At 47.3% G+C, this 70,943-nt stretch overlaps 2 protein-coding genes across 3 annotated transcripts in view; one reads left to right on the forward strand and one right to left on the reverse strand.

Moving 5' to 3' along the window:
* Nucleotides 1-3,865: 3,865 nt before the first annotated feature.
* TP53 (tumor protein p53) lies at nt 3,866-34,258 on the forward strand. 2 transcript variants are annotated; one of them, XM_081835753.1, is made up of 10 exons: nt 3,866-3,994; nt 11,107-11,218; nt 12,784-12,990; nt 21,711-21,897; nt 24,682-24,797; nt 26,060-26,169; nt 28,121-28,371; nt 30,665-30,765; nt 31,520-31,614; nt 33,211-34,258. In XM_081835753.1, the coding sequence occupies exons 2-10, from the start codon at nt 11,144-11,146 to the stop codon at nt 33,248-33,250; spliced, it is 1,182 nt and encodes a 393-aa protein (XP_081691879.1). In that variant the 5' UTR covers nt 3,866-3,994; nt 11,107-11,143; the 3' UTR covers nt 33,251-34,258. The 2 variants fall into 2 exon arrangements, with proteins under 2 accessions (XP_081691879.1, XP_081691880.1); XM_081835754.1 differs by lacking the exon at nt 3,866-3,994 and adding an exon at nt 4,583-4,662.
* Nucleotides 34,259-56,802: 22,544 nt separating this feature from the next.
* Nucleotides 56,803-70,943, reverse strand: part of ATP1B2 (ATPase Na+/K+ transporting subunit beta 2) — a 19,935-nt gene continuing 5,794 nt past the window's right edge. Inside the window, exons 2-7 of the mRNA XM_081835804.1 lie at nt 67,747-67,875; nt 65,851-65,955; nt 62,554-62,756; nt 61,415-61,471; nt 58,420-58,518; nt 56,803-56,978 (exon numbers count right to left, since the gene is read on the reverse strand). Coding sequence (XP_081691930.1) covers nt 56,814-56,978; nt 58,420-58,518; nt 61,415-61,471; nt 62,554-62,756; nt 65,851-65,955; nt 67,747-67,875 — 758 coding nt within the window. The 3' untranslated portion in view covers nt 56,803-56,813. The remainder of the gene's footprint in view (nt 56,979-58,419; nt 58,519-61,414; nt 61,472-62,553; nt 62,757-65,850; nt 65,956-67,746; nt 67,876-70,943) is intronic.

A 70,943-nucleotide genomic window follows, 5' to 3' on the forward strand; every position in this document is an offset into this window, starting at 1 on the left:
CGACCAAAGTTTACCTTTTTCGGCAAATCCAGGCAGGCTTCGGCTCTCGCCTCTTCCCACCTTGAGCTCTGCATCAGTGCAGGATTTGACAATTCTACGAGCCCTATTCACACCATGTAGAATCAGACATTGAAGGCTTCGTGCAAATAATCCTGGGAACTTTAGTTTGCTAAGAGTGCTGGGAACTGTAGTTCTGCAAGGGGCAAATTTGCAATTGCTGGGATAGGTAAAGGTAAAGGGACCCCTGACCATTAGGTCCAGTTGCGGACAACTCTGGGGTTGCGGCGCTCATCTCGCTTTATTGGCCAAGGGAGCCAGCGTACAGCTTCCGGGTCATGTGGCCAGCATGACTAAGCCGCTCCTGGCGAACCAGAGCAGCACACAGAAACGCCGTTTACCTTCCCGCCGGAGCGGTACCTATTTATCTACTTGCACTGGTGTGCTTTCGAACTGCTAGGTTGGCAGGAGCAGGGACCGAGCAACGGGAGCTCACCCCGTCGCGGGGATTCGAACCGCCGACCTTCTGATCGGCAAGTCCTAGGCTCTGTGGTTTAACCCACAGTGCCACCCGCATCCCTAATTGCTGGGATACTTAAGAGTGTAAGATGAGCCCTCCTGGACCAGTTTGATGGCCAATACAGTGGTAGAATCATAGACAGGGCATGGGTAGGCAAACTAAGGCCTGCGGAGGGCGAGGTATAAATAAAAATTATCATTATCATTATCATTATCATTATCATCATCATCATCATCATCTAACCCAACCCATTGCAATGCAGGAATCTTTTGCCCAAAGTGGGATTCGAATCCACAACCCTGAGATTAAGAGTCTCATGCTTTACCGACTGGGATAACAGGGATTCACTTGGCACCTGGGGGCCGTTAGAACTGGTTTGGAAATACAGCCAAAGGAAACCTTTCCGATTTGGAGCATATGCGAGAGGCGCTGTTTTCAGTTGCCTTAAAACAATTTAAAAACAAATCCGCTCCCTGCAAGTAGAAATGTAGGGTGCGGTGAGAAGGGCTGCAACCTCTTTGCCTGAGGTCCCCCCCCCTTTTTTATTTCAGGGAATTGTTGTGACACGAAGCCCTCAAAGTAACAGTGGTTAAAAGCATTGGAGAGACCAAACCCCATTTATTTCAGCATCCTCTCATACCCTCCAACATTTCTCTGATGAAAATGGGGACGTCCCATTCCATAATGATAATTTTTACTATTTATACTCCATGCATCTTACTGGGTAAGCCCAGCCATTCTGGGCAGCTTCCAACATATATAAAAACATATTATTATCATCAGGGGGTTTGGGCTGGGTGTCCATCAATATGCAGATGATACCCAGCTCTACCTCTCTTTCAAATCAGAACCAGTGAAGGCGGTGAAGGTCCTGTGTGAGTGTCTGGAGGCAGTTGGAGGATGGATGGCTGGGTGTCATCTGCATATCGATGAACACCCAACCCACCCTTACTGTCTGCTTGTGAAACATGGACCACTTTTAAACGCCATCTCCAACTCCTCGAAAGATTCCATCAACAGTGTCTCTGAGAAATTCTACACATCACTTGGGAAGACAGGCGAACTAATATCAGTGTACAGTGGTGCCTCGCAAGACGAAATTAATTCGTTCTGCGAGTTTTTTCGTCTTGCGACTTTTTCGTCTTGCAAAGCACGGACTTTGGAAAAGCTTCAAAAATCACCAAAGTCTTCAAAAACCTCAAAAAAGGCTACCACACCACGTGCTATGAGTTGCTCCTCGAAGTCAAGTCGCAACTGCACCCCCTGAATGCACGGTTTTAAGAAAAAGGAAACAAACTTGCAAGACAAAGGAAACAAACTTGCAAGACGTTTCCGTCTTGCGAAGCAAGCCCATAGGGAAATTCATCTTGCGAAGCAACTCAAAAAACGAAAAACTCTTTCGTCTTGCGAGTTTTTCGTCTTACGAGTCATTCGTCTTGCGAGGTACCACTGTACTGGAAGAAGCAAAGATCACCAGTGTCGAAGCAACGATTCTTCAACATCCGCTTCGTTGGACTGGTCATGTTGTGCGGATGCCTGATGATCGTCTTCCAAAGCAACTACTCTATTCCGAACTTAAAAATGGAAAGCGTAATGCTGGTGGTCAACAAAAGAGGTTTAGAGACTCTCTCAAGGCAAATCTTTAAAAATGTAGTATAAACACCTACAATTGGGAAACACTGGCCTGCGAGCGCTCCAGTTGGAGAACAGCCTTGATCAAAGGTGTCATGGGCTTTGAAGACACTCGAACTCAGGACGCAAGGGAGAAACGCGCTAAGAGGAAGGCACGCTTGGCAAATCCACACCGTGATCAACTCCCGCCCGGAAACCAATGTCCCCACTGTGGAAGGACGTGTGGGTCCAGAATTGGCCTCCACAGTCACTTACAGACTCATTGTTAAAACTGTGTTTATGGAAGACAATCTTACTCGGCTACGAGGGATCACCAAAGAAGAAGAAGAAGATTTGACGACTGGCTCCTTCATCGGAGCCTGGAGAGTCAGGGGCCACGCTCCTCCACTATACAGCTAAATCAGGCTTCCTCAACCTCGGTCCTCCAGATGTTTTTGAGACTACAATTCCCATCATCTCTGACCACTGGTCCTGCTAGCTAGGGATCATGGGAGTTGTAGGCCAAAAACATCTAGCACAGGGGTAGGCAACCTAAGGTCCGGGGGCCGGGTGAGGCCCAATCACCTTCTCAATCCGGCCTGTGGACGGTCGGGAATCAGCGTGTTTTTGCATGAGTAGAATATGTCCTTTTATTTAAAATGCATCTCTGGGTTATTTGTGGGGCATAGGAATTTGTTCATTCCCCCCCCCCCGCCCCAAAAAATATAGTCCAGCCCCTGACAAGGTCTGAGGACAGTGGACCGGCCCCCTGCTGAAAGTTTGCTGACCCCTGATCTAGAGGGCTGAGTTTGGGTATGTTGTTGTTGTTTAGTCGTGTCCGACTCTTCGTGACCCCCTGGACCAGAGCACGCCAGGCCCTCCTGTCTTCCACTGCCTCCCACAGATTGGTCAGACTAATGCTGGTAGCTTCGAGAACACTGTCCCACCATCTCGTCCTCTGTCGCCCCCTTCTCCTTGTGCCCTCCGTCTTTCCCAGCATCGGGGTCTTTTCCAGGGAGTCTTCTCTTCTCATGAGGTGGCCAAAGTATTGGAGCCTCAGCTTCAGGATCCGTCCTTCCAGTGAGCACTCAGGGCTGATTTCCTTCAGAATGGAGAGGTTTGATCTTCTTGCAGTCCATGGGACTCTCAAGAGTCTCCTCCAGCACCAGAATTCAAAAGCATCCATTCTTCGGCGATCAGCCTTCTTTATGGTCCAGCTCTCACTTCCATACATCACTACTGGGAAAACCAGAGATTTAACTATACGGACCTTTGTTGGCAAGGTGGTGTCTCTGCTTTTTAAGATGCTGTCTAGGTTTGTCATTGCTTTCCTCCCAAGAAACAGGCGTCTTTTAAATTCTTTTAATCTGGGGATGCCTGAGCTAAATTAATGGATCCTCCACAGCCAGAGGCAGTTTACCTCTGAATGCCAGGGGTTCAGAGGGCTGTGGACTCCCTCCTGTTGATTTCCTGGGGGATGGGGCGGGGAATCTGGCCAGCCACTGGCCTTGCATTCTTGTGTCTGAAACTTTCATTTTCAACACGAAGCCCGTTAAGCGTGTTCAGAGATACAGTACTGTACTGTGTAACTGATCCCAGCGGCGGACAGCAGCTTCCTCGCCTGGACTCTGGCGCGCAGCTGCTCGCCGCGCTAAGCCCCGCCCCAAACCTCTTGCCCTTCCTCAAGATGGCGCCCGCGGCTTCCGCTCGCGAGACCGAGCTGACCCGCGGGAACCAAACAGGGGAATCCCCGCAGCATGGCCATTTCCACGCCTCCCCTGATCCCATCTGATTTTGCCGCCGCTTACAGTTCAGTCGGGCGAGGGGCGAGGCCGGTTCTGGTGGAGGGCCCGCTACCTGGAGCAGGTAAAGAGATTGCCACAGCCTTTGCCCTTCCTTCTTTTTTTGGGGGGGGGGTGTGTTTAGAAAACCGAGTTCCTGCCCACCCGGGTAAAGGCCAGGCGGTGGTAGGCGCGCGCGCGCGGGTTATGCGGAATTGTTTATTTTTTTTCTGGCGGGGTTGAGTCACCGGCCGATGAGCCGCTTCCGTCCCACGGATGAGCCCCATTGAAAAAGGAGCGGGGGCGTAGAACGTTGCCAGCGCCAGGGTTCCACGGGAAGAACGCTGGCGGCCGTCGCGTTCTATCCCGTGGAACGTTGGCGGCCGCGGGGTTCTATCCCGTGGAACGTTGGCGGCCGCCCTGTTCCATCCCGTGGAACGTTGGCGGCCGCGGGGTTCTATCCCGTGGAACGTTGGCGGCCGCCCTGTTCCATCCCGTGGAACGTTGGCGGCCGTCGCGTTCTATCCCGTGGAACGTTGGCGGCCGCGGGGTTCCATCCGTGGAACTTTAACTCCGCCGCCCCCGGGATATGCCCGTGCAGGTTCTATCCCGTGGAACGTTGGCGGCCGCAGTATTCCATCCCGTGGAACGTTGGCGGCCGTCGGGTTCTATCCCGTGGAAGGTTAGCTCGGCCGCCCCCGGGATTTGCCCGTGCAGAGAACCGGAGGAGGAGAAAGAGGAGGCCTCGCTTTGGTGAGGAACTTTCGCTTAGCACGGCGGGGGGAGAAAGGAGAGGCGCTTCCCCAATCTCCCCCCCCACCCCACCCCACTTTGCCCCCCAAGAGGGTCGGAAAAACGGGGCTTCCTTCTCTCCCACCCCCGTTCTTGTGCGTCCCTCGGAGATTGAAAAAGGAGCTCGCGGCCCGATCCCCGGAGGCGTTTACTCGGGAAGTAAGCCGCTCCGAATCCTAGCAGGGAATGCAAAAAACGGAATTGCAACTTGCAAGTTTATTTTTTTAAGATGTTGCTTAAGAGCCAGTGTGCTTCCTCTGAAGGTAGATCCATTGTGTTCAGTGGGGCTTACTCCCAGGTAAACGGTGCGGAGAGGCCGAGCCCCGGAGAGGCAACGTTTCTAGATCTTTCTGGAAGGGGGGGGGAACGTTACTTTTTTGGGGGGGTGCGATCCCCATCCTTACAGAGGTCTGAGGCCCCCAATGCAATTTTTAATGGAAGTGTGCAAAAATTGCAGGGAAGGGCAGGCGAGAGAGAGGGAGGGAGCAAAGATGCTCGCAAGTTTCCTGCTTAAAAAATGTTTCTGTCTCGGAGTTTTCGACCGCTCCACCGTCCTGAAAAGAAAAATACCCTGGTTCCTTCCAGCTGTTTTGGAATGCAAAAAAAATAAAATAAAAATAAAAATCTGGAGGGCGCCAGATGTTGAGGAAGACTGCTTTTGTGTATAGGTGTTTGTGAGAGGGTAAATGGAACCGACGTAATATGTATGTCCACCTCCAAAAAAAATCTGACACCTGCCCCCAGTATTCTTGATTTATCAAAGTGTCCCGTGTCGGAGGTATTTCATATGCAAATAGGTTTACTCGCTAGGAGAAGATGCTGCTACAAACATTCCATTCATTAAATTTATTTGCATATGAGTGAAAAATACTGGACGATTTGCAAGTCAGAAAACTTTTAGCGTCTGCTTTTCAAGCCTGCTATCCTTTTATTGTTATTTTACCAGGTATGCAAAACTTACGTCATTATTTTTGTGCCCTAAACTGCAGCTTTTACTTTGTGCATAAACCCAACACTAGTCCCAATCATTGATTTCCTTGTTTAACAGGCAGATAAAAAAACCCCAAACCCCACCGTGGGAACGAATCCCCGCTAAATGCGTCCCTGCCCCTTTAATAGAATTAAACCCTTGCCCTAGATTTACCATCTCCTCTCCCCCCCCCCCGTCCGCTACATGGTACAGTCCTCCCTGGCACCCAGCCTGGTGTCAGAAGGGACCATAACGATGCGCGGAGGGGCGATGGGGAACTGCTAGGCGCCTTATACATTTGTGTAAAGCGCTTTTTGCCCTTCTGATAACTCGAGCTTCGTGTGTAAATCGGTGCAGCGGTGTAGAAAGGATGGTGTGTGGAGACACGATAGGGAGCGAAGCGAAGTTGATGAGCTTTTTCACAATACACCCCCCGCCTTAAGGAATGGTACGGCCCAGGCCAATGAACCCTTTCCTGCCTGGAGGCCGGAAAGGAACGTACTAAGAACGTTTCTGCCTGGGGAAGGAGAGTTTAGGCCTTCCTCTTAGCTCTTATTTTTTTCCTACACCGATAGCCTGCTTAGGGTCCCCCCCCCCCAAAAAAAAAATAATTATTGGTTTTCACAACATTATATATTTTTTTCATTATTATTTTTATTAGACATCATCAGGAAAATCAATTAGCCCCATATAAATTTCTAATCTATTTTTTTTAAAAATATATATATATTTATTAAACTTTTGCAGAAAGAAAAAACACATAACAACAACAAAAGTAAGGAAAAACTAACAAACACAGTCAAAAATACACAAAAAAATAAAAATACAGAAAAATAAAATTACAAAAGAAAAATACTTAATTAACCTTCTTTCTTGACTTCCTCGCGCCTCCCTTTTTTGTGTTCCTCTTTACCCAATCAGATACAGCAAATCCTTGCCCTCTTTCAAAACTCATTTCTAATTATTAGAATCATTCTATTATGTCTCTGATCTTTTCTCCTTGTTTTTTAAAACACCTTTAACATTGATTACTTTGACATAATATAATTTTAGTCATTTACCCTCTTTCTATTACCTTTTTGCATATTTTTTCAAACTGTATCACTAATGCCATAATATTATCATATCTAACATCATTTTAACATTCATAAACTTTGCAGTGTTTCTGCAGATAATCTTTGAACTTCTTCCAGTCCTCTTCCACCGATTCTTCTCCCAGGTCTCGGATTCTGCCAGTCATTTCTGCCATCTCCATATAGTCTATGTTTTCACAACATTATAAACAAACAAACACACAAGACAAACAAACATCAATCATAGCCTTATTGAAAATTACACTTGTTAACATTGTGCTTCCCCTTGGTTGAATTTCATTGCATGTCCTTTTAACAGTTTTCCAAATCACAGTTCTTATAAAATTTAACTTAAACATTAACATCCTTAGATCTTCACAATATAAAATTAAACATATTAATTCGACACTTAACATAAATAAAATCCTGATTGCCTGCTTAGGGTTATTTGTTTGTGCATGCACAGAAAAGAATCAGTTTTACTTATTTATCAGTGCAATTATTATTATTATGAAAATTTATATCCTGCTCTTCCTAATGAATAAATGGATTTTTATTTTTAACCCAAAATGCATTCAACTGGTGGGGCTTCTGCTTTCAAATGCAGATCTGTTGGAAATTTGGATTTCATATTTTTTTTTTCTGTTGGCTCCAAGAAGGGCAACAAGGGAGGTGGGAAAAGGAGAGTAAGGGAAAAGGGAGCAGTATTTTTCTTACAAAAAGCACATACTTGGATTGCATTTTTTATTTTAGTCAGTGGTGTTCAATCTTTTTTCAAAGAGGGCCAGATTTGATGAAATGAAGGGCCCTGAGGGCCAACCAAAGTTGTTAACCTTTCCTTTTTTTAGGATTGGAGTTGAGCTTTTTAAAGGATTTTACCTCAGAGTTGTTGAGCTTTCTTTAGGACTGAAGTTGTTGAGATTTTTTTAGGATTTTACCCCAGGAAATAAACCACCACAGGGGCTGGATTAAACTGACCGGTGGGCCGGATTAGGCCCCCGAAATGGACTTTCGACATGCCTGATTTAACTGGTGGGGCTCCTGGTTTCAAATGCAGATCTGCTGGAAATTTGGATTTCATATACGGTACCTCGGGTTACATACGCTTCGGGTTACATACGCTTCAGGTTACAGACTCCGCTAACCCAGAAATAGTACCTCGGGTTAAGAACTTTGCTTCAGGATGAGAACAGAAATCGCACGGCGGCAGCAGGAGGCCCAATTAGCTAAAGTGGTGCTTCAGGTTAAGAACAGTTTCAGGTTAAGAACGGACCTCCAGAACGAATTAAGTACTTAATGCAAGGTACCACTGTATTTGGAATATCAATATAAATTTATATCTGTGACATCAAATGAAAATGATTGCCCAGGAAAGTACAGTGGTACCTTGGGTTACATCCGCTTCACGTTACAAACTCCGCTAACACAGTAATAGTGCTTCAGGTTAAGAACTTTGCTTCAGGATGAGAACAGAAATCGCGCAGCAGCGGCGCGGTGACAGTGGGAGGCCCCATTAGCTAAAGTGGTGCTTCAGGTTAAGAACAGTTTCAGGTTAAGAACAGACCTCCGGGACGAATTAAGTACTTAACCCGAGGTACCACTGTATTTTTTTCCTGTTGGCCCCAAGAAAGGCAACAAGGGAGGTGGGAAAAGGAGAGTAAGGGAAAGGGAGCAGTATTTTTCTTATAACAAAGTTCATACTTGGATTGCATTTTTTATTTTAGTAAAAGCAGAGTAAGGTGAATAAATGAGGAGGCGGGGAGAAGACCAAAAACAAACAAACCCCACCCTGAGGACCGGTGGCATGTTCTGTCCTGAATAAATATTTTCGAGAGATTAGCATCAGGTATAGAAGAATGCTTTAGCATAAACTGAGAAGCCGCCTCTCCCCCAAATACTCAATATTTTAAGCCAGCTTTTGTTTTGTAGGAATATGGGGAATACATATTATTACGTGGTGCCCACGAGTTGCTGCTCTCATGATCAGATAATTGAGTTAAGTCTGTTTCCTGTGGTCAGTATTAGTTGGTTAAACTTAGCGATGTGCCAAGAGAGTTCAGCTTAGTAGAGCCTGAGAATTTCGGGATATTTAAGATTCTGGGAGAATCCATAAGGCCATAAGGATCTCTTCCTTGGCTGATTGACACCTGTTTGGGATCCTTCGGCAACTGAAAAGGGTCATAAGCTTTCCTGCCTTTGCCCATAGCTGTCAACTTACAGATTTGAAAATAAGGGACCAGCAGCCTCAAAAATAAGGGATCAGCAGCCAAAATAAGGGATTTTCCCAGCATAGGTATGTTCAGCTTCTGAGCCCCTCCGAGCCAAAGGCAGAAAGCCCAGCCAGCAGCCAAACGGAGCCTCAAGCGGTGGTTCCCACAGCGCAGCAACCCGGCAAAGGGGATCCAGGAAGGAAAACCACCGTCCCCTCTCCGCTGGGAAGCGCTGAGCAAAGGCGAGTCCCCAGGCAAGGCGGCCGATTTGATTGGCACCAGGCATGCAAGCTCCACCCCCCAGTCGTTCTCAGACTCCTTATTGGGTGAGCAACGCAGCCAAGCAACACAGTTGGAGCCTCCCTCCTCCCTGGCCGGCAGGGAGGGAGGGAGGGAGGGAGAGGAGCTGCTTCCTTTGAAACCCGGGAAATTTAAGGGACATCATCAATAAGGGACAGCAGCTGGGATAAGGGACCTCCCCGCCAAATAAGGGACGGTTGACAGCTATGCCTTTGCCATGTTTTATTATCTTCCCCATCCAATGAGGAATGATGGGTCTTAGTACAGCGGTACCTCTGTTCTCAAACTTGATCCGTTCCGGAGGTTCGTTCCAAAACCAAAGCGCGTTCCAAAACCAAAGCGTGCTGTCCCATAGAAAGCAATGCAAAGCGGATTATTCCGTTCCAGACTTTTAAAAACACCTAAAACAGCAATTTAACATGAACTTACTCTCTAATGCAGGGGTCAGCAGGGGGCCGGTCCACTGTCCCTCAGACCTTGGGGGGGGGCAGACTATATTTTGAGGGGGGGGGAGTGAATGAATTCCTATGCTCCACAAATAACCCAGAGATGCATTTTAGATAAAAGCACACATTCTGCTCATGGAAAAACATGCTGATTCCCAGACTGTCCGGGCCGGATTTAGAAGGCGATTGGGCCGGATCCGGTCCCCGGACCTTAGGTTGCCGACCCTTGCTCTAACGAGAGTGCTGATCCATAAAATGAAAGCAATAAACAATGTACTGCTGTCACACCATCAAACCACAGATGCATTGGTGGTTAAGTGGTAGAATTCTCGCCTGCCACGCGAGAGGCCCGGGTTCAATTCCTGGCCAGTGCAACAGCATTTGTTTCCTGCTTGGCAGGGTGTTGGACTCGATGGCCCTTGTGGTCTCTTCCAACTCTATGATTCTATGATTCTATGAATCCCATCAGTAGCTGAACTGGGTTCCACAAAGTCCAAAAACAACAAAAAAAAGAGCCGCAAAAACAAAAAAGGCAAAATAAATAGCCAAAACAGACACAACACTCAAAACAGATGTGTGGCACTCCAAACGGAGCAGATTCGGCTTCTGAAAAAAGTTTGCAAACCGGAACACTTACTTCCGGGTTTGCAGTGTTTGGGTTCCAAGGCGTTTGAGAACCAAGGCGTTTGAGAACCAAGGGACCCCTGTAGCTAGACATGAGACCAGCAGTGCGATGCAGCAGCAAAATGAGCCAATTCGATTGTAGGCTGCTTCCAGGGTGGATCTGAATTAAATCAAATCGGTTTAAATCACTAGTCAGTAAGACTTGATTTAAATCCCGCCCCCCCGAAAGACTAATTCTCACTGGTATAATCTTAATAGTTACAACCAGATGAAGGGGTTGGACTAGATGGACCAATCTACAGTCCTGCGTTTCTATTGCTGTGCAGAAATATTGCAAATAAATTCATGTATACGAGTGACCTAGGTATCGTCTCTGCGCATCCCCCTTGATGGTTTGCTTTGGTGTAAGGGGGAGAAAGAGAACTATGATTAGCAGATTACCTGTTTTGAAACGAAGTCCTCCTCCCTCCCTCCAGTCCCCTTTCCAGATGTTTTGGACTACAACTCCCATCATCCGCAGCAGAGGATGATGGGAGTTGTAGTCCCGAAACGTCTGGAAAGGCATTGGGCTGGAGAAGGCTGAACAAAGGAGGCAGAGCAGGCCTAGGCAAACTCCGGCCCTCCAGATGTTTGGGACTACAATTCCCATCATCCCAGACCACTGGTCCTGTTAGCTAGGGATGATGGGAGTTGTAGTCCCAAAACACCTGGAGGGCCGGAGTTTGCCTAGGCCTGAGATAGAGGGACCAATATCTAACAAATCTGTATCTTTTTTTTTTAAGGAACATCTGTCTGTTTCTCCTGCTCCCGGCTTTGAAGATGGAACAGTTGTTTGAATCCGACGCGGTGTTCAATGAGCTATGGACTTGCATGCAGTCCAGCAAAGATTTTGAGGTAGGTGGAATTAGTAGAATTGTAGAGTTGGAAAGGGAACCCAAGGGCGGTTTGATTTAATACAGGTTGGATTTGATTTAAATCAGATCAATTTAAATCACTTGGTCAGTAAGACTTGATTTAAATCATTAATTTTTTGACAGAATGATGCATTATTGCTGGTATAATCTTAATATTTACAACCAGATGAAGGTTTCATTTTTGGAAAGAATAAATTTTCAGAGTGCTTTTTACAGTTATATCAAAAATTACTGATTTGGTTATACTGTTAGAAATACATAGAGAGATAATTGTGTAATTATTGTGAGGTTTAATAAGTGAACTGTTTATATTTGGACAACTTTTCTGCTGTACTTTCTTGGAAAGAGAAAAATAACCATTTCCTTAATAACAATCGAAACTATTTAACTAAAACAATAACTTTATAGCATATGTAGCCATGTTTGTTAACTGATGTGGTTTAATGGTTTTTTGTTTTGTTTTTTTAAACTTAGACTGAGTTTTAGCACACATGAAAAACTTAAAACAAATCCTTATTTCCTGATGAATAGCCTTTGGACTATAATGTAAGTTAAATAGAAAACTACCGTATTTTTTGCTCCATAAGACACACTTTTTTCTTCCTAAAAAGTAAGGGGAAATGTCTGTGCGTCTTATGGAGCAAATGCGTGGTCCCTGGAGCCGAAATCCCCAGGGGAGAAAAGCAGCTCATGCTCTTTTTTTTTAAGAAAGAGGGAAGGGGGTGTTGAAAGGAAGCAGCTGATCGGGGAGAGAGATAAGGGATGCTGGAGATAAAGGAGGCTGCCTGGGAGGGGGGAGGTAAAAGCCCATGGATCCTCCGGATTTTTGCATTGGGTCACCCCAAATTCACCATCAGATCACATAGCATGTCCATGGCTACAGCCTGCACCAAAAAAATCCCACGCACCCACTGTTTCGTGGGGCCACAGTGGCGCAAATACATGGTTACAAAGCACGGATCCACATGGATCCTCAGGATTTTTGCATTGGGCTACTCCAAACTCACCATCAACTCACATATCGTGTCTGTGGCCACAGCATGAACCACAAAAATCATGCACCCACTGTTTCATTCAGAATATTTTTTTCCTTGTTTTCCTCCTCTAAAAACTAGGTGCGTCTTATGGAGCGAAAAATACGGTATCTTTTGGCTATTGATTGATTGATTGATTGATTGTGTGACTGCGGTACATGGTTTTTTTGCTTTCATTTTATGGATCCATGGTCTCCTTAGATAGCAAAATTCATGTTAAAGTTCTGTTTTAGGGGTTGCTTTTAAAAGACTGGAAGGGATTAATCCGTTTTGCGTTGCTTTCTACGGGAAAGCGTGCCTTGGTTTTGGAACGCTTTGGTTTTGGAACGGAGTTCCGGAACGGATGAAGTTTGAGAACCAAGGTACCACTGGAAGAAGAAGATGATGATGATGTTTGGGCACGTGTCCTGCTCAGACCACATTGCTTCGGCTCGCTCAGGTCCCTTCAACTTGCAACCCCGTAATTCTCTTTTTAATTTCTTTCTCTCTTCCCACCCTCCACCCCTCCCAGGAGGAACTTCATAAGGACCTGACCCTGGAGACCTTTGACCTTCCTTTCCTGGAGGAGGGCAGTGCCCCCCAGGCGGGCGAACAGAGCAGTGAGGCCACAATCCTCTCCACCACCTCCGCCGTCCCTTCCACTGAAAACTACCCTGGCGAGCACGGGTTCGAGTTGGCGTTTGAGCCATCGGGGACCGCCAAATCCGTCACCTGCACCGTACGGAGCTGGGCAGGGGGGTGGAAGTGGGGCGGGGGAAAATATCTATTTTAAAAAATAATAATGGGTTGGGTTGCATTCAGGGCTGGATTTAGGTTTGATGAGGCCCTCAGCATCTGAAGGCAGAGCTCTGTTTAGGGCAGTTTTTAATGCTTGATGTTTTATCATGTTTTTAATATTCTGTTGGGACGCGGGTGGTGCTGTGGGTTAAACCACAGAGCCTAGGACTTGCCGATCAGAAGGTCGGCGGTTCGAATCCCCGCAATGACGGGGTCAGCTCCCGTTGCTCGGTCCCTGCTCCTGCCAACCTAGCAGTTCGAAAGCACCTCAAAGTGCAAGTAGATAAATAGGTACTGCTCAGGCGGGAAGGTAAACGGCGTTTCCATGCGCTGCTCTGGTTCACCAGAAGCAGCTCAGTCATGCTGGTCACATGACCCGGAAGCTGTACGCCAGCTCCCTCGGCCAGTAAAGCGAGATGAGCGCCACAACCCAAGAGTTGGCCGCGACTGGACCTAACGGTCAGGGGTCCCTTTACCTTTTAATATTCTGTTGGAAGCTGCCCAGAGTGGCTGGGGAAACCCAGCTAGATGGGCGGGGTATAAATAATAAATTAATATTAAATTATTATAAGCTACAGAAGGTAATGGGGCCCATTCTATGCCCAGCTGTCCTTTGTCAGCAACAAATTGTCGCCGATTTTTGTGTGTGTTGAATATATGCGATATGGTCATTTATGGACCTTGCAAGTATCTCAAGCCATTTGCACATAGCAAAATAAGTGTTTTATCAAAGTAATTGTTGAGCTGAAATACAATTAACAAGAAGTATAGTAATAGTGAAATACAATTGAGAAGAGGTATGTTAATAGTGAAATAATGATTAAGCTTTAACTTATTTTATTTTTTTTATTCATAATGCAAATACATTGGCATTTGGCAATAACAAAAATTCCTTTAGAAACACAGTTTACAAAGACTCAGAATCTAGTCTCGGGAAACATGCTGTAAGTGTAATGTGAAATAATAATAGGTGTAAATATATGATGTAAACTATCTGCTAATATAAACAGCAGAATGTAGGCACCCTGTATATAGAAAGGAGCAAACCTGTGATATTTTAGGGAGCAGGCTAGCAGGCGGGGCCCATGACTTACATCATAGGAGCCTACACAACACAAAACACTGTTGCTGTAGGTTTTATTTTATTTTATTTGTTTTTTATTTTATATTTTGGAAATGTACATCTAGATGTTTTTCCCCCTTTAATTTTTTGGGGCCCCCAAGAGAGTGGGGCCCTAAGCTATAGCTTGTTTAGCTTATACGTAAATCCGTATTGTTTAGAGGGGGGGAGCTTCACCCATGGAGGGGCATCGGCAAAGGTTGGTTTTATAAAAGGTCAGAAACTCAGATAGATAAGCTAATCACAAAATGGCGTGCTAAACAGGTTATGGTTGCCAGAGGAGAATGTCTAGACATCTTTATTTTATTTTGCCAGTTAAACATAGTATTAATTTCGTTTCTATATTGAAGGCGGAGGGCCTTCTCGGTGGTGGCGCCCGCCCTGTGGAACGCCCTCCCATCAGATGTCGAGGAAATAAACAACTATCCGACAGCATGTTTATACATGAGTAGAATGTGTCCTTTTTATTTAAAATGCATCTGTGGGTTATTTGTGGGGCATAGGAATTCATTCATTTTTTCCCAAAAAATATAGTCCGGCCCCCCACAAGGTCTGAGAGTCAGTGGACCGGCCCCCTGCTGAAAAAGTTTGCTGACCCCTGCCCTAAACAGCCTCAAACACCCAGTAGACCTGAAGGAGTGTCTCCACCCCCATCATTCTGCCCAGACGTTGAGGTCCAGCTCCGAGGGCCTTCTGGCAGTTCGCTCCCTGCGAGAAGCGAGGTTGCAGGGAACCAGGCAGAGGGCCTTCTTGGTGGTGGCACCCGCCCTGTGAAATGCACTCCCACCAGATGTCAAGAAAATAAACAACTATCTGACTTTTAGAGGACATCTGAAGGCAGCCCTGTTTAGGGAAGTTTTTAATGTTTGATCTTTTATCGTGTTTTTAATATCCTGTTGGGAGCCACCCAGAGTAGCTGGGGAGGCCCGGCCAGATGGGCTGGGTTATAAGTAATTTCTTATTCTAATTATTATTATTATTATTAATAATAATAATAATATTCTAAAGGAAACATCTCCAGAGCTGTTTACAAAAACTATAAAGCATTGTATGAAACCATCCCGAATATTCCAGATCCATCTCTTTAAGTGGCCTTTTGCTTTCCCCAAATCTATTCACCTAGTTAATTGATACAGCTTCTCCCATAGAAGAAGGACTCTAGGAAGGCAGTGGGGTGTAGTGGTGAGAGCATCAGACTGGGACCTGGGAGTTCAGGGTTCAAATCTCCATTGGGCGACCTTGGAGTCACTCGCAGCCTCTTCGCCTCCCTCTCAGGGTCGTTGTGAAGATTAAATGAGGAGGGGGGTGAAACATGTACTACTTGGAGAATAAAGTGGGATATTAATACAATTAATAAGTTATTCTGCTCAGCGGCTTAAGAAAGCTGGAGGGGCCAGCCAGAGGGAGATGTTGGTCGCCAGTGTGGCGCCCAGAGATCTCCATGGGGCCGCAACTGGACCCACACCTGGTGCTGGGGGGATTTTGAACAGGGGTGCTCCCCCTAGGTGCCATGAATTCATCCATAGCTGTCAAGCGTCCCTTACTTGGCGGGACAGTCCCTTATCCCAGTGCCATGTCCCGCTGCTGTCCCTTATTGATGATGTCCCTTAAATAAGCTATTGAAGGTAATGGGGCCGTTTATATGTCCAGCTGTCCTTTGTTGCTGTTTATTCGTGTTTAAATATATGCTATATGGTAATTTATGGACCTAATAGGTATCTAAAGCGATTTGCACGCAACAAAATACAGTGGTACCCCGCAAGACGAATGCCTCGCAAGACGAAAAACTCGCTAGACGAATGTTTTCCGTTTTTTGAGGTGCTTCGCAAGACGAATTTCCCTATGGGCTTGCTTCGCAAGACGAAATGTCTTGCGAGTTCTTGCGAGTTTTGTTTCCTTTTTCTTAAAGCCGCTAATAGCCGCTAAGCCGCTAATAGCTGTGCTTCGCAAGACGAAAAAACCGCAAAACGAAGAGACTCGCGGAATGGATTAATTTCGTCTTGCGAGGCACCACTGTATGTATTTTATCAAAGTAATGGTTGATCCCTTATTTTGGCTGCTGATCCCTTATTTTCGAGACTGCTGGTCCCTTATTTTCAAATCTGTAAGTTGACGGCTATGAATTCATCCCCAGTGCTCCCTAAAAGTGTGATTCCAAATAGCGGTTTTGCAGGACCCACAAAGGAAGAAAACAACAGCACAGTTCAATTCAAACAATGAGAGCCAGTGTGGTGTAGTGGTTAAGAGCAGTGGACTCGTAATCTGGTGAACCGGGTTCGATTCCCCGCTCCTCCACATGCAGCTGCTGGGGGACCTTGGGCCAGTCACACTTCTCTGAAGTCTCTCAGCCCCACTCACCTCACAGAGTGTTTGTTGTGGGGAGGAAGGGAAAGGAGAATGTTAGCTGTTTTGAGACTCCTTAAGGGTAGTGATAAAGCGGGGTATCAAATCCAAACTCTTCTTCAAAGCATTCACAATGAATGGCGCACCCGTTCGAAAACCCCGTATAAACTAACGTAGATCTAGCGTGAAAGTCTTCGTCGCACGGCTGTGGGTTCGAGTCCCACGTTGGGCAAAAGATTCCTGCCTTTGCAGGGGGTTGGACTAGATGACCCTCGGGTCCCTTCCAACGCTACAATTAATTTTTTATTTTATTTTAATAAATTGGTTGAATGAATCGATGCATACCTCCTTCTTTGTTATGTTTGGGGTGGTGTGTGTGTGTTGTTGTTGAGTCGTTTAGTCGTGTCGGACTCATCGTGACCCCCTGGACCAGAGCACGCCAGGCCCTCCTGTCTTCCACTGCCTCCCGCAGTTTGGTCAAACTCATGCTGGTAGCTTCGAGAACACTGTCCCACCATCTCGTCCTCCATCGTCCCCTTCTCCTTGGGCCCTCCATCTTTCCCCACATCAGGGTCTTTTCCAGGGAGTCTTCTTCTCTTCTCATGAGGTGGCCAAAGTCTTGGAGCCTCAGCTTCACGATCTGTCCTTCCAGTGAGCACTCAGGGCTGATTTCCTTCCGAATGGAGAGGTTTGATCTTCTTGCAGTCCATGGGACTCTCAAGAGTCTCCTCCAGCGCCATAATTCAAAAGCATCCATTCTTCGGCGATCAGCCTTCTTTATGGTCCAGCTCTCACTTCCATACATCACTACTGGGAAAACCAGAGCATTAACTATACGGACCTTTGTTGGCAAGGTGGTGTATCTGCTTTTTAAGATGCTGTCTAGGTTTGTCATTGCTTTTCTCCCAAGAAGCAGGCGTCTTTTAATTTCGTGGCTGCTGTCACCTTCTGCAGTGATCATGGAGCCCAAGAAAGTCAAATCTCTCACTGCCTCCATTTCTTCCCCTTCTATTTGCCAGGAGGTAATGGGCCCAGTGGCCATGATCTTCATTTTTTTGATGTTGAGCTTCAGACCATATTTTGTGCTCTCCTCTTTCACCCTCATTAAAAGATTCTTTAATTCCTCCTCACTTTCTGCCATCGAGGTTTTGTCATCTGCATATCTGGGGTTGTTGATATTTCTTCCAGCAATCTTAATTTTCCATTTAATAATATACATTTACAATATCATTATCGAATTTACCACCCTGGCTTTCAAAATTAACTAACTCTACAATTAATTCTTCACTAATTTAATCAATTTGTGGAATCGTAGAATTACAGAGGGGGCCCCGATGGTCTTGTTGTCGAACCCTCTTGCAACGCAGGAATAGCTGAACTTGGGTCCAGTGATACCAGCTTTTCAAAGTCTTATGTCTTGGTGCCAATCTCTGTCACCCATTAACGCTTCATTTTCTCAAACAGAAGACCTACTCTCTCCTTCCCAAAACATTCAGAAGGGGCCGCGTTCTTTTTAGAAACTCACTTCGGGCGGTTGACTCCTGCCGTGCCGCCCGGAGACCGATGGGAGTTGTAGTTCAAAGCAGCTCGAGGGCACCCAGCTGAAGGATGTCTACCGCCTTGGCGCCATGCGTTTGAAGCGCTGTGATACTACACGTCAAACCATCATGGCTTCACCCCCCCAAAGGATTCTGGGAGCTGTAGCTTGTTCCAGGTGCTGAGACAGCCCCTATTCCCCTCCCAGAACTATAATTCCCAGAGTCCATCCCTCTTCCCAGGGAACTCTGGCCGTTGGAATAGGGATATTCGGACAGCTCCTAGCACCCTTTATAAACTACAGTTTCCCTGAGATAGATGGATAGACATACATAGATTGGGGGGGGGTGCTCAGTTTTCACCATTTAAAGAGTTTAAATGTATGGCGCAGATGGGCCCTGGGATAAAGAAAATTCACTTCGAAGACTTGTTGAGAAATTCCTAAGGCCCCATTTTCACTATACAGTGGTACCTCAGGTTACATACGCTTCAGGTTACATACGCTTCAGGTTACATACTCTGCTAAGCCAGAAATAGTGCTTCAGGTTAAGAACCTTGCTTCAGGATGAGAACAGAAATTGTGCTCTGACGGCGCAGCGGCAGCAGGAGGCCCCATTAGCTAAAGTGGTGCTTCAGGTTAAGAGCAGTTTCAGGTTAAGTACAGACCTCCGGAACGAATTAAGTACTTAACCCGAGGTACCACTGTACATTTAAAGCAGCACCGTCCCACTTTTAACCCTCCAATCACTTCCTTGCACCAAAGAGTTCTGGAAGTTGTAGTTTAAGGTTCCCTTCTTTCCCTCACAGAGCTACAATTCCCAGATAAGGGGAGGGGGTTGATTATTAAACTGCTGTGGGAATTGTAGATCCCACAGTGGGGACGGGACACTAGGGAAGGGGCCTCCTCTTGCCTCTGAGCACCCTCAGTAAACTACAGTTCCCGTAATTCTTTGGGCGGAAAAAACTCCTGGCTTTTGGAAGTGGTGTGTTGAATGCATGCTGTGACCGCAACCAGAGTCTCACAGCTTTTTAAAGGCGGCTATTCGAGGAGGCTGGACTTGAGACCAGACCCCTTTTCTCCACGGCCCCCCAAACAACTCCGCAAGGCAAGTTTGGACATGTTTTGCTCTCCTCCTTACGCAGTTCATTGAGTTTCCTGCGTTGCTGGGGGGGGGGGGCTGAGAGACGGATGGACAGCGTTGCTCAGTCTCTGAAATTAAATCCCTCGCTCTTGTGCAGTGATGGCCGAAAAGGTTAGTTGAACTTTGGGCATGTTACTAGGATTGTGGTGCGTGTGGCTTTTTTTGGGGTGGGGGGAATCGTGTGCGGTCGAGATCACTACCCCCCCCAAAAAAAAACAGTGTCAGGAAAGGAATTTTAATGTAAATCAAAGGGCCAGCAAAAAGACTGCTGGGGGTTTTGGGGGGGGGGGTTGCCTAAAAGGATGGGTATGAATTGATTCCTACATTTTTTGAGGGGTGCTAAAAAATCTTGGGGGTGGGAGAGGCTTAATAATTTCCTATGAGGGTGAAAGGGGGGGCTGGATTATCCTGCAAGTGTATAAGATCTAGGGCAGGGGTGGCCAACTCACAATCTACTAACAGAGTTAAAAACTGGCAGTGATCTACTCCTGTTTTTTAGGGGTTCATGTCAAAGTCATTGAGCTGTTTTTTGTAGGAAGGAAAGCCCTGTTTTGGGGGGACGTTTTTGAGCTTTTTTTAGGGGAGCCAAAGTTCTTGAGCTTCTTTGTGGCGAGCCGGTGATCTACCGCAGACATCTGGTGATCTACCAGTATTTGATCTAGGGAATTTGGGGAGAGAAGAGGGGAGCTGTTGTGGGGGCAGGAGAGAATTGTAGGGTTTACAGCTCCAGAATTAATATAGATTCGACTCCGAGGTTGGGGGGGGGGGCAGCCGGATGCCTGGGTTCCCTCGGAGGCTGGTGGAGCCTGTTGCTTGGACATCTCACTGTTATCCTTTTTAACTTGCTATTTAAGCTGTTTTTTAAATGTTGCTTCAGATGTTGTTGTTGTTGTTTAGTCATTTAGTCTTGTCCACCTCTTCGTGACCCCCTGGACCAGAGCACGCCAGGCACTCCTGTCTTCCACTGCCTCCCGCAGTTTGGTCAAACTCATGCTGGTAGCTTCGAGAACACTGTCCAACCATCTCATCCTCTGTTGTCCCCTTCTCCTTGTGCCCTCCATCTCTCCCAACACCAGGGTCTTTTCCAGGGAGTCTTCTCTTCTCATGAGGGGGCCAAAGTATTGGAGCCTCAGCTTCAGGATCTGTCCTTCCAGTGAGCACTCAGGGCTGATTTCCTTCAGAATGGAGAGGTTTGATCTTCTTGCAGTCCATGGGACTCTCCAGAGTCTCCTCCAGCACCAGAATTCAAAAGCATCCAGTCTTCGGTGATCAGCCTTCTTTATGGTCCAGCTCTCACTTCCATACATCACTACTGGGAAAACCTTAGCTTTAACTATACAGACCTTTGTCGGCAAGGTGATGTCTCTGCTTTTTAAGATGCTCTCTAGGTTTGTCATTGCTTTTTCCCCAAGAAGCAGGCGTCTTTTAATTTTGTGGCTGCTGTCACCATCTGCAGTGACCATGGAGCCCAAGAAAGTAAAATCTCTCACTGCCTCCATTTCTTCCCCTTCTATTTGCCAGGAGGTGATGGGACCAGTGGCCATGATCTTCGTTTTTTTTTGATGTTGAGCTTCAGACCATATTTTGCGCTCTCCTCTTTCACCCTCATTAAAAGGTTCTTTAATTCCTCTTCACTTTCTGTCATCGAGGTTGTGTCATCTGCATATCTGGGGTTGTTGATATTTCTTCCAGCAATCTTAATTTTCCATTTATACACAAATAATACACATTTACATCATCATTAAATAACTCTACATAAATTAAATAACTCTACAAATCATTCTTAACTAATTTAATCGATTAGTTATCTCCCGCTTGGACTACTGCAATGCACTCTACGTGGGGCTACCTTTGAAGGTGACTCGGAAACTACAACTAATCCAGAATGCGGCAGCTAGACTGGTGACTGGGGGCAGCCGCCGAGACCACATAACACCGGTCTTGAAAGACCTACATTGGCTCCCAGTACGTTTCCGAGCACAATTCAAAGTGCTGGTGTTGACCTTTAAAGCCCTAAACGGCCTCGGCCCAGTATACCTGAAGGAGCGTCTCCACCCCCATCGTTCTGCCCGGACGCTGAGGTCCAGCGCCGAGGGCCTTCTGGCAGTTCCCTCATTACGAGAAGCAAAGCTACAGGGAACCAGGCAGAGGGCCTTCTCGGTAGTGGCACCCGCCTTGTGAAACGCCCTCCCATCAGATGTCAAAGCGATAAATAACTACCTGAAATTCAGAAGACATCTTAAGGCAGCCCTGTTCAGGGAAGTTTTTAATCTGTGATATTTTAGTGTATTTCTGGTTTTTATGGAAGCCGCCCAGAGTGGCTGGGGAAACCCAGCCAGATGGGCGGGGTACAAATAATAAATTATTATTATTATTATTATTGTGGAATCGTAGAATTACAGAGGGGCCCCAATGGTCATGTTGGCGAACCTTTGTCGGCAAGGTGATGATAATAAATTGTATAATTTCCATGTTGCAATGTTCTCCCTCCCTCTCTTTTCTCTCCGGCCCAACGTGTAGTACTCACCGGATCTCAACAAGCTCTACTGCCAGATGGGCAAGACTTGCCCCGTCCTCATCAAAGTGGCCACGCCGCCCCCTCCCAGGGCCGTCATTCGCACCACAGCCATCTTCAAGAAGTCTGAGCACATCGCTGAGGTGGTCAAGCGATGCCCGCACCACGAGCGCTCTGGCGAGGGCAGCCACGGTAAGCTCCAGCAGAGGGAATGGGCTGGCTCTTTTGGGCAAGGGGGCTGGTCTCTGGGGACGAGGACTGGGCCGATGCCCTGAGGAGTTGTCTACAAAGGATTCGAACCCAGCGCACCCTTTCTCTTTCCTCCCCCGTCCAAATGCATGCTTCGTGGTCAGGGTGGGCTTGATTTAAATCAGATCAAATCACGCTTACAGTGGTGCCTCGCAAGACGAAATTAATCCGTTCCGCGAGTCTCTTCGTCTAGAGGTTTTTTCGTCTTGCGAAGCAAGCCCATTGATGGCTTAGCGGATTAGCACTATTAGCGGCTTAGCGGATCAGCTGATAAGCGGCTTAGCGGCTTAGAAAAAGGGGGGGGAAGGGAAAAAAACCCGCAGGAACTCGCAAGACATTTTTGTCTTGCAAAGCAAGCCCATAGGGAAATTCGTTTTGCGAAGCACCTCCAAAACGGAAAACCCTTTCGTCTAGCGGGTTTTCCGTCTTGCGAGGCGTTCGTCTTGCGGGGCACCACTGTATTTAAATGACTAGTCAGTAAGACTTGATTTATATATATTTGTTAAAATAATCCCAATTCTATTGTAAATGCGTACAAATCAAAACTTGCACACTTGAAGAAAGAAAAAGAAATGAAGGAAGGTTACAAAAAAAGAAGAAAAGGAAAAATTTGGAGGATTCAAACCCGGCGCAGGCTTCCTCTTTCCTCCCCCGTCCAAATGCATGCTTCGTGGGTTTGATTTAAATCGAATCGCAATTTAAATGACTAGTCAGTAAGACTTGATTTTATATATATATATATGTATATATTTAAAATGTTATTCAATTTTATTGCAAATACGTACAAATCAAAACTTGCAGACTTGAAAAAGGAAAAAGAAATTAAGGAAGGTTACAAAAAAAGAAAAGAGGAAAAGGAAACAGAAAGAAAAACAAGCATAAATAATAAATAAATTTTATTAATAATAATAATAAACCCATTCCCACCACCCTTCTGAGTAATACCCCTCCCCACCTTCTCACTATATAGAAGGGTCTGGTGACTTCTGTTTCAGTGTATCTGAAGAAGTGTGCATGCACATGAAAGCTCATACCTAGAACTAACTTAGTTGGTCTTTAAGGTGCTACTGGAAGGATTTTTTTTATTGTGTTTTAATAAATAAATGAAATGTATAAACTTGAAAAGTATAAATAACAACAACAAAAGGCCTGATTGAAGAGGAACTTAAAAACAAAAACAAAGTGGGACAGAAATAAAAGCAATAATAATACTAATAATAATAATCCTCACTATAAAGAAAAGGTGGCTAGACTTTCAGTTTTGGCTACCGCAACCTGGGTTTAAGGTGCGATTAGATTATATACGATCAAATCATAAAGCAGCTGCCCTCTTCACTATAAACAGAGCAGTTGTTTCTTTTCATTTTCTGACGAATTTCTTAACGATAAGCAAATTTGGTGTCGCACGAGCAGATTTTTATTCTGAAAGTGCAGCCCAGGGGGAAAAGCTCGAGAACCGGTTCCCCTGCGCTATAAAAAGTGTTATTCGGAAGAGCGCTTTGGACAACACACTAAGGGAGATAAGAATAACACCATAAATCTTGGAATGAGAGTGATGAATTGCGCATTGGCTCAGAACCCGATTGAAACTAGTTTGATTAACTCAACGAAATGGGATGAGCTTGACCCGGCAAAAGGACCTCTCCTAAGCTGGGCAGCGATTTACTCCCCCAGTGCTCACCTGAGCCCTCTCTTGCCTCTTAGCATCCCTCCAGGTAACCCTCCTTGAAATTTACTCCCAGGGATGTGGGTGGCGCTGTGGGTTAAACCACAGGGCCTAGGGCTTGCTGATCAGAAGGTTGGCGGTACGAATCCCCGCGACAGGGTGAGCTCCCGTTGCTTGGTCCCTGCTCCTGCCAACCTAGCAGTTCGAAAGCACACGAGTGCCAGGAGATAAATAGGTACCACTCCAGCGGGAAGGTAAACGGCATTTCCGTGCGCTCTGGTTTCCGTCACGGTGTCCCATTGCACCCGAAGCGATTTGGTCCTGCTGGCCGCAAGACCTGGAAAGCTGTCTGCGGACAAACGCCGGCTCCCTTGGCCTGAAAGCGAGATGAGCGCCACAACCCCAAAATCGCCTTTGACTGGACTTAACCATCCAAGGGTCCTTGACCTTTTATGTTTTAAGATGCAGTAGAAAAAGATTTAAGGGACCTGGGTGGCGCTGTGATCTAAACCACAGAGCCTAGAGCTTGCCGATCAGAAGGTCGGCGGTTCGAATCCCTGCGATGGAGTGAGCTCCCGTCGCTCGGTCCCTGCTCCTGCCAACCTAGCAGTTCGAAAGCACGTCAAAGTGCAAGGAGATAAATAGGTACCACTCCAGTGGGAAGGTAAATGGCATTTCCATGTGCAGCTCTGGTTTGCCAGAAGCGGCTTAGTCATGCTGGCGACATGACCCGGAAGCTGTACGCCGGCTCCCTTGGCCAATAAAGCGAGATGAGCGCCACAACCCCAGAGTCATCCGCAACTGGACCTAATGGTCAGGGGTCCCTTTATCTTTCCCTATGTGGAGCAGGCGGTTTGGGGGTGGCTAGCCTCTGGTGTGGGGTGGGCCCTCTGCACGCACTCAGAGGCCATGCCGTCAAAACCATCACGCGGCACACATTTTGGACACCGCAGGTGCCGACCGCACTCAATCCTTTGTCCCTTTTGCAAAGCAGCCGTCCCCACGCTTTTCTCTCCCCTCCCCCCCCCCGCCCGGCCCTGATCCGGTTTTGTGTCCTCCAGGAGGCATCGCCCCCGCCGAGCACCTGATCCGGGTGGAAGGGAACCGGCAGGCCAAGTACTTATCCGACGAGAACACCAAGCGCCACAGCGTCGTCGTTCCCTACGAGGCACCCCAGGTTATCGAAATTGGGGCGTTGGGGGAGGGGGCTTGGACCGGGGAAAGATCCGCAGATCACACAGGAGATCTACCCTTTGCATTCAGGTGTCGCGGCAGCCAGTGACGTCGGGCCAGGATTGGTGCAATAGGGTCAATCTGTCTTGTCCTGCTCCGAGTTCTGCTCCGAGTTGGAAGTTTCTGAACTCTCTTTGGAGAGTTTTTATCTTGCGTTAACAGCGAAACCTCGGTTGCCGAACTGTAATCGGTTCCGGAAGGCCGTTCGGCTTCTGAAATGTTCGACAACGGAGGCGCGGTTGCCGGTCGGCAAAATCCATCGATAGATGGAGAACCGCGCCTCGGAAGCCGTTCGAAAACGGAAGCATTCTCTTCCAGGTCTGTCGGCCTTTGGGTTCTGAATTGTTCTGCCTCCGAAGCTTTCGACAACAGAGGTTCTGCTGTATTTTTAACGCTGTGAACCGCCCGGTAGGGCTATAGTATGCACGTTTAATTAATAATATTAATTATACAGTGGTACCTCTGGTTATAGGGATGCGGGTGGCGCTGTGGGTTAAACCACGGAGCCTAGGACTTGCCGATCAGAAGGTCGGCGGTTTGAATCCCCATGACGGGGTGAGCTCCCGTTGCTCGGTCCCAGCTCCTGCCCACCTAGCAGTTCGAAAGCACGTCAAAGTGCAAGTAGATAAATAGGTACCGCTCCGGCGGGAAGGTAAACGGCGTTTCCGTGCGCTGCTCTGGTTCACCAGAAGCGGCTTAGTCCTGCTGGCCACATGACCCAGAAGCTGTACGCCGGCTCCCTCGGCCAATAAAGCGAGATGAGCGCCGCAACCCCAGAGTCGGTCACGACTGGACCTAATGGTCAGGGGTCCCTTTATCTCTGGTTATGTACTTAATTTGTTCTGTAGGTCCGTTCTTAACCTGAAACTGTTCTTAACCTGAAGCACCACTTTAGCTAATGGGGCCTCCTGCTGTGCCACCGGAGCACGATTTCTGTTCTCATCCTGAAGCACAGTTCTTAACCTGAGGTAATATTTCTGGGTTAGCGGAGTCTGTAACCTGAAGCGTCTGTAACCCGAGGTACCACTGTAATTGTAATACAATGTAGCTTGCAAAGAAAGTTTATTATCCCTGCTGATAATAATTGTAATTATAGTAGTAATAATCTTGCAGTGCACCTTGCAGAGACGCTTCCCTTGAATAGTCGGGGGGGGGGAGATCAGCAGGTCCCTGTGCCCCAATTCCTGCCCCCTCTTTGCCTTTCAGCTGGGGACGGAGAGCAGCAAAATTCTCTACAACTTCATGTGCAACAGTTCCTGCCAGGGGGGCATGAACCGCCGCCCCATTTTGATCATCATCACCCTGGAGACCCAACTGTGCGTAAAACACTTTTCACCCTCTTCCTCTCTTCTCCCTCCTCCCCCCGGCACCTGCTTGCCCCCCAGGGAGGGCCCTCGAGAGTGCATTGGGGGCTCTGTCTCCTGGGTTCCAGGACTCCTGGGTTCTCTGGGAAGGGTGAGGCCAGCAGATGGGGCTCTGAACTCCTGTTTGCAGATAGAGAGGTCACAGGCAGCGTTGAAGCAAGCCCATAACTCTAGAACCAAATTTCTCGTGAGATCTGAGATCTGTTAAAATTTCATTGGTGCTTGGCTCTAGATCCCATGAGACCAGGGCCCTTCAGGATTTAACCTCCTTCCGGCGGGCCTGTAAGACAGAGCTATTCCGCCTGACCTTTAATTTGAATCCAGCCTGATCTTTTATTCCCCTTCCCTCCCCTTCCCCTTTTTATGAAGATCACCCGCTCTGAGACCCCACAGCTAATTCTCCCCTGGCCTCCTCGCTGGCCCAAGTAGGACCAATTCAGCCAGCTAGCCCTGGGGATTATCTAATTGATTTTTGATTTTTATTGTTATTCATGTTTTTATACTATATTTTATTCTGCTTTTATAATTAAGTGTTTTAAATTTGTTGTTAGCCGCCCTGAGCCCGGTTTTTGAACCAGGAAGGGTGGGGTATAAATAAAAATTTATTATTATATTATTATTATATAGATCCTTGCTCTAACTATGGGTCCGGGGTTGGGGGGTGGGGTGGGAGAACGGTGCCCAGTGGCCCTAGAGATCTGTGACAGTGGGTGGGTGGGTACTGATCCTGTTGAACCGCAAGGAAGGGAGGGGTCCTGTCCAAATCTGGCTACAGTGGTACCTTGGTTCTCAAACTTCATCCGTTCCGGAGGTCCGTTCCAAAACCAAAGCATTCCAAAACCAAAGCGTGCTTTCCCATAGAAAGTCATGCAAAACAGAGCGATCCGTTCCGGACTTTTAAAAAAACCCCTGAGACAGCAATTGCAACATGAATTTTACTCTCTGACGAGACCATTGATCCATAAAATGAAAGCGATAAACAATGTGCTGCAATCAATCAATCAGTAGCTGGACTGGGTTCCGCACAGTCACAAAAAAGAGCCGAAAAAAGGCAAAATACCTCAGGTTAAGAACTTAATTCATTCCGGAGGTCCGTTCTTAACCTGAAACTGTTCTTAACCTGTTCTTCAGCTAATGGGGCTTCCCACTGCTGCCACCGCACAATTTCTGTTCTCATCCTGAAGCAAAGTTCTTAACCTGAATTACTATTTCTGGGTTAGCGGAGTCTGTAACCTGAAACGTCTGTAACCCGAGGTACCACTGTAAATAGCAAAAACTGATAGACCTCAGCGTAACACTCAAAATGGAAGCCTGTGGAACGCCCTCCCACCAGATGTCAAAGAGAAGAACAACTACCAGACTTTTAGAAGACATCTGAAGGCAGCCCTGTTTAGGGAAGCTATTATTGTTTGATGTATTACGGTATTTTAATATTTTGCTGGAAGCCGCCCAGAGTGGCTGGGGAAGCCCAGCCAGATGGGCGGGGTAGAAATAAATTATTATTATTAAACACTCAAAACGGAGCACGTTCGGCTTCCGGAAAATAGTTCCCAAAGCGGAACACTTACTTCCGGATTTGCAGTGTCTGGGTTCCAAGTTGTTTGGGTACCAAGGCGCTTGAGAACCAAGGGACCACTGTAACAACTTGGGAAAATGCCGTCCCCTGGCTTCCTTGCTGTCATTTGCAAATTTGCCCAGACTCTTTCTTTGCCTGCATGGGGAGCCTAGTTCACGGAGGTAAAAAAAAAATCCCATTCATTCCTTCGTCCCTTTCTGCCTTTGCCACTTGCATGCGGCCCTCGGAAGCCTTCTCCAGATGCGAATGCGGCCCTTGAGCTGCAAAGAAAAAGGGAAAAAAGTTTTCCCTCATCTGACGTCTCCTCTCCCCTCCCTTTCTCTGCAGGGGCCAGCTCCTCGGACGACGCTGCTTTGAGGCCCGGGTTTGCGCCTGCCCAGGCCGAGACCGCAAGACGGAGGAAGAAAACTTCAAGAAAATGGCTCCCTCTGGAATTAACGCCAAGAGGAATAAACTCGAATCTGATGGCGGCGGGAACGCCAAGAGGAGTCGACTGGAAGCCGGCAGTGGGAACGCCAAAGAGTGCAAGTCTGAAGAGGAGTCGTCCCAGGAATGGTTGCCGGGGAGTCCAGGAGCGTGTAAGCAAGCCTGCTACTCATATATATAATTTTTATTTATTTTCCATTTAATAATATACATTTGCATCATCATTATCTACTTTACTGCCCTGGCTCTCTATCGACTTCCTTCCTTCCCTCCTGCCTCACAGCTTTCAAAATTAACCTTTATATCATTGCATTTTAATCATCAATCTTTATTACGGTCCAGAGACCCAACAAATCGTTACAAAGCAATACACAATTCATACAGCCCACCTCCAGGTTAAACAAGCATTTTGTTCCAAATATAGGAATCACTGGTTCTTGCAACCACCGATAAAAACTTTGCCACTGCTAATGTTCTAGCATTTGTCCGGTCTTCCAATAGGAACCTGACATAGTGAGCCTCTGATTTTCCCGGGAAAGGTACCAGCAAGGGTAGTATCAGTTCAGCCCTGGCTTGCTCATATTTTGCACAATGCAACAAAATATGTTTTATGGAATTGATGTCTTGAGCACACAAGCAAAGTCTGTCCTGGTAGGGAACTCCTCTCAACCTGCCCTCCAACACTGCAGAAGGAAAGACGTTTAGTCTGGCTTTGGTGAAAAGCCTTCGATAGTTTGGTACTGTCAGGTTTTTAATGTAATATGTTAACTTAAAGACATCCCCATATTGTACTCCTACTGCCTGCGGACTACAGACTGCGTGTGATCGAGATCGCAAGTCACTGTGTGCATTATCCCATAATCTTTGCTTTAATAAATTTTATTTATACCCTGCTCTCCCCAGACAAGACCAGGCTCAGGGCGGCTAACACCAGGTCTAAAAACAATTGATTGAAATTGTGTTTTCCAATTCTAATTGCACTCATTACAAAAGGCCTTGAAACTTAAATATACAAAGGTAGAAAATTTCTCATTACAAGTCTTCAGGCAACCCTGCTAGTGATGTTAATTGCTTACAATGATCTTTCAAATATTGTATAAATTTACTCCAGTCCTTTTGGAATACTTGATCGTGCTGGTTTCGGATTTTTCTTGTCAAATTCGCCAGTTCTGCAAAGTCCATCATTTTCATCTTCCGCTCTTCTTGCTTTGGTATTTCTTGTTGTTTCCGTTTTGGGGCTAGAAGAATTCTTTCCGCAGTTGTCGCACACATAAACCGTCTTTTATCCTCCCTTGGTATCTCATCACCCACTATACCCAATAAAAAGGCTTCTGGTTTTTTAATAAAAGTATTTTTAAATGCAAACCTGCCCCTCTCAATGCAATTCTCTCCCTCTGTTTTGGTTTGGGTTTGAGTTGGGGTTTTTTGTTTTGTTTGGTTTTTTAGGGCAGAGGGCACTTCTAAAAGGCGGCGCATATACAGTGGTACCTTGGTTCCTGAACTCAGTCCAACTTCCAAAAGTCCGTCCAACTTCCAAAGCATTGGCAAACCAAGGCGCAACGTCCGATTGGCCCTGGAAACAATAGCCGACATTTTACTTGGCATTGTAGGAGAGGATATTAATAGACAGGATTGTAAGCTGTTTTTATATGCAACGACTGCAGCAAGTATATTATTGGCACAAAAATGGAAGCAAGAAGAATTACCGACGAAATAAGAATGGCAGATGAAATTAATGGCCTATGCAGAATTAGATAAATGAACAGGAAGGATTTGAAACCTGCGGGATCAGAGATACTTAGAAGACTGGAGTAAATATATGAATTAATTGAAAAGCAATTGTAATGAACAGGTTATGCTTGTAGGACTGCAAGAAGTTCTGTAAAGAGGACTATTTGAAATATTATAAGAAAGATTATGAAGAGAATTATTAGTTAATGATAATTAAGAGTAAGACAAATTAAGAAATGCAGAATAAGTGATAAAGAACGGAAAATCATAGAGCTTGTTAATGGAAGTCTAAAAGATTGTATAAGAAGTTGTGTTAAATGATTGTTGGAAATGATACGTTGAAAAAACTAATAAAAATGTATAAAATAATAATAATAAAAGGAAACAATAGCCGACAGCCACACCAGGCGTTCGGCTTCCGAAAAACATTCGCAAACTGGAACACTTATTTCCGGTTTTCTGGTGTTTGGGAGCCAGTTTGTCCGGGAGCCAAGGTACCAGTGTATTAATATTTGTTCTTCTTCAACCAGACCTTTGGCCGATGGACATCTTTTACGTATGAGATGGTTGCTTTGGTTTTTGTTGTTATTACGCATTTTGTGTTTCTTCCGTTGCAAACCATTGCCATGAGAGCTGCGCACGAAGCGGGTGTGGGTGTGTGCGCAGATTTAATAAATAAAATTAATCAACCCTTCCTCCTGTCCCTTTCCACAGCTTTCTCTCAGAGCAGCGATTCGGGAGGCTCCAAGAAGCGGATCGTGGAGGCTCCCAGTGGCGTCGGCAGTAGTACTGAAGGAAGAGTTTACACCATCCAGGTGACTTTCGTGGGGTGGGGGGTGGAAAAGCCAGAAAGCCGCGTCTCGGGCCTTGCGTAAATGTTCGCACCGAACTGCGTCCGTTTGGCTTAAGTGTCCCCCCTCGGACTGCGAGGGAGCTGCAAGATGGCCGCTCCCTGGTTAATAATAATAATAATTTTATTATTTATACCCCAGCCACTCTGGGCGGCTTCCAACAGAATATGAAAATAAAATAACCTATTAAAAACATTAAAAGCTTCCCTAAACAAGGCTGCCTTCAGATGTCATTGACTCACACTTCTAGAGACAGGGAGTTTTACGGTTAAAGAGACTAAACACCCATTCCCCCAAAGGCCACAATTTTATTTCTCCCACAATGCCTCACTCTTGTGTGAACCAGCGGTTTGACATACCAATATTTCCCAACTTCACTGCATCCCTGCTTAGAGAAGGCAGACTGCTTCCCTCATCCTTCTTGTGGCAGGTGAAGATGGTTTTATTCCAACGGGCCCTTGGAAACCAATGGAATTTTAAGGAAAGGGCATGCTGCTTTTATTATCTACATTTTAATAGATTTTTTTTAAAAAAATAAATAAATTGCATCTTAATTACTTTGGAACAATGATCTTCCACCGCTTAGCTTTTCCGTATCTCAATCTGCGCTGTTTTAGTAAGCCGCTTTGATTCCTGGTCTGTTGGGGAAGAAGGCAAAGGTATAAATAAATACGATGGGAATAATTGATGACGACAATATTTCCTCCTCCCTTTCCAGACTCGGGACCGGAAGCTGTACCAGCTGCTGAAGAAAATAAAAGAAGCCATCGAGTTTCAAGATTTGATGAAGCAAAACAAGGAGCCGGCCAAAGTGTGAGTGGTTAAACGCTGCCTCCTTCGCCCTTCACCTGACTCCCATCTATCTTCAGGCGTCGACAGGCAGTGACTTCTACATGCCAATCAGGTGTCCTCCCCGGCTGCATCCTTTTCCCCCTCCATCTCCCCAGCTCCATCACCAGTCTGGTCAGATTGGAGTGTGGGGTTTTCGCCTTGCTTTCTTGCTTGCTTTTGCGAGGTGCAGCATCGCTCGCTGATTCGAGCCGCTTGAGGCTCATTTTGTTGTTGGTTAGTCGTGTCCGACTCTTTGTGACCCCCTGGACCAGAGCAGGCCAGGCACTCCTGTCTTCCGCTGCCTCCCGCAGTTTGGTCAAACTCATGCTGGTCCCTTCGAGATCACGGTCCCACCATCTTGTTCTATGTCGTCCCCTTCTCCTTGGGCCCTCCATCTTTCCCAACATCAGGGTCTTTTCCAGGGAGTCTTGTCTTCTCATGTGGCGGCCAAAGTATTGGAGCCTCAACTTCAGGATCTGTCCTTCCAGGGAGCCCTCAGGGCTGATTTCCTTCAGAATGGAGAAGAGTCTCCTCCAGCACCAGAATTCAAAAGCATCCATTCTTCGGCGATCAGCCTTCTTTATGGTCCAGCTCTCACTTCCATACATCACTACTGGGAAAACCAGAGATTTAACTATACGGACCTTTGTTGGCAAGGTGATGTCTCTACTTTTTAAGATGCTGTCTAGGTTTGTCATTGCTTTCCTCCCAAGAAGCAGGTGTCTTTTAATTTCGTGGCTGCTGTCACCATCTGCAGTGATCGTGGAGCCCAAGCAAGTAAAAACTCTCACTGCCTCCATTTCTTCCCCTTCTATTTGCCAGGAGGTGATGGGCCCAGTGGCCATGATCTTTGTTTTTTTGATGTTGAGATTCAGACCATATTTTGCGCTCTCCTCTTTCACCCTCATTAAAAGGTTCTTTAATTCCTCCTCACTTTCTGCCATCAAGGTTGTGTCATCTGTATATCTGAGGTTGTTGAGGCTCATTATGCCTTGCCTTAAGAGCTTGCTGACCCCCCCCCCCATAATGGCTGCTCGCTCCTCCTGTTATGAGTGTGGGCTAGCCCCAAATTTAAAAAACAAACAAATAAAGAACCCCCCCCCCCCAGAACCAGGACATTTCATGTAAAATGCAAAAATCTGCCCAGGTGGGCATGGCGACCCCCCAAAAGAGGACTTGTCCTGGAAAACCTGGACATATGGCAGCTCAACATTATCCGGACCTAAGCGTTCATGTCTGCCTTCAAATCACCGACAATGTGGGGATGGGCGCCAGTGAGGAGTTGAGTCTCCCGTCCTTGGCAACGAATTTTGTCTGTGCTTTCACTGCGCAGCGATCCCTCTTGCTGTTCTGGCTTCTGAGATTCAGAATATTATTTTTTTTCTTGTTTTCCTCCTCCAAAAACTAGGTGTGTCTTGTGGTCTGGTGCGTCTGATAGAGCGAAAAATACGGTGACTGTCGGGAAGTGTAGATTTGGGTGGATTTCTTTAAAAATAGCTCCAAAACTCCAGATTTTCGCTTTTTGAAATACGGATAACCCTAAATTAACACCTCCTTTTCCATCTCTTCTTTGCCTAGGCTCCAGAAGAAGATGGCTGTGGTTGTGAAGGACAACTGAATAGGAGCGCTGCTTCTCCTATCCCCCCCTGCCCCCCCAACTCCTCACCCCATTTCCCCCTCCAAAGACCCTTCTTATGGTTGAGCCATTCTCCAGCCTTCTGATTGGGCCAGGTCACAGCAGTGCTGAACCTCCCTGGACCAATCAGGGTTTCCCTAATAGCTGCTGCGGGAGGGGCGCCTCTTTCTATCGCCCCCCCTGCCATCAAATGGTTTGGGACAGGCTGCATTCTCCTAATTACATAAAATAACTGCCAGTTCTTGTTTTTTTCCTGAACCGCCTCACTCACTGAGGAGTAGAGAACTGTTGCTCTGTCTAAACTTCATTTTTTTAATTTTTTATAAAAATTGAGTTTCTCAAACAGTATTCCTTTTTTTAATTTCTATTTTTATTTTACAAAAGAGTTGCTGCTTATTTCGTAACACGGGTGGCGGAGGGCTGCAACCTGCCCCACATGTATTTCCCCGGGCGAGGGCTTGTTAAGGAGCGGGAATGGTGAAATGGCCCTCTCGTTTCTAGGAGGAGGGGCTCCCACCCCCCCAATTCAGTTCAGTATTAGACTGTGGAGACCCGGTTATACTCCACATTCCTTGACCGCGCAGCCTTTCCCCCAACCTGGTGCGCCCACCGGGCGCTCTGTACTACAATTCCCAGCCCTCTGTGCTGGCCATCGCTGTCGGGAGTTGAGCACCAGAACATCTGGAAAGGCAAACCAGGTTGGCAATGGAGGGTGTGTGTGTGTGTTTCCAAATAAAATAATCATGGAAGGTAGAAAAAGAAAAACAAAACCCCAAACTACAATGATCTGACACATTAGCAAACTCTCATACAGTCCTTCACTCCCACAATTAATTGTCCTGAAGCTTAGCAAAGCCCTCTCCTTTTTCCCTCCGCCTCCCCCCCCCCCCCCGTTAATTGCTTTGTAGTTTATTTTATATGCTTCGATTTTCCTTGCATGGCTTTTTTTAGGAACCCCCTTTTTTGTACTTTAATAAAAGATAGACTTTGGTCCTGGTCCTATTTTTTCCTCTAACGTCCCTCCGAGCGGCATTTTTTGTATGCGACTCTAAAACCCCAGATGTTTGTATTTTTATATTATTTTGTTGTTCCTTATTTCTTTATCGTTCGCTCTTTGCCATAAGCTGAACGTTACTTTTGTGCTGACCCTGGGCGGGGGTTACCATGCGGCATGGTCCGTGTCCGGTCCGAGGCTGAAGCTGGGTCCAAGGCAGGGGTCCAAACCAGGGAGGTTCTGGCAGAAAGCAGGACGGGGTGCCAGCAGGAACAGGTAACCAACGATGTTGCTCCCGCAACCTGGGACTGGCTGGCTTTTATCTGCCCCGAGGCATAGGGCAGCCCCGATCCTCAGGTGACTCGCCTCTTCTGGCCTGGAGGTGAGCACTCCTCCTGCGGGAACTTAGTTCCCTCCGCCTCTCCGCCCTGAGCCTCTGCAGCTCAGGAGAGGCTGGAGGGTTACCAGACCCAGAGGCAACCTCCGCTTCCCCTGACGGGGCTGAGAGTGGAGCACCTGCAGGCAATGGGTCCTCCATCACCTCAGGAGCCAGAGCAGACTCAGCTGGTGCCTGCACCTGAGGACCCAGCACAGGTGAGGACCCTTCAGGCTCAAGCCCCAGCCCCAGCTCAGTTGGTTCTGGAGGCGGGGAATCCTGTGCAGGCTGGGATTCCTTGGGTTCAGCCTCTGAATCAGATTCCCAGGCCATCACAACTTTTTCATTCTGGCTTGTTTTGTTTTTTTAAAGTAATGCAATGTCAAACAACTTCCAGCTGCAGAAATTAAGGTGGGTCCCCAAAAACAAACACCTGGGGCATCGAAAGAGGTGTGTCTTCAGAGTCCTCTGAAATCTGGGCGATGAAGGTGTTGGATGCATGTCTGGTGGAAGGGGGCAGCCCCACAATGTAGTCTCCTCTACCTTTTTTATATCCCACCTTCCCTTCCAAGCTCAAGGGGGGGAACACGGTTCGACTGCCCTTCACCTGAAGATCTCTGGGACAGGGTGGCGCACCACTCCTTCGTGTGTGGAGTCCCACAGGGCGCAATCCTTTCCCCGATGCTTTTTAATATCTTTATGCACCCTCTTGCCCAGATTGTCGGGAGCTTTGGGCTGGGTTATCACCAATATGCCGATGACACCCAGCTTTATCTGTTGACGGACGGCCGCTCTGACTCTGCCCCGGACACACTGACCAGGTGCTTGGAAGCTGTGGCTGGATGGTTAAGTGGGAGCCGGTTGAAGTTAAATCCTCTCGTTTTTTGACAGAATTACAAGCCTGGTAGATGAAGGGAACGCAGTGGATGTAGCCTACCTTGATTTCAGCAAGGCATTTGACAAGGTGCCCCATGATATTCTTGTAAAGAAGCTGGTAAAATGCGGTCTTGACTATGCTACCACTCAGTGGATTTGTAACTGGCTGACTGACCGAACCCAAAGGGTGCTCATCAATGGTTCCTCTTCATCCTGGAGAAGAGTGACTAGTGGGGTGCCACAGGGTTCTGTCTTGGGCGCGGTCTTATTCAACATCTTTATCAATGACTTGGATGATGGACTCAAGGGCATCCTGATCAAATTTGCAGATGACACCAAACTGGGAGGGGTGGCTAACACCCCAGAGGACAGGATCACACTTCAAAACGACCTTGACAGATTAGAGAACTGGGCCAAAACAAACAAGATGAATTTTAATAGGGAGAAATGTAAAGTATTGCACTTGGGCAAAAAAAATGAGAGGCACAAATACAAGATGGGTGACACCTGGCTTGAGAGCAGTACATGTGAAAAGGATCTAGGAGTCTTGGTTGACCACAAACTTGACATGAGCCAACAGTGTGACGCGGCAGCTAAAAAGGCCAATCCAATTCTGGGCTGCATCAATAGGAGTATAGCATCTAGATCAAGGGAAGTAATAGTGCCACTGTATTCTGCTCTGGTCAGACCTCACCTGGAGTACTGTGTCCAGTTCTGGGCACCACAGTTCAAGAAGGACACTGACAAACTGGAACGTGTCCAGAGGAGGGCAACCAAAATGGTCAAAGGCCTGGAAACGATGCCTTATGAGGAACGGCTAAGGGAGCTGGGCATGTTTAGCCTGGGGAAGAGGAGGTTAAGGGGTGATATGATAGCCATGTTCAAATATATAAAAGGATGTCACATAGAGGAGGGAGAAAGGTTGTTTTCTGCTGCTCCAGAGAAGCGGACACGGAGCAATGGATCCAAACTACAAGAAAGAAGATTCCACCTAAACATTAGGAAGAACTTCCTGACAGTAAGAGCTGTTTGACAGTGGAATTTGCTGCCCAGGAGTGTGGTGGAGTCTCCTTCTTTGGAGGTCTTTAAGCAGAGGCTTGACAACCACATGTCAGGAGTGCTCTGATGGTGTTTCCTGCTTGGCAGGGGGTTGGACTCGATGGCCCTTGTGGTCTCTTCCAACTCTATGATTCTGTGATTCAAAGACAGAGGTCCCCTGGCTGGGTTGGGACAATATGGAATGGGGGGTGGGACTCCTATCTCTTAAAAGGTAAAGGGACCCCTGGCCATTAGGACCCCGTGAGGAGCCTCGCTGCAGCATTCTGCACTCGCTGGAGCTTCTGGGTCAGCTTCAAGGGCAGCCCCGCGTAGAGAGAATTACAGTAGTCAAGTCTGGAGGTGACGGTCGCATGGATCACTGTGGCCAGGTCAGGGCGAGAAAGGTAACTGCTTGATATGGCGGAGATGGAAAAATGCCACCTTTGCTGTGGCTGCAACCTGCGCCTCCATAGAAAGGGAGGCGTTGAAGGTTACACCCAAGCTCTTGATGGAAGACGCTGGCACCAATTGAGCCCCCGCAAGAGATGGGAGTGGGTTAAACCACAGAGCCTAGGGTGTGCCGGTCAGAAGGTTGGCGGTTTAAATCCCCACGATGCGGTGAGCTCCCATTGCTCAGTCCCTGCTCCTGTCAACCTAGCAGTTCAAAAGCACGCCAAGTGCAAGTAGATAAATAGGTACCACTCTGGCGGGAAGGTAAACGGCGTTTCCGTGCGTTGCTCTGTTTCGACAGAAGCGGCTTAGCCATGCTGGCCACATGACCTGGAAACTGTACGCCAGCTCCCTCAGCCAATAAAGCGAGATGAGCGCCACAACCCCAGAGTTTGCCACGACTGGAGCTAACGGTCGTTGTTGTTTAGTCGTGTCCGCCTCTTCGTGACCCCCTGGACCAGAGCACGCCAGGCACTTCTGTCTTCCACTGCCTCCCGCAGTTTGGTCAAACTCATGCTGGTAGCTTCGAGAACACTGTCCCACCATCTCGTCCTCTGTCGTCCCCTTCTCCTTGTGCCCTCCATCTTTCCCAACATCAGGGTCTTTTCCAGGGAGTCTTCTCTTCTCATGAGGTAACCTTTTAAGAGACCCCCTAGGGTAATCTAGTCCAACCCCCTGCCATGCCTGTGTCGAAGCAAGCAAACCCTGGACTGAGATTTCCATCTGACCTCTTTAAAAATCTCCCAAGGCAGGAAAGCCCATCTTTCGCCGGAATATCATTTCTTGCCCTTTGAATCTGCTGGTTCGGGTCCTCCCCGCTCCATCCAGCCCGTCTGCTGTTTTTTGAGGGTGGCAATTTGGCCGCAACAACAGCCTTGCAAGGCTGGCTCCTTGGCAACTGAACAGTTGCCCAGGAGAGCGTTGCCATTCCTGTGCTGCGCCAGGAGGGGGCAGCGCCGCACAAGGCAGAAATCCACCTCCGGGGACCATTTTAGCTGCATCCATTCAAAAGCAAAAATAGAGCTCTTATGAATGGGAGATGCAGGATTGTAAAAAAAAGGGGGGGAGACATGGGGTGAATGGAAGTGGAGGACACAGCTTGCCTTTGCTGCTGCCAAATCCCTGCTCCCCCGCCATAACGAAGTCTTGAGAGTCCCCCACCCTCAAGAAATTGGGTTTTTTCCCTTCTATGAAGGGGGGGGGGCTGAGCCAAGACACCCCACAACCTCCTTTATATGAAAGCTCTGTGCAAAGCAGACTCCACACACGTCTTCTGCACTGGGCAATCTGGCACCCTCCAGATATTCTTCGCTGTCTTTTTTCCCCTGCAACGAGTTTGATGGGGGGGGGTCACGGTTCTTCCCCCCTCCCTCATTTAACCGTCACAACAACCTTGCGAGGTAGGCCGGGTTGAGAGGCAGCAGGCCAGTGAGCTTGCTTCAGGGTAGCAGAGGGGGGATTCGAACCCTGGGCTCTCCTGCCTCCGACACAGGCCGAGAGGTGGTAGCTGAGTCAGGATTCAAATCCAGGTGCCAGTCCAGCCCTCTACCATGGGTAGGCAAACTAAGGCCCGGGGGCCAGATCCGGCCCAATCGCCTTCTAAATCCAGCCCACGGACAGTCCAGGAATCTGTGTTTTTACATGAATAAAATATGTCCTTTTATTTGAAATTCATCCCTGGGTTATTTGTGGGGCCTGCCTGGTGTTTTTACATGAGTAGAATGTGTGCTTTTATTTAAAATGCATCTCTGGGTGATTTGTGGGGCAGAGGAATTTGTTCATTCCTTCCCCAAAATATAGTCCGCCCACAAGGTCTGAGGGACAGTGGACCGGCCCTCTGTTGAAATAGTTTGCTGACCCCCCTGCGCTAACCACTAGGCCACGCTGCCTGGGAGCTGTAGCCCAAAGCACCCGGAGGGTGCTACGTTGGCGATGGCAGGATGACTTTGCCACATTGTGGGGAGGGGGGAGCGGGGGGAGGAAAGGGAACGGAGCCCAGCTTTCCTCCTCTCACCCGAATCGTCCCGTTCTTCCACATCCCCTAGTCGGTGGGCGCTGCCAAGTTCCTTCTGCAAAGAGCAGTCTGGCATTCTGCCCTTCCTTCGACCTTGAAGTAGCCCTGATGGGGAGGCAGCTTTTGCAGGGACAGGAGGAAAAGGAGCCTGGTTTTCATTTTATTCCGCCTCGTCTCGTTCTGTTTCTTGCACGCTCGGCCCGCCTCGCAAGGTTGTTGTGTCGAGCTTTTTGGAGGGAAATAATAACCAACAATAACAATTCGTACCCCTGCCCATCTGGCTGGGCAGCTTCCAACATATATAAGAACATCATAAAACTTCCCTATATATATATAATTTCTGCAGTTTGTTAAAGTCTGGAGTCGCTTGGGGAGATAAGAACAAGCTTTGTTCCCGAGAGCTAAGCTATGGTGGATTATGAATGCGATAAATAAGCAATATCATGTCAGAAAAGGCCATTTTGCACGCGAGTGGTCTTATTTTTAATAATAATAGTAATTATTATTATTATTATTATTATTATTATTATTATTTATACCCCGCCCATCTGGCTGGGTCTCCCCAGCCACACTGGGCGGCTTCCAACAAAGTATTAAAATACAGTGGTCTGTTAAACATTAAAAGCTTCCCTAAACAGGGCTGCCTTCAGGTGTCTTCTGAAGACATCTTATTTAATGTTGTTATTATCGGTGCAAAATGCAAATACAAAAACAGTCTGGAGGATCCCTAAATATTGCGGTTTTGTGTGTTTTACTGCAGTTAAAGCCCATCTTTTTCTCCAAGGTGTTCAAAGTTGCATTTAAATCCCTAAATAGCGGGTTGCTCTGAGAGAGGCAGCGACTGTCGAGTGGGGCATTCGAACCCAGGTCTCTCCCAGGTCCTAGCAAGGCACTCTAAGCATCCTGCCACACCAAGGACCGCAACGCTTTGTAACACACAGACACACACCCAACATTTTAAAAAGCAAACAGGCACTACACAATTCAGGCCCTTTCCCCTTACTCTTGGGTGACCTGTGGGGCTGGTTTACGCATTCAAAAGCATTTCTGTACAGCTTAATATTAATACACAATTCTGTGGGTTTGCAACAGGGAGGGAAACTAAGGTGAAAACAGTTAAAAGAGCATTTTAGCAAAAGGATAAAATAGGAACAGGTTTAAAATGATATCAGAGCTTTAATGAGGGTGAAAGAGGAGAGCGCAAAATATGGTCTGAAGCTCAACATCAAAAAAACGAAGATCATGGCCACTGGTCCCATCACCTCCTGGCAAATAGAAGGGGAAGAAATGGAGGCAGTGAGAGATTTTACTTTCTTGGGCTCCACGATCACTGCAGATGGTGACAGCAGCCACGAAATTAAAAGACGCCTGCTTCTTGGGAGGAAAGCAATGACAAACCTAGACAGCATATTAAAAAGTAGAGACATCACCTTGCCGACAAAGGTCCATATAGTTAAAGCTATGGATTTCCTAGTAGTAATGTATGGAAGTGAGAGCTGGACCATCAAGAAGGCTGATCGCCGAAGAATGGCTGCTTTTGAATTCTGGTGCTGGAGGAGACTCTTGAGAGTCCCATGGACTGCAAGAAGATCCAACCTCTCCATTCTGAAGGAGATCAGCCCTGAGTGCTCACTGGAAGGACAGATCCTGAAGCTGAGGCTCCAAGACTTTAGCCACTTCATGAGAAGAGAAGACTCCCTGGAAAAGACCCTGATGTTGGGAAAGATGGAGGGTGCAAGGAGAAGGGGACGACGGAGGACGAGATGGTGGGACAGTGTTCTTGAAGCTACCAGCATGAGTTTGACCAAACTGGGGGAGGCAGTGGAAGACAGGAGGGCCTGGCGTGCTCTGGTCCAGGGGGTCACAAAGAGCTGGACACAACTAAACGACTCAACAACAACAACAATTTGCTTTCTTGCCAATTTGCCCCTCTCCCCACCCCACAAAAGTTGTGCCTCGGATCTTCTCATTGCCCCCCCCCCCAGGAAAAAACAAAAACACCCACCGCCCAGGCTACACTGGAGAAAACAGAAGGTAGCAGGAGGCCGTGGGAGTATTTATAGTCCTGCTATAAATACAGTATGGTGCCTCTCTTTGCAGAGACCACAGGCCAGTGGGAAGCCGGGGGGGGCGCTTGAGAGATACTGTCTAAAGCCCCCCTCCCTCCACAAAGGCCAGATAATCCCACCCCACCCCAAGGAAAATCCCATAAGCTGCTGCTCTTCCCCTGTCCTTGTAGAAGGATTAGTCGGGGTTAACGCTTTCGGCCCTGGAAGTTGGGGAGGCTGCACGGACAGAGGGACATTTTGGGTGGGGTCTTTTTTTTTTGGGTAGGGTGGGGGTTTGGGGACATGTGTGGTGGAGCCATGTGCAGCCATGATGTGCCCCTGTGGGTTTGCCTTTGTTACTGGAGAAATCTGAGGGCTCCTTTGGACGAAAAACAAGGACACCAGCCAGGAATACCAGAGCAAAACAGCAGCCAGTAGGCTTGGTCTTGATTGAAGATTGTCGCGACAGGACTCCCACCTGCCACCAGGTGGAACAAGATGGAAGCCCCGAACAAAAGAGCCCCCAAAGTTTTATTAGCTGCTAATCCCCATGTTACACCCCCCAAAACTACATCACAGTTACATCATGAAAGGGGAGGTCTGGTGGCCATAATCTGAGCATCCTGGACCCTGCCCCATGGTTCTCCTTGCCTTCCACCAAACACCCATCAAGTGAAACAAAAGAGATATTTACATTTCCCTGTTTCCCAGCCAAGTGAATCCCACCCTTTTGTCTTCATCTGGATTTGTTATTTCTGGAATGGCTACCTGTCTGGCACTCAGGTATCAGGATGCCAGGGATTATCACTCAGGTAGAGGGGCTGCTGAGGAGCTGAGCTCACATGTCTATATGAATTTCTGAAGTTTTCCCAGTTAGCCAGTACACAGATACATTTATCAGTGAATTTGGTATCGTGCAGCAAACATTGAATATATAGGAAGAAACTGTGATGAAGTGTTTTGTGGGGACAAATCACAAAAGTCACAAAAGCAATTGTGCTGGTTTTGGTAGTGGGCTGTATGTGCATGATATCTGCTGGAGGGGCAACACCCCCCCCCACCTATACATAAATTCCTGCAACACCTTTTTGCAGAGATGTTTTTGTTTCATTTAATAAGACACAGAACCAGTGCTCCCCCCCCCAAAAAAAAATGTTTAGGGGTACTTTCATTTTCCTGCTCATATTGAAATACTGACCCTCAATGACATGGGTAGGCAAACTAAGGCCCAGGGGCCGGATCCGGCCCAATTGCCTTCTCAATCCGGCCCACAGACGTTCCGGGAATCAGCGTGTTTTTACATGAGTAGAACATGTCCTTTTATTTAAAATGCATCTCTGGGTTATTTGTGGGGCCTGCCTGGTGTTTTTACATGAACGCATCTCTGGGTTATTTGTGGGGCTTGAGAATTCGTTCATTTCCGCCCTCAAAATATAGTCTGCCCCCCGACAAGGTCTGAGGGACAGTGGACCGGCCCCCTGCTGGAAAAGTTTGCTCAATGAGGCCAAACTTAGATTCACAAAATGTTTGGGGGTATGCGTCCCCCTGTGTCACCCCCCCCCCAAAAAGCACTGCAGAGAACAGTTATAACAGGTGGAAATTAAGAGATCATAGCATCAGGTTGGAAGGGGCGACATGGGTCATCTAGTCTAACCCCCTGAAATGGAGGAAATTTTTTTTGCACAAAGCGGGGCTCAAACCAATAACCCTGAGATTAAGAGCATTGTGCTCTATTGACTGAGCTATCCTTCTGAAAAAGCGAAAATATAAAACAGTTGCTCATGGGTTCATAGAACAAATGTCCCAGGGAATAATATTGGCATTTTCTGATCGTCAAATGTAGTTTCAGGTTTGCCCGGCTTGTGACGAGGGCAGTCTGAAAATGATGATTCTGTTGCTTAAGAAATAATCAATAATCAATCTATAAGGCCACGACCATTTGGTTTTTTTGTAACTTAGCAACCCACAAACATAGTATTAGTATAATAGAATAGGGCACATATCCACAATACAAATATAAAGGAATGTCCAATCGTATAAAGAGAGAATTATTGTCTTGTCAAATTATTATCTAGTCATGATCTCAAATTATGTGTGATTTTCTCCATTATTGCTCTATACCAGAATGAGTGGCGCCAAGGGCTCAGTGTACGATTTCCAGCTGTTTTGGGTTGAGCTGCAATTATTATTTGAGCCAGCAAGATAAGCGTAATACCAGTTATTTTGACAACGCATCAACATTGCCATCGTCAAAAATCTTTAGCGGAATTCATTTTGGACAGCAGACAGACGTTCCTCTGGTAATACTTATCGCTTTCTGTCAGAATTGAATCCCAAAAATCTCACGCCAACATAAAGGTAAAGGGACCCCTGACCATTAGGTCCAGTCATGGCCAACTCTGGGGTTGCGGCGCTCATCTCGCTTTACTGGCCGAGGGAGCCGGTGTACAGCTTCCAGGTCATGTGGCCAGCAGGACTAAGCCGCTTCTGGCGAACCAGAGCTGCGCACGGAAACGCTGTTTACCTTCCCGCCGGAGAGGTACCTATTTATCTACTTGTACTTTGACGTGCTTTCGAACTGCTAGGTTGGCAGGAGCAGGGACCGAGCAACAGGAGCTCACCCCGTCGCGGGGATTTGAACCGCCAACCTTCTGATCGGCAAGTCCTAGGCTCTGTGGTAATATGACTCAATACCTTGAGGAGCAGCAGGGCAGGCGTCTATAGCACAGGCGCTGCTTATAACACAGCAGCAGCAATGAGTGTAAGCTCCACCAGGTGAATTTCAGCCTGTTGGTTAGCATCGGAGCAGGAGAGGCGACGGCAGTGATAGCCATACTGTTTCTCCGGTGAAAGAGTTGGGAACATTCTGTGCTGAAAGCCTTGACGACACCCCCAGCCACAACACCCCCCTCCCCAAACGGTCTTGCTCCTTCCATTCACAAAAGCCTGGCGGTTTCTGGGCCAGGTGCCAGGAGAGAGAGAGAAAGAGACTGATTCTGCAAGGATTTTATTTTCATTTATGTGGTCCAAAGAGTGCCATCTCCATACAGGCGAGGCTCTGGGGCGGGGTGGGATGGGACCCCAAGATTTACAGAAGCACGGGAAATATTTAGCGAGGGCTAAGCATGCTCAGCGGGAACAGAATAAGACCCTAACTCTGGGCTGCGTGAAAAGGGACTTTATTTTTTCGTCTGGCCAGAACTTTGCAGCGTTCAGCTTCACTGAATGCCTAGTACAGTGGTACCTCGGGTTACATACGCTTCAGGTTACATACGCTTCAGGTTACAGACTCTGCTAACCCAGAAATAGTGCTTCAGGTTAAGAACTTTGCTTCAGGATGAGAACAGAAATCGTGCTCCGGCGGCGCGGCAGCAGCAGGAGGCCCCATTAGCTAAAGTGGTGCTTCAGGTTAAGAACAGTTTCAGGTTAAGAACGGACCTCCGGAACAAATTACCGGTAAGTTCTTAACCCGAGGTACCACTGTATTGGGGGAGAGAGAGAGAGAGAGAGAGAGAGAGAGAGAGAGAGAGAGACTGATTATTGGAAAGCCAGGGGAGGGAGGGAGGCCTGGATATCCAGGACGAGGCAAGGGCTGGCTGGCAATAATCACCTCATCCCATGCTGCAACATTTTGTTGCAGCTTCTACTTCAGCCTTAACAAAATGCCCATTCCCCCTGCACACTCACCCCCCCCCACAGTCTTTTTTTTACTTACCAGAGTGGCACATGCTCTGGTTATTTCCTGCTTGGACTGCTGCAATGCTCTCTACGTGGGGCTACCTTTGAAGGTGACCCAGAAACTGCAACTAATCCAGAATACGGCAGCTAGACTGGGGACTGGGAGACCACATAATACCGGTCCTGGAAGACCTCCATTGGCTCCCAGTACGTTTCCAAGCACAATTCAAAGTGTTGGTGCTGACCTTTAAAAGCCCTAAACGGCCTCAAACCTGAAGGAGCGTCTCCACCCCCATCGTTCTGCCCAGACACTGAGGTCCAGCGCCGACGGTCTTCTGGCAGTTTCCTCAGTGTGGGAAGCCAAGTTACAGGGAACCAGGCAGAGGGCCTTCTCAGTGGTGGCACCCTCCCACCAGATGTCAAGGAAATAAACAACTATCTGACTTTTAGGGGGAAAAAACTTTTAGGGAAGTTTTTAATGCCTGATGTTTTATTGTATTTTTAATATTTTGTTGGGTGCTGCCCAGAGTGGCTGGGGAAACCCAGCCGGATTGGCGGGGTGTAAATAACAAATTATTATTATTATTAGTATTACAAAGTGACTTTTCACAACTGATGCTTTTCTTATCATGAAATAGGACTCTTCCTTCAGGGAGAAAGCCAGATGAATTAGTTTTGAGTTTTAGCAAGGTCTACACAGGCTGGGGGTGGCTCGGCAGTTTTGAGACAGGTGATTTCCCCCAGCCCTACCTAGGGAGGCCATCATGGACTGAACTTAGGGCTTGGTGCCCCCTAAACCTCTTCCCGGGATCCACTGCCCTGCAACCCATAACCGCTCCCCTCCATTGAGGTATGGACCACTCACAAGCTTTTAACTTATCTGAATTAATTTCAAGATGTATTTTAATTCATTGATGTCTGTTTTTATGCATATTGTGTTGTTTTTATGATGCTAGCAGTTCTTGGCCGGGGAGGGCGGGATACAAATATATTATTGGTTACAGATAGGTAGCCGTGTTGGTCTGCCAGTATCTGAAGTGTTGGTCTGCCAGTATCTGAAGTTGGTCAGTGTATCTCAAGAAGTGTGCATGCACACGAAAGCTCATACCAAGAACTGACTTAGTTGGTCTTTAAGGTGCTACTGAAAGGAATTTGTTTTGTTTTAAATATATTATTATTATTATTATTATTATTATTATTATTATTAATGCCATCTCCAACTCCACGAAAGATTCCACCAGCGGTGTCTCCGAAAAATTCTACACATCACTTGGGAAGACAGGCGAACTAATACCATTGTACTGGAAGAAGCAAAGGTCACCAGTGTCAAAGCAATGATTCTTCAACATCAACTTCGTTGGACTGGCCATGTTGTGAGGATGCCTGATGATCGTCTTCCAAGGCAACTCCTCTATTCCGAACTTAAAAATGGAAAGCGTAATGCTGGTGGTCAACAAAAGAGGTTCAAAGGCTGTCTCAAGGCAAATCTTTAAAAAGTTAGTATAAACACCGACAACTGGGAAACACTGGCCTGCGAGCGCTGCAGTTGGAGAGCAGCCTTGACCAAAGGTGTCGTGGGCTTTGAAGACACTTGAACTCAGGACGCAAGGGAGAAATGTGATAGGTGGAAGGCACGCTTGGCAAATCCACACGGTGATCAACTCCCGCCCGGAAACCTATGTCCCCACTGTGGAAGGACGTGTGGGTCCTGAACTGGCCTCCACAGTCACTTACGGACTCATTGTTAAAACCGTGTGTTTATGGAAGACAATCTTACTCGGCTACGAGGGGTCGCCAAAGAAGAAATCTGGGCACAATTCTAAGCGCTGGTTGTGACCTACAAATCCCTATCTGGCTTAGGCTCTCTGAAGGACCATATTCTCCCCCATGAATCTGCCCAGGCCCCCAGAAGACGACCCCCTCCCCACCAGGCTGGGCTCCATAGCCGCTAGCGACTCCTGCTAGCCAGTCTGGGGTGAAATCGATTGGGTAATTGTTCATGAACGAGGACGCTTTATGTTGGCATCGATCTGCCTCTGGCAGGGGATTTTTTTATTTATTTGTTTTTGCCGCGTTGGGTGGGGCCGGAGTTTTGACTGCGAAGGAGAGGGGGGTGTCTGATGCAGGAGGGATGTTGGTGGCAGAGATTTGGGCGGGTGGACGTGGCAAGGAGAGACTAGCAGCAGGGCACAGCGCCAAGCCGAAATGCATTTCATGACTCCGCAGAGCCGAGGGCATGTGAGGCCGCAGCAAAATGAGAGCTTTCCCCCCTCCTCCTCCTCCTCTTCTCTGCCTTCTCTTTCCCCCAGTCTGGCATCAAGCAGCAACGCGGCTGAGAAGCAGAGGGTGGCAAGGGGCCAGCTGGGCAGTCAGACAAAATGCAGCCTGAAAGCCCCTGGGGAATATAAGCTGCGGGCAGGCGGGGAGGCTGGTTGGTAAAGCGCAAGCCGCATTAAAACGCGCACACACACAAACGCGCACACACACAAGCTGCCTGTCTGTCTCACAATCTGGAAGGTTGCAGGCGAGCCAGGCCTGCAACGAAATGTTGCAGTGCGCAGTGGGGGGTCATGCCCGCCAGCTCGCCCGCATCCTAGGATTGTAGAATGGCAGAGTTTTGGAAGAGGGCACCCGGCAAAGCCGGAAGTTGGGAAATTCAGGGCAGGTAAAAGAAAGCTCATCTTCGCACAGTGCGGAGTTCGACTGTGGAACTCCCTGCCACAGGAAGCCACCAACCAAAGTTTCATGGAGTTGTAGTGTTGGAAGGTCCTGTCCAACCCTCTACAAAGGGTCTGGTCCAGGTGGGCCGTTGGCCTGATCCAGGTCTCTCATTGCGTCCTAATGATACCCCAGCCGGCCACTTTTGGGGAAAGTGTAGGGGAAAATAGAAATGAGGGAAATAAAGGCAAAGTAATGTCAATGACACAACAATTAAAATTATAGTAATAACAATGAAGTCACACTTTGAGGAAAGCAAGTCCATTTTTGTTTAATGTTTGTTAATATATGCATTGTCTCTTATTGTTTTTCTTTTTCTTTCCTTCTTTCTTTTTCATCTTTTTTCTGTGTTGTGATTTGTTGTAATATGCAATAAAATCAATACATTAAAAAAAAAAAGGAATAAGGTGGTGGGGAGAAACCTCAGCCGGCCAAAGGAGCGCTGAGCATGCGCACAATGTGGTCTGTTGCCAATGCAGGGAACATAGGAAGTAATGGAATATCCTGGAAGAGGGTTCGGGGTGTCTGGAACCTGGAGAAGAGGAGACACAGAAGAGCTGCCATACGTCTGGAATTTCAGACATAATCCGGAATACTGCAGTTGGAAGCAGTGTTCATGCAAAAGCTGGCTGAACGTCTGTGAAGCTGGCTAAATCTCAGTGTTGTTTTTGCTGATTTTCCGTAAAAACTGATAGAAACTCAACAGCTTTGCCAAGAAAAGCTCCGCAATGGTTGCGTTGGGGTTTTCACTTTGTGAAATACGGCAAATCCTACCTAAGTGGGATCCTACCTAAGTGACAAACCTAGATAGCATCTTAAAAAGTAGAGACATCACCTTGCCAACAAAGGTCTGTATAGTTAAAGCCATGGTTTTCCCAGTAGTGATGTATGGAAGTGAGAGCTGGACCATAAAGAAGGCTGATCGCCGAAGAATGGATGCTTTTGAATTCTGGTGCTGGAGGAGACTCTGGAGAGTCCCATGGACTGCAAGAAGATCCAACCTCTCCATTCTGAAGGAAATCAGCCCTGAGTGCTCACTGGAAGGACAGATCCTGAAGCTGAGGCTCCAATACTTTGGCCACCTCATGAGAAGAGAAGACTCCCTGGAAAAGACCCTGATGTTGGGAAAGATGGAGGGCACAAGGAGAAGGGGACGACGGAGGACGAGATGGTGGGACAGTGTTCTCGAAGCGACCAGCATGAGTTTGACCAAACTGTGGGAGGCAGTGGAAGACAGGAGTGCCTGACGTGCTCTGGTCCAGGGGGTCACGAAGAGTCAGACATGACTAAACGACTAAACAACAACAACACCTAAGTGGGGAGAGGATAGCTGCCTTCAGATAGCCGAAGACATGGATGGCGATGAGCAGTCAGAAGGAAAAGTCTGGGGAGACGTCGGAAGCTGAAGAGGTCACAGGGTTTGGGAGAGTTTGTGTTGGAGAGAAGTCCAGAATCGGAGGCAGAAGAACAAAGGAGAAGATGAGGGAGGCAGAGAGGAGTTCGGCTGGGGAAGAGTCGCGAGTATCTCCCCCTCCTGCTGCGACCAACTCCTTTCCCCTCTGGTCTCCCAGAACCAGAAGAGGCGTGAAAAGGGCGGAGGATAGGTTGGCTGCGGGCAGGCGCAGTCTCTGAATGCTTGGGGAAAACCCTGGACAATAGGGGACTGAGATGGCTATGGGGAGACAGGGACCTATAATATTGGCAACTGATCCATGGGTGGGGGGCAAGTTCTTGCGCTCATTAGGCCTGACTGCCCATCAAGTCTGTGCCGATCCTGTTCTTGCTAATAATAATAATAATAATAATAATAATAATAATAATAATAATAATAATTTTTATTTATACCTCATCCTCTCCAGCCAAGACCGGGCTCAGGGCGGCTAACACCCAATATAAAACAAATTGATTGAAATACAACTTAAAAACAAGATTAAAATAAAACATTAAAACATTCAAATACAGCCTCATTTCAATGGAAACTCAAATCAAAAACTTTTTGGGGGATGAAAACGTCAAGTCTTCACCAAGGCTAACTTTCCAGACTGGTCCTACATGGGCCAGAAAAAAGCCAGGAAAGTCCCCAAATAGGAGTTCCGTCACAGGAGGAGAAAGGGAAAAAGAAAGAGGGGGAGGGAATCAAATTGATTCCAAGCCGAAGGCCAGGTGGAACAACTTTGTCTTACAGGCCCTGCGGAACAAAGTTAAATCCTAAAGGGCCCTGGTCTCATGAGACAGAGCGTTCCACCAGGTCGGAGCCATCACTGAGAAGGCCCTGGCCCTGGTTGAGGCTAACTTGACTTCCTTAGGGCCCGGGACCTCTAGGGTGTTGCCATTTATGGACCTTAAAGTCCTCCGTGGGGCATTCCGGGAGAGGCGGTCCCATAGGTACGAGGGTCATAGGCCGTGAAGGGCTTTAAAGGTCAAAACCAGCACCTTAAATCTGACCCTGTACTCCACCGGGAGCCAGTGCAACTGGTAAAGCACTGGGTGAATATGCTCCCATGGCAGAGACCCTGTGACGAGTCTCACTGCAGCATTCTGCACCCGCTGGAGTTTCTGGGACACCTTCAAGGGCAGCCCCGCATAGAGCGAATTACAGTAGTCAAGCCTGGAGGTGAATGTCGCATGGATCACTGTGGCCAGGTTGGGATGGGAAAGGTAACCAACTGCTTGATTCGGCGAAGGTGAAAAAATAAAGAGTTAACTCCAACTGGCACAGTGTGATTTATTGCTGGCTCGCGCCTCTTGGCATGTGTCTGCCTATGTATGTTGTTTTTAAGCAGATAGTGCTTTGCAGAGGGGCTTGCAGATCCACCCCCTAAATAATGTCTAGCTGCTCACATGCCGAACCCTGCAAATCAGGTTTAGAGCACCCTGCCAGAAGCTGATCGTACTAGATAGAGACCCGGGATGGAGCTACTGCATTACTCATGAAGATTAGAGGAATACAATCTGTCTCCTTGCGGCAGCAGCTGATGCAAGACTGGCTGGCGGGGTGGGGAAAGGATTAAGGATGATCCGGCCTTGAGAGGCAGAGGGGGAGACAAGCAAAGGACCAATGATCTGGAGAGCGAGAAGATAAATTAATATAGCTGAAGGGGTGTGTGCAAATATAGGTTACTAGGGGAAAGCGACAGGAGGCTGGCGAAAGATATATTCTCTCCGCCGCCCCTCTTCCACAAAAGTGTCCACCACAGCGCTGAAAGCGATGGATGCAGATAGATGAGACCGTCGGATAGCCCCGCTGCAAGAAAGCTAGCAGCTACAGACCACAGTGCCTGTTTTCCCAGGATGGAAATGGGTGCCGACAGCTGGGGGGATGCCTCCTGTTGACCCCAGGAAGGGGGGGTTAGGTGTGCAAGGAGGTCGTTTTGCCTTGCCACACCCAGTGAGCTTCGTGGCCGAGTAAGGATTTGAACCCTAGTCCAGCGCTCTAACCACTATGCAACACTGGCTCTGTTCTTATGGCACTGGGGGGGGGTACCTGCAGGTCTTTCGCGAAAAACACACAATTTTTTGCTCCCTCTGCAATGAACTGGGAAGCTCTTCTGGTCGCCGCGGCAACCCTCCCTTCTGCAGAGATGCGGCTCCCGGTCGCCATGGCGACCGCATCACTTTGGGGAGCTGTCTCAGGTGCTGTTGCTGCTGCCTCAAGCGGATTCTGCATCACGTTGCCATCGCCACCGGGCCCCACAGCACAAATTATGGCCTGGGCAGCTGTTCTGTGCGCAGATTAAGGCCAGGCAGGCCCAGAGTGCCACAGCCAGCCAGGGTAGGCAGTCCTGAGGCCTGACACTGATCCCAATGTTGCTCCTCGCCTCTGTAATCCAAAACAAGTAGCGAAAAACAGGTGGTTTAAGGATGTTTTGACTCAGGCAGTGGACCCCCAAGCTCAGTCACTGCTGTGGGCAAATGCACGTTCAACTAGCCTTCTCCTTGTCAGCCGGGCCAGAGGCCTGTGGTACTCCCTGCTACAAGATGTGCTGGGGTGGGGGGAAGCAATTTCTGCCCAGCGACCCTCTTGGTCCAGAAAATCTTGAGCCCTGAAGTACATTGCAAAAGCTGCAGCCTGCACCCTACGCAGGAATTCTCAGGAACATTTCATTATTGCTAGTTGTGCTGGGGAAGAGAGATATATTTCATTGCTCTAGCAGTAGCAGAACGAGACTGAGGTTCTAGCCTCCTGGGTTTGCCCTGAGAGAAGCCAGAGGTTTACCGCCAGAATCGTGGACATCCTCGTGTTCAGCTGTGGGCTGTGTTGCCCAAAATATCCACAGGGCACCAGCCTGGGGAAGGCTGCTGGCTGCTTCATAGTTTCATTTCGCCCATCCTTTGTCATCCGCAATCATGCCGATACCAGCCTCACGCCCAGAGATTCCTGTCGCAGTGCTCAGGTCAGCAATGCAGCCGCAAAAAAAAACTGGCTATGGGTTAGCGAGAGAACCAGGCAGAGGGCCTTCTCGGTGGTGGCGCCTGCCCTGTGGAACGCCCTCCCATCAGATGTCAAGGAAATAAATAACTATCTGATTTTTAGAAGACATCTGAAGGCAGCCCTGTTTAGGGAAGTTTTGAGTGTTTGAAGTTTTACTCTGTTTTTAATGTTCTGTTGGGAACCGCCCAGAGTGGCTGGAGAAACCCAGCCAGATGGCAGGGCAGAAATAATAAATTTTAATTTATTATTATTAATTATTATTATTATTATTATTACAAAGTGACTCTTCATGACTGATGCTTTTCCCATCAATAAATAGGACTCCGGGGGAAACCCAGAGGAATTATTAATAAAATAATAATAAATTTATTATTATTATTACAAAGTGACTCTTTCTGACTGATGCTTTTCTCATTGTTAAATAGGACTCTTGGGGGAAACCCAGAGGAATTATTAATAAATAAAATAAATATTAATAATAATAGGACACATGAACCCATGCATAGCCACTCCACAGGTGCCAATTCATGACATGTCTGTGCCCCCCCCCCAGTGGAAAACCCACCGGACATGTATGCATGAGTGTACCAGGATTTGGGGGGGGGCAGCCAAAGTTGAGCTTTTTTAAGGTAATAATAGCCCATAAATAGCGGGGGGGGGGAGAACCTCAGATAATTGAGTACTTCCAATTCTTTTCAATATTTGTGGATATGGGGGGGCAGTTGCAGGCAAACTCCCTTGCAAACAGGCAATGGGGGTTGCATAGCATAACTAACGGCACCCACAATCAAGATCCCCTTGTCTTAGCAAAACGCAGAGGGGTGTCCCCCCCCCAAAAAAACCCCACACTTCCCTCCACTTGCTTTGGTGCACAGAGTTTGTCACAGTCTCGCTTTGCATTGGCAACAGGGGTGCTGCTGTTGTTGTTGTCATTTAGTTGTGTCCAGCTCTTTGTGACCCCCTGGACCAGAGCATGCCAGGCACTCCTGTCTTCCACTGCCTCCCGCAGTTTGGTCAAACTCATGCTGGTACCTTCGAGAACACTGTCCCACCATCTCGTCCTCTGTCGTCCCCTTCTCCTTGTGCCCTCCATCTTTCCCAACATCAGGGAAATCCCAATTTCCAGGGAGCCTTCTCTTCTCATGAGGTGGCCAAAGTCTTGGAGCCTCAGCTTCAGGATCTGTCCTCCCAGTGAGCACTCAGGGCTGATTTCCTTCAGAATGGAGAGGTTGGATCTTCTTGCAGTCCATGGGACTCTCAAGAGTCTCCTCCAGCACCAGAATTCAAAAGCAGCCATTCTTCGGCGATCAGCCTTCTTTATGGTCCAGCTCTCACTTCCATACATCACTACTGGGAAAACCAGAGCTTTAACTATACGGACATTTGTTGGCAAGGTGATGTCTCTACTTTTTAGGATGCTGTCTAGGTTTGTCATTGCTTTTCTCCCAAGAAGCAGACGTCTTTTAATTTCGTGACTGCTGTCACCATCTGCAGTGATCATGGAGCCCAAGAAAGTAAAATCTCTCACTGCCTCCATTTCTTCCCCTTCTATTTGCCAGGAGGTGATGGGACCAGTGGCCATGATCTTCGTTTTTTTGATGTTGAGCTTCAGGTCATATTTTGCGCTCTCCTCTTTTACCCTCATTAAAAGGTTCTTTAATTCCTCCTCACTTTCTGCCATCAAGGTTGTGTCATCTGCATATCTGAGGTTGTTGATATTTCTTCCGGCAATCTTAATTCCAGCTTGGGATTCATCCAGCCCAGCCTTTCCCAGGATGAATTCTGCATATAAGTTAAGTAAGCAGGGAGACAATATACAGCCTTGTCGTACGCCTTTCCCAATTTTGAACCAATCGTTTAAGGCCATACAGCTTGAACTATACGGACCCTTGCTGGCAAGGTGATGTCTCTTTGCTTTTCTCCCAAGAAGCAGGCGTCTTTTAATCTTGTGGCTGCTGTCACCATTTGCAGTGATCATGGAGCCCAAGAAAGGCGGCCAATGGCCCCCTCCCTTTCCTCCTCTCCCTGTCAGCTCACTGAAAAGGAAAAAAAAAGGGCTACAGGCAAGGACTTAATGAAAGCCATTCATTCGGTCTGGCTCGGAGCCAGGTGATTTAAGGGGTGGGATGCCCATCCCTCGAAGGGCAGCCCCAAATTACCAAGGGGCTATTTATTGTGCCACTTCTGGCTTCAACTCAGCCAAATTTTTAAAAAGCTACGCGCTCAATGAAAAAGGACCCTCTCTTTTCTTGCTTGCCCCCCCCTCAATGCCCCCCTATTCAAAAGGGCTGACCTTATTTCATAGAATTACAGCTCTAGTCCAGTCTGCTACAATGCAATATTCTGGATTCCAGTCTGATTTTTCACCCCCCAAAAAAGAGAAAAATCAATGCATCATTTTAAAGATGCTGTCTAGGTTTGTCATTGCTTTTCTCCCAAGAAGCAGGCATCTTTTAATTTCGTGGCCAGGAAAAGGCGAAAATATGGAGCTGCGCATATGCTAATTTCTAAGCACAGATGCACATTTAGGAAGAAAGGGCTGCGCTTTAATTAAAAGCGCAAAATGCATCTCGGCCTCATTAGAGGGTTAATGCATTTTGGACCTGCAGAGTTTGCTGCCAACTATGGATGGGCAACTTGGAAGGTGAGACAAGGTGATGTTTGGCGGCTGGAGTGTCAGGCTAGGACCCTGGTGAGACCCGAGTTCAAATCCTGTAACATACTTGGCCATAGAACTCATTCCGTGACCTTGGGGAGCCAACTCGCTCCTCCTCCCGGCCGAACCGACCTTGCAGGGCTGTTAAGCTAAATGGAGAGGAAGGGAGGAATATGTGCACTTTGTGAGCCGCGTAAATGCAAAATAATAGCAACCCCTGAGGAAAAAAAAGATAATTTTCCTTCGCCTCCAGGGAGCAGGGAAAAATGCTCCCCACAGCTCCGTTTGACGTATCTAAATGCACGGTCAAAAACTCCGACCCAAAAGGCAACCAAAGTTTTTAAAGTTTTTTATTTATTTATTTATTTATTTCTCATCTTTACAGTAAATCTGATACAGGCAATTAAATAATTCTGCAAATAAAAACAAAGATAAAAATAAAAGAGTTAAAAAGCCAAAGAATTTTTAAGTTATGTCTTCCATTCATACACGTAATAATTGACTTTGATGCAAGCCTTAAAAGAGGTGAAAGGGGTGAAATTTAATAACTATTGAAAAACAAGAAGCAAGGGAGGTTTTTTTATATATATAGAAAAACAACACCCATTGCCAAAAATTAAAAGTTCGCTTTCGTTTTAAAACAACGCTTCTGTTCTTCCGACAAATATTAAACGGGAAGTGAGAGATGAGGCAAGCCAGAATCTAAGAGAAAACAAAAATAAAATAAAAAAAACTCCATCGGTTAATTAAAGTGATTAAAGAGGCATTATTGGGTTCAGTCAATATTTCCCCCTCAACTATGGCAGAACCAGTGGTTTTGTTTTGTTTAAATTTCTTTTCTATCATCATCTTAGTGCAATGTGTGCCACTATTATAACAGATTAAAACAACTGTACACTAAAGGACGAACAGGGTCAGAGTAGATCCTATTTAGAAGAGAGAGAGAGAGGGAATAAAAGAGGGATGGCGGGGTGAGACAATTAAGACTGACAAGCCGCGTTTTTCACAGCCGCCGCGACCGTTTCCTCTGCGAGGGAATCAGAACAGCCGCCATGCCCCAAAAAAGCCTTTTGTCTGCCATTTTTTAAAGAAAAAGCTGCTTGCAAGTCAAGAGGGAGATGGCAAGCTATTGCCACACAGAAGTCAAAAGTAGTAAGGAGGGGAGAACGGGGACGCTTCAACCCCTGAAGCCATTTTGGACGGTTGCCACAGATTCTGCGCTTTCTAAAACCGGGAAAGAAGGGTTTACTGATTTACTGAGAGGACCGGCCAGCAGCAAAATGGCTGCCATCCAAAAACAGAGCGGCGGCCATTTTGTCCATCATGCAGAACAGAGAGAGTGCAGCCATTTCGCTCAGTGGCCAACACTCTGAGGGAATAATTGGGTTTAATCCTTCGTTAAGTGTATTTAGAGAGCGCAGTAATACACACCCTCAAAAAAACCCCCACGTTTAATGCATATTTTGACGTTCTTTCGCGCAGTCACAGCCGCCAGAAGCTTCCGGAGCGGCCGAGACAAAATGGCTTCCCAACGGTCAACAGTCGGAGGCCCCAAACCACAGCAATTCCCCCCAAATTAGGAACCAAGATGGCCCACCGCTAACCCCCACAGGGCCAAGAAGCCCCCCGTGTCTCTTTTTTCATAACAAGGGTTTTGTGGCAGGAGCGAAACTGGTACAAAAGATGGCGAGGGTGAGAGGAGGGGGAAGGAAAAGAGCTCTGGAAAAGGATGAAAATACGGAGGACTCAGCAGTACCTTAATTTTTAATATATATAAAAAATATCTATATACATTTATTATTATATTAGGAAATATCTCCGGGATGGGAAAGGGGTGGTGGTGGTGGTGGGGAGATTCGTGGGACCTGGGCTTGGGGGGGGGGATCACAGCCTCTGAGCTCCCCACATATGTGGGGCGAGAAGGGGGAGAAAAAATGTCGTTAGAACGAGCCAAAAGCAGCATTCCCAAATATTTCGAGAGAGGTAAAGGGGGCAAATGCGGGCCAGATGAAGGGGTGCAGGTGGAAGAAGCAAAGCCGTTGATTTCGGGGTTCGGGGATTGTCTAACAGCAACGGTTAAGGATGTGCAGAAGTGGGGTGTCCCCCCTGCACCCCACAAACGCCTTGCTCCTCCTTCAACATCAATGCTCCACCTTGTTCTGAGCATGGAAGAAAAAAGTTAGCTTTCTTTCTTTCTTTTTTTAGGGTGCAAGGGGATGGGGCGGAGGGGAGGACGGACCGAGGATTTTTTCGGGGGGGACACTATCATTCTTTGTTGACCCGGATCTTGAAAGCCACGCGGCCAGCAAACTTGTCCCGCTCGTCGTTCGTGTTGACGTTGGCGGCGTTGACCCTGCACTCGATGTGGTGGTCGTAGTTGAACGTCAGGTTGAGGAATTTGACGGCCACGACGGGCTGCGTGTAGTTCACCTGCGGAAGTGGGGGAGACCGAGGGGCAAAAGATCACCCGGGGAACCAACCCACGGATCTCGTCTCGCACCCCCCCAAATCTCTCGCTCTTCCTCCAAAAACACTAAGGCAGCGTTTGCGCTCGGATTAAAGCGGCAGCCCGAAATGTCCTTGCAAAAGTTAAGAGGTCCGACTCGCGAGCGGCTTCCAAATCTACCGAAAATTTCAGCGCCCAAAGAAACCTAGCTTGCTAAACCACAAACCAAATTTTTTAAAAAACTGAATTCATCTCGATTTTTATTTCTTGCCTAGCTGCTAAATACTGGATAGACTGGTCAGCAAACTTTTTCAGCAGGGGGCTGGTCCACTGTCCCTCAGACTTTATGGGGGCCAGACTATATTTTGGAAAAAAATATGAACGAATTCCTATGCCCCACAAATAACCCAGGGATGCATTTTAAATAAAAATACACATTCTACTCATGTAAAAACACCAGGCAGGCCCCACAAATAACCCAGAGATGCGTTTTAAATAAAAGCACACATTCTACTCATGTAAAAACACGCTGATTCCCAGACCGTCCGCAGGCCGGATTGAGAAGGCGATTGGGCCAGATAGTTTGCCTACCCATGCTTTAGCACTTTAACTTTGCTCCCATTTCGTTTTTAATTTTTACACAGCCTTTCTGTACCGCTATTTACGAAGCGGTTTACGGGCCACAGGAACGGCAAAATATACAATGGAAATCATACATCCCACAACAACATGAGCTGGAGCAACTGAGTCAAAATGGTATGTAGGACTATAGAAATAAACAACACAATATGCGACAGTCCATCTGAAATATAATATTGCAAACTGACTGTTGAATATGATGGCCGAATACTTGGAGCGGTTCCTATTTTGGGGTTTAATGCTTTTCCACTTTCTATTTTGGAACAATAAATGTTTAGTCCAAACCCACAACACAGCTTTCTCCTCCCACCCAGTCTTTGTACATCCCTTTAGCAAAAGATGGCGGGACGCGGGTGGCGCTGTGGTCTAAACCACTGAGCCTAGGGATTGCTGATCAGAAGGCCAGCGGTTCGAATCCCCACAACGGGGTGAGCTCCCATTGCTCGGTCCCTGCTCCTGCCCACCTAGCAGTTCAAAAGCACGTCAAAGTGCAAGTAGATAAATAGGTACCACTCCGGCGGGAAGGTAAACGGTGTTTCCATGCACTGCTCTGGTTTCACCAGAAGCGGCTTAGTCCTGCTGGCCACATGACCCGGAAAAACTGTCTGCGGACAAATGCCGGCTCCCTCGGCCAGTAAAGCGAGATGAGCACCGCAACCCCAGAGTCGTTCGCGACTGGACTTAACTGTCAAGGGTCCTTTACCTTTAGCAAAAGATGGCCCCAAGAAACACACTATTGGGTTGAAGAGGAGGAAAGAAAAGGCTTGGGGATTGTGCAATACTTACATGGATTTTTTTGCCGTAGTAAGGAAAGTACATTAGGTCAATGTTTCCATTGGGAGGGAACATTGCTATCTCCCCCAGTTTCTGAGCGTCCTCCTCTTTCTGTGGGAGGAGAAAATATGGGTGTCAAAAAATATTTTATCCCTCACCCCCCCTCCCTGACATGCGGCTAGCAACATGCCACCCCCATTCACCTTAATGCTCACTATTCCAAACTCACTTTCACTAACTGTGATATCTCCCTTTCCTATTGGCTGGCTACGCCAATGATCATTTTGCCCCCCACTCCCGGTGCTCGCTTGCTGCCTCATTCAACTCTTCTGCCATCCGCTATGTGCATTCAATTATCAAAAATCTCCCCTCCCACTAAGACACAGCCTCCAAGGCTGCCACCCCCCCTGCCCCCGCTTTTCCCAAACCGCATCCAGCGTTGTCCTTACTATGAGATCTTCCTTAGGGTTTTTTTTCTTCTGAAGACAGAAACGTAGAAGAAGGAGACAGAGTGAACGCGTGAAGAGACAAAGAAGAAAATAAAGTGAACAAAGGAAAGGCTAAATGAACAGAGGAGGGAGACAGCCATTTTTACAAAAAACGTAAGAGGAACGAACAAAACCAAGGACTATCAAGACTGTATTTTACATGACTGTGATCTTTTTCTTACACTATCTCCGTACAGTCATACCTCATGTTACGTGCTTTCAGGTTACGTCCCACGGCGACCCGGAAGTACTGGAAAATGTTACTTTGGGGTGTCGCCGCTCGCGCCTGCGCACAAGCGCTAAATTGTGCATGCACACAAGCACCAAATCGCGCCGCGCACCTGTGCAGATATGGTGCTTCAGGCTGCACTCTTTTCATGTTGCGAACGGGCCTCCGGAACAGATCCCGTTCGCAACCAGAGGTACCACTGTATTACCTTACGATGACGGGACAACTTCAAATTTTGTTAGGGAAGGTGGGAGGGGAGTAAGAGGGAAATTGAATGATATTGTTGGTGTAAATTTCTTCTCTTTTTGAAAAATTAGCAAAACAGTGTGTGTGTTTTAGAAAAAAAAATACTGTGGTCTATCACCACCCGGAAATCTGAATTGTACACTCAAACCAAAGACATCTGGAAGCTCCAGCTTTCATAAATTCAACAAGAGGCTGTGAAGATGAACCTGAATGCAAATCTGGTGACAAATCTCAGAAGCTGGGCGCTTGGGGCTGAGCCATGATTTGACAGGGAAAAGGAAAAGGTACTCAGAGCCCAGACTACCTCTCCGCCTCTTCCTCGTATTGCAAAAACAAGGAATTCGTTCGACATTGCTTAACACAAAGGCGCGGCAAATTTCAACATCCCTCGGCGCAAGAGTTTGAACTGGTTTTTCAGAAGGGTATGTGCTGCCTTGATTACTCACAAAGGGAAAAACTACTGCAGGAGGCAAGAGGTAAAGGAAGTGAAGTGGCTGAGTGGGAGAGAATCTACTTTGCATACAAAAGGTCCTGAATTCGATTTCTGACAAGATCTGCAGGTAGAGCTGGGGGAAAGGCCCTTTTCTGAAACCTCAGGGGGGTCACTGCCAGCACTGAACCAGATGGACTCATGCTCATGAACTTAACAAGGAAGTTCCCCATGTTCTTCATGATAATCAGTATTTAAATGCATCATCAAAGCTGTTAAATATCGCTGGGGTGGTTTTTTTGAGCCATTCCTTGGTAGGCTAGCTATCCCGATGTCTATCGGGATACGCAAATGATGGAACCGACCTGGAGAAATGTTTACACGTGGTTTTGTGACCCCTATATAGCAATGTTCAATGAATTTAGAGGCTAACAAATCCACATTTTTAAATAACCCCCCAGCCCTAACAAACTAGAGCGGCTGGGGGAACCCAGTCGCATCGGCAGGGTACAAGAAATTATTATGATTACAATTTTTTTTTTTAGTATTCTTCTTTCACAGGAGGCTGTGACGTGTCCTTGGAGAAATTTTAAAAAAATAATAATAATCCCAGCCAATATGGATTTACCCCTGCATAAATGAAAAAGGGGACACCCCAACAGAATAATACAATATTCATAGCTAGTGCCAGGGGAGAATGTCTCCCCTTTTGATATTAATACTTTTGTGGAATATTCACATTGCAACGAAGAGGTTCGAGTTGGGGGATATAAGACAAAATTGCTGCATCAGGCCTGTGGCCCATCTAGTCCATTATCCTGTTCTCACAGTGGTCACCTAGATGCCCATGATGGGATGCCTGGAAGCAGGATTCGAACGCAACATCACCCCCTCCCCTCCGCGTTTTCCAGCAACTAGTATTCAGAAGCAACCCTGCCTCTGATTGTGATGGGAGAGCATCACGACCTTGGCTGGGAGCCACCCATAGCCCTCTCCTCCTCCTGGAATTTGCCTGATCCTCTTTGAAAGCCATCCAATTTGGCGGCCATCCCTGTGCCTCCGGTGGCAGGGAGTTCCACAGGTTAACTCTGCTTTGCATAAAGAAGTTCTTCCTTTTACACAGCCTGAAGCTTCCAGCAAGGTATTGTGGGACAGGAAGGTTTGGAGCGACTTCTTCCAAGCACAAAAGTGTTTTGCGCAAGAGGAGGCGAGTGGGAATCTAGCCAGGAATGTGGACTGCTGAGTTCTTCCAAAGGGCAAGGCTACTTTTGCGGGCCAGAGGCGATCAGCCCCCTATATGGGTTCTCTACCCCTATATCCTGAAGCGTTGCAGGAAGAGCAGGGAGCAAAAGCTGTCGGGGTTCTAGGATCCGCTAAACGGTTCTAGATTTCTCTTCTAATGCTTTGGCAAGACCTTACCTCGTGCTTAGACCGGGGTCTCTGAATGCACAGAATAATAATATTTTTTTTGGAAAGAGACAAGGAGGAGGAGGAGAGGGGAAAGTGGAGCGTTAATGAAATGGAATGAGAAAGAACAAGAAAGAAAAAAACAAGGAAGAAGAGAAGGAGGAGAGACAAAAACCGGCAGAGCAGTGGCAGATCAGAGGCTTTTACCTTTGCCAGGCAAGAGACATTGATGGGCTTGCCGTCTCCCGCGTAGAACTTGATGACCTGCCAAGACACAAAATGGGGGGGAGAAAAGAGTTCAGGACCTCCAAATGGCTCTCACTCTGCCCTCCCCACCCCACAAAAAATTAACTGATCTGGGCAGGGGGGGAAACAACACCACCATCTGCAAAAAGACGGGGTGGAATTTGCCCCACTCTGGGAAAGGCTGATGCTTCTGCTTTCAAAACACCTGCCTTCACCGACTTAGTGACGTCCGGTGGTTCCGTGCTACAACTCCCATGGGAGTTATAGTTCGAAACCACCGGGTCGGCGAAGGCTGCAATTCAGCAGAATCGGCAACAGAACTCCTCCCATCTCCGCAGAAGGAAAGGTTAGGCAGCCGGAGGTTTTTCTGTGCTCCTGCGACCTATCCTTCTAATCCTCGGAAGTGGGGATGGAGGGCTCGCAATTCTCAAATCTTGCCTGGGCTGCCCCCTTCCGAGGGAGTCCGTTCCACTGTCTCCCAGATATTTTGTTCTCCTTTCTTGCCATTTGGATCCATTGGTTCAGGCCTGCCCGCGGGGAGCAGGAGGAAATAATGAAAACTCAAGTCTTTTATTGCATTTTTAATATTCTGTTGGGAGCTGCCCAGAGCGGCTGGGGAGGCCTGACCAGATCAGTGGGGTATAGGTAATAAATTATAAGGTAAAGGGGACCCCTGACCAATAAGTCCAGTCGTGACCGACTCTGGGGTTGCGGCGCTCATCTGGCTATATTGGCCAAGGGAGCTGGCGTACAGCTTCTGGGTCATATGGCCAGCATGACTAAGCCGCTTCTGGCAAACCAGAGCAGCGCACGGAAACGCCGTTTACCTTCCCGCCGGAGTGGTACCTATTTATCTACTTGCACTTTGACGTGCTTTCGAACTGCTAGGTTGGCAGGAGCAGGGACCGAGCAATGGGAGCTCAGCGCATCGCGGGGATTCGAACCGCCGACCTTCTGATCGGCAAGTCCTGGGCTCTGCGGGTTAACCCACAGCGCCACCCACGTCCCAATAAATTATTATAAACTGTTATTATTCCCTTCTGCAGACTGAACAAACCCTCAACTGACAAGAGAGGAACAGTCAGGGCTTCTTAGCCTACCCGGTTCATCTTGACGAGGATACAGGGGCGCCCGTCCCGGTACCCGTAAGTGGTGTCGTTGAGGCCCGAGCAGTCGCCCAACATGGTGCGGTTGAACTGGCATGCCGTCTTCGGGTAATTCAACACCCCGTTGTCCACCTGCTCGTTGTACTGCCCCGGGATACAGTCCCGGTTGCTGGCCACCTGCTTGGCGTTGTCATAAGCTAGAAGAGAAGGAGGAATCGTAAGAGTTCAAAAAGGAACCCCGGGGGTCATCTAGTCCAACCCCCGGCGATGAAGCAGGAGGAAAACGTAGCTCGGCAACAGAACATCTCCTTGACCCAGTCTCAGGGAGTTCCAGGGTAGGGAAAGACCCTTTCGATTATGTTTTTTCATGGTAAATCTTTATTAGTTTAAGATACAGATACAGTAGTGCCCCGCAAGACGAATGCCTCGCAAGACGAAAAACCCGCTAGACGAAAGGGTTTTCCGTTTTGGAGGCGCATCGCAAAATGAATTTCCCTATGGGCTTGCTTCGCAAGACAAAAACGTCTTGCGAGTTTTTCCAACTTTTCCCCCCTTTCCCCCCCTTTTTTAAGCCGATAAGCCGCTAAAAGCCACTAAGCTGCTAATAGCGCTAATCCGCTAAGCCGTCAATGGGCTTGCTTCGCAAGACGAAAAAACCGCTAGACGAAGAGACTCGCGGAACGGATTCTTTTCGTCTTGCGAGGCACCACTATACAGATGATCATTTACAACGAAGGTAAATATAAAAGAGAAATAGAGAAAGAAAAATCAAGACGAACGAAAAGGATAAAAAGAAAAAGCCAAAAATTTATACCAAAGCATATCCGTCAAATAAAAACTTATGCTTAAAACTTCCAATCGTTCTCATTATACCGTTCATATAGCCATGGTTTTATTGCACAGCTTTGCATTACAGCCTTTTTCATATATTCCAAAGGGAAAGACCCTTTTGAGACTCCACAGAAGACAATTCTGGCACAACCACCGAGCGAGGGTACTTTATAAAAAACCTGTTTTGTTTATTTTTACGTTTGATCTCACTTTTCCTCCAAGGAGCCCTGTTTGATGCTTCACAACAACCCTGTGAGGTTAGGCCAAGAGCTGAGCGGCAGGCCCAAGCTTCTTTTATAGCTCATATACCCAAAGCCCCCTAATCCTGGGAAACGTAGTTCTCTGAGGGGTAAACTACAGTTCCCATGATTTTCATTTTATTAGTGCAAATGTAGGCCATTGTTGTTATTGAATTTATTTAATATTTTCGCTCCAACCCCCTTTTAAAAACACATCCAAGACAGGGCCCGCTGCCTCCACATCTCCCCATGTAAAAAATGTTTTGTAGGAAGAGGCGAATAAATAAAGGCTGGCTGCAAAACATCATCTGGAAGGACTGCAGGTACACCACCATACGCAGAATAAAACGAAATTTTAAAACCATGATGGGGCAGATCAAATAGCCCAGGTTCATTGGCAGAAATGGCTGGCAGAATCCGAGACCTGGGAGAAGAGTCGGTGGAAGAGGACTGGAAGAAGTTCAAAGAATATCTCCAAAAACATTGTAAAATGTTTGAATGTTAAAATGATGTTGGATATAAAGATAATATGGCATCAGTGACATAGTTAAAAGGAATATGCAAAAATGTTTTAAGAAAAAAGGGTGAAAAGACCAGAGTAAAATTATGTCGAAACTAAACAAATGATATAAGGGATTAAGTTATAAAGAACATGTGATAAATGGATTTAAAAGGAAAGGAAAACTGAAGACATAATAGGTTGAAATGTATAATATTGAATAAGATTGGAAAGAGGGTAAGGAATTGCTGAATTTGATTGTGTAAAGGGGAACACAGAAAAGGGAGATGTGAGGAAGTCAGGAAAGAGGGTTATAAAGACAATAAGCAAAAAACTAGATTTTTATTTTTTCTCTGTTTTTTGTTCTTTCTTATTACTTTTTCTTTTTTTCGCTTATGCTTTTTATTGTGTTTTATTGTTTTTGTTGGATTGTGCTGTTTTTGATTGTCTTTCTCTTTTGTTCTGTCTGATTGTGATACTTGTTTTACTATGCAAAATCTTAATAAATATTTTATAAAAACAACAACAAATAGCCCAGGTTCAATCTTAATGAGGTTTGTTGGGGGCTATTTGTGGTGCAGAAACCGTGTCTTTGAAGTCGTTTCCCATCTACTAACAAGTGGGAATCAACAGTCCAGGTGTCTACTGAAGCACAGATCAAAAAAGGCTAAATAATGCTTGCAGCGCCAGCTCCCAAAAGCACACTGCGTTTTTATAGCAAGACCCTTTTTAAAAAGCAGCGCGTGCACACGTCTAAATTATGCAGCTGTAATCCCGATTAATGACCCTCCAGAGGAGGTTAGTATTATCCTTGCATTGCTCTGGCATACAGATCTAATGGAGAAAATGACACACAATTTGAGATTTCGACAAGGGCTGCAACCTCCAGACACCTTTTAATAAGATTTGGCATTCTTTTATTAGATATACAGAGGAACAGTCATTTCCAAGACAAGCCTGGCAAATCTGAAACTAGACTTGATAATTAAGATAGCCTTTTACTTGGGACTTTGCTATTTTAAACTACTTGCGAATGCACTTATTCTATGCGGCTGTTTTATGGTTTGGTTTCTCGTCTGAAAGCTGGAAAGCTGCTGGCAGTCAGTGTAGACAGCACTGGCCTAGATGGACACTGTCTTGGGAGTCCAGGGCAGTTTCCTGCACTGCTCAGATCTTTGCAAATCCACTCTCTGTTCTGCCGCCTCTTCCCCACATAGCGTCAGGCAGACACCCCCGTCTCCAATTAACAATCCGCAAAGGATTCCGGTATATTTTCAATTCCGTCTGATTTTACAAGAGAGTGGAAAGCCCCTTGGAGGAAAGCGAAGGCCAGGTGATTATATAGATATATGCAACCTGGCTTAAAGGGCATCGTGGAGTTTCACCCAGCAAGGAGTTCCGCTGGTGAACGCGCCCAGCTCGTTTTTCACACCTGCCACCTCTAGGGGGCCTCAGCTGCGCACGCGTGCCCCAGCCCCTCTGAAACTTGGGTTCCCGGGTGGTGTTGGACTACAACTCCCATCATCCATTCCTTCCCAGGACCCTGGATGATGGAAGTTGTAGTCCAACAACTTCCGGCGGCGAGAAAGGGAATGTTACAGAAGCTTGGGAAAAGGGGGCGTGCAGCCGTTCCTTCCCTAATTAAGCGGTTAATTAGCATCATTGGCAGAAATGCCGGGGGGGGGGAGAGAAAGGTGTTATGCCTTCCCCCATTTTACTTACCCTCCAAAAACTTATTTAGCATCCTCACGTATTCCTCCCAGGATTCAGTCTGGCTCATGTTGTAAGTGATGTCCAGCGCGTCTGTCTTGGGGCGAATCATCACGCCTGCAAGGCAGGGAGGGAGAAAAAGAGAGAAAAGGTTGAGTTTCAGAGCTCTGCCTGCCCACACTCCTCCCTGAGGACCAGAAACTTGCCTGGTCTGCCCCGCAGAGGACCTTAAGGTCCATGAATAATCATAGTTTAGAGGTCCTGGGCCCTAAGGAAGTCAGATTATCCTCCCCCAGGGCCAGGGCCTTCTCAGTGATGGCTCCGACCTGGTGGAATGCTCTGTCCCATGAGACCAGGGCCCTGCAGGATTTAACTTCCTTCTTTTATGAAGATTACCCGCTCTGGGATCCCACAGCTAATTCTCCCCTGGTCTCCTCGCTGGCCCAAATAGGACTAACTTAGCCAGCTAGCCCTGGTGATCATCTAATGTTTATTGGATGGATTTCCCCCTTAAATTGATTTTTGAATTCTGAATTTATTGTTATTCACGTTTTACACTGTATTTTATGCTGTTTTCGTTGCATCAATTAAGTGCTTTAAATTTGTTGCTAGCTGCCCTGAGCCTGGTTTTCTGAACCGGGAAGGGTGGAGTATAAATAAAAATGTATTATTATTATTATTATTATTATTATTATTATTATTAGTTCTCTCCTTGGAGAAACTGGCTATTTGGCGAGGAGGCAAAGGTTGGATAAAATGCTGCTAACATCAGGGTGCCTCCTCTTCCAGCCAGCTGTGGTCTACTAGGCCACCTTGGGGTGTTCTCGACTACAACTCCTGTCCGGTGGACAAAATCCTGGGTCAGACTAGATGGCCCTAGCAAGCCCCTCATCTGTGACAAGCCCAGTGGGGAGCTCCTAATTTGAGCCAGTTTAGCAAGCAGCTAGGCATATCCACACTGGGTTTACACATTCCTGTAGACGGCCAGGGCTTGCCCCAAAGGATCCTGGGGGTCGTAGTTTGTGAGTGTGCCAAGAATAGCCCGTTTAACAGCTTCAACCTCCCCTCTCAGGGCTCCACGCAAGAGGGAGCGACTTTCAAAACCAGCTTTTAAGTCCCTTCTTTTCTATTTTGGTGGTACCGTGGGGCGGCAGGGGGACATTTCCCCTGAGAACACCCACGTCTCTGAGCATGTACAGAGTTCAATGAACGACCCTAGCCGGATTCTGCACATCAGTGAAGTTCCTAGTGCAAGCTGGCTGGCCATCTGCTAAGGGTGCTTAAGCTGAGATTCCTACATTGCGGGGGGTTGGACTAGATGACCGCAGGAGTCCCTTCCAACTCTACGATTCTTCGAAGGCCAGGCACTTCTTTAGACACCAGTGCCTCATGCAAAACCATTTAAACATGCCCCTCTCCACACAGCACCACTTATGTGAAAACCACATAGTTGTCAAGCGTCCCTTATTTGGCGGGACAGTCCCTTATCCCAGCATCATGTCCTGCTGCTGTCCCTTATTGATGTCTCTTAAATAAGCTACTGAAGGTAATGGGGCCCTTTATATGTCCAGCTGTCCTTTGTCAACAACAAATTGTTGCTGTTTTTTTGTGTTGAATATATGCTCTATGGTAATTTATGGACCTAATAGGTATCTAAAGCCATTTGCACGCAACAAAATATGTCAAAGTAATTGTTGATCCCTTCTTTTGGCTGCTGATCCCTTATTTTCGAGGCTGCTGGTCCCTTATTTTCAAATCTGTAAGTTGACAGCTATGGACAAGGACCCTTCAAGCAGAAAGCTAACAGCTCAGGGAGAACGCCAGGCTGGACCTCCTTGTTGCACCTGCTTTCTGCCTGCGGGGACTTTGCGCGCGATCTGCACGCAAGGTTGGAAGCCGAGGCCTCACCTGGGATGGAGAGGCGGTCCTGGTATTTGGGGTTGAACTGGTCCACCGTCTGCAGCATCACCCACATCGTGAGGGTGAAGAGGGCCGTGAGGAAGCCGTAGAAGACAAGGTAGAACAGCAGGATCAGAGCTGGAAGGGGCAGGAAAAAAAATAGATTAAATTGAGGAAAGAGTCAGGCAGTGAGGTCCAAAAACTGTAGCCATTAGAATTGACCCCCATTCTGTTTTCTTATTAGCCCCCACCTCATGCTCCCGCCTGCCAGAGGGGACGCTGTTCTTAGACAGGCCTGCAAATCAATATTGTAGAACAGCCTTTGCCAACATGGCACCCTCCAGGGCTATTGGGACTCACCAGCCTCCAACCAGAACTGCCATTTTGGACCATGACAGCGTTAGAAACTCAGGTATATAGGCTAATCGCAAATCTTAAAGCTAGGTTTCGGTTGCCACAGCTAGTTATTTCAAGGAATATTTGTTGTTGTTGTTGTTGTTGTTATATTTCATTTCTATACTGCTTTATATTTTAAAGAACAAGTCTCAAAACGTTTTACAACACACAAAAACGTCACATAACACAATCCAGATTAAAACAACTTCATATGAAGTTGATTATGAAAAGCATTCCGCCCCCCCCCCCTTGTTTCTTTCTTTTATCTTTTGCCTTTCTTTTCTAGTCTGCATTCTGGAAAACTGTGTAGATGAAATGTTTTTATGTATGGTTATGTATCGTTTCTATTCACTTTTTTGTAACCTTTAATAAAATAAAATAGAAAAAAAACATCAACTTCAAGTGAAATATTTCAAATCCTCCTCTAAAAGACATTTTGCAGTCGCCAGCCGGCCAGCCGGCGGTCGCAATTGGACCCGTGCCAGTTGCAAAACACGCCTAGCTCATTTCTCTCCCTGACTATGACTCCCACCAGCCCCCACCTAAACAGGGTGGTTTCGGACTACAACTCCCCACAAATTGCTACCGCCTTATGTCTGCCCTGCCTTTGAAACGCCTACGAAACTGTAACGTCTTTTGCCCATCCCGAAATTTTCCTCTGCAGCACCTGCCTGCCTTGCTAGGGCGTTGTGCCAATTTAATTAGATGATTGACGAAGCGAAGGAAACCAGAGATGCCCCCCCCCCACTTCGGCACAGTCGCCAGATATCTCACGAGGTTCAGCAAGAGGGCAGCTGGGCTATCCATGGCAGGCAGGCTTTAGGGCCAGGGAATTAAAAGGGGGGGTCTGCAGTGAACCCCCAAACCCCCCAAATCTTTGATACCCCTTTAGCATGTTTTAACACTCCTTTAGTGTGTTGCATGCTAAAGGGCCAGGGGTACAGCGTTTGCAAAAGGTCCCAGGATCACTTCTTGACAATTTGGCTGGTAGAGCGAGATTCTTAATCTCAGGGTTGTGGATTCAAGCCCCACTGTGGACGAAAGACTCCTGCATGGCGGGGGTTTGGGCTAGATGACCCTCAGGGATCCCAATTCTACGATAAACTCCCGGTCCGGCTAGGAGATACCCTCCCTGCCTGAAACTCCAAAAATGAAGATTTTAATTTGGTCGCAAGTGGCCGATGGCAAAATGTGCCAGGCACCTTTCGAACGCTTCCCAGGCCCTGACCTCCATTTCTAAATCCCAGATTCGAGTAAATGTGGTATATTTTTCGTTGAAAAGTCCCAGCGCTGGCCAAAGCAAACCTGCCCCTAATATCATCCCCTTCCTCTCTAAATGGCTCTCTCCTCTACTGCTAGGCAAACCTACCTTCCTCAAACTCAGCCCTCCAGATGTTTCCCATGATCCCTAGCTAGCAGGACCAGTGGTCAGGGATGATGGGAATTGTAGTCTCAAAACATCTGGAGTGTTGAGTTGGAGGAAGCCTGTACTACGGCCCCAGTTGCTCTCCCTCAGTGGTACCTTTCTGCTTAATGTGGATTATGAACCCATCTGTGTTTCCTTTAATTCACCCTCGTTCTCCTCCCTCCTGCTTCCCTGCACTTTCACCTCCCTAAATCTGCAGATTCCCAGTGCGATGCTATTCGGTTTTCCAAATGTTTGGGATTCCTCCACTTTAGGGAGGAGAAAGTGTGGGATGGCAGGAGTTGTGGGGGAAGAACCACTCAAATTTGAGGAGGCACAAGGAGTTCGCAATGGGCAGGGCCCTTAATATCACGGTTCATAGTTGAACTATGGAACTTCCTGCCACAAGATGGCCAACAACTTTGGGGGGGTGCTTCAAAAGGGGATGCATGGAGGAAGAGGGGGGAATATTCATAATCAGTTGGAAGTCCCCGAAAAGTGCAAAAGGTGGTCAACTTTACAGCCAGTCTGCTAATTTGTAATTTGACTCAGAATACGGAAAGCAAAAATACTGCTGACAACATAGTGGGACATTCAAGTAACCGGGCTGTGTGTTTTTTTAATCCCCCTGAGCCAATGATCTGGGGTTTTTTATTATTATTAACTTCCAACTATTCCTTATCTCATTGTTTAAGACAAGGAGAGTCTCCCAAAACATTCAGCGAAGGAAAAAAGCCCAGAGTCCAGGCTGTGCGCTTGCAAACTGAAGCCTTTGGTCTGACATATAAAGCCAGGTGGCATCCAAGCTGTTCTCTAGACTCGCACGGGATTTACTCAAAGTTTACACCTAGGTCTCCCAAGACAGCTCCTCCCGAGCACAGGCCCCTTTGTGGAAATAAGCAGTTGCATTAATCCCAAAGATGACTCTGAGCTCAGGTCAGCGGAGCTCTCCGTTTACTGTGTAATTTACTGAAGTGGGTCGCTGGTGCCATTTCACAGATCGGGGAACTGAGGCCAAGAGGAAGTGACTAGCTAGAGACTCCACCCAGTGAGAGAATCTGACCCACAAGAATCCCAGATCTAGGTTGCAACACCTTCATTCAATGTAGGCCACGCAGCTGGAATAAGTAGGCTATCAGAAGGAACCATCACAGGCCAAAGGCAAGAGACACAATTTGGCGCAAGTCAGAAAGTAAACAGAGGCTGGGAGGGACAGAAACATTGTGTGTTTGTGTGCAGGAGCCTCAAACTTGTGTACAAAAATATGCAGACAGTTAGGATAATATCCGAGCTGCCCAATGGTTTGTTTAAAATACATCCCTGTATGTTTGAAATTCGCCAGGCAATTCAAAGAAACAAACTCAGCAAATCTCAGGGCAATTTTTTATCCAGCTGCCCCCCCAGG

The sequence above is a fragment of the Podarcis erhardii genome (assembly GCF_964252035.2).
Source record: "Podarcis erhardii genome assembly, chromosome: 13".
Lineage (NCBI taxonomy): Eukaryota > Metazoa > Chordata > Lepidosauria > Squamata > Lacertidae > Podarcis > Podarcis erhardii.

What these genes read in the sequence shown, in the direction of transcription:
- TP53 (XM_081835753.1), top strand. Translation starts at nt 11,144, where the DNA reads ATGGAACAGTTGTTTGAATCCGACGCGGTGTTCAATGAGCTATGGACT. An exon ending in AGTCCAGCAAAGATTTTGAG is followed by an intron (nt 11,219 to 12,783) that starts GTAGGTGGAATT and finishes CACCCCTCCCAG; the next exon opens with GAGGAACTTCATAAGGACCT. An exon ending in GCCGGGGAGTCCAGGAGCGT is followed by an intron (nt 28,372 to 30,664) that starts GTAAGCAAGCCT and finishes CCCTTTCCACAG; the next exon opens with CTTTCTCTCAGAGCAGCGAT.